The 72,089-nt window shown below is 43.6% G+C and overlaps 1 long non-coding RNA gene across 1 annotated transcript; it reads left to right on the forward strand.

Moving 5' to 3' along the window:
• The first annotated feature begins 3,921 nt into the window (after positions 1 to 3,921).
• LOC130357097 (uncharacterized) lies at positions 3,922 to 13,505 on the forward strand. Its single transcript, XR_008889106.1, has 3 exons — positions 3,922 to 3,999; positions 4,149 to 4,244; positions 13,390 to 13,505. It is a non-coding gene; the product is annotated as an uncharacterized LOC130357097 (long non-coding RNA).
• Positions 13,506 to 72,089: the final 58,584 nt, after the last annotated feature.

Raw genomic sequence — 72,089 nt, forward strand, 5'->3', positions numbered from 1 at the left:
TATATATATATATATATATATATATATATATAGTCCATAATTCAAATGTATGTTGTCTCCAATTATTAATCAATATATTGGCATTAGGCTAATTAGGTCATGCATGATTATTTAGTCATTATATTATATTATATTATATTATTTAGTCATTATATTAGTCATTATAAAAGTTTGGACACACCTTTTCATTCAGAGTTTTTTTTATTTTCATGACTATGAAAATTGAAGATTCACACTGAAGGCATCAAAACTATGAATTAACACATGTGGAATTATATACATAACAAAAAAGTGTGAAAATATGTCATATTCTAGGTTCTAGCCACCTTTTGCATTGATTATTGATTTACACACTCTTGGCATTCTCTTGATGAGCTTCAAGAGGTAGTCACCTGAAATGGTCTTCCAACAGTCTTGAAGGAGTTCCCAGAGATGCTTAGCACTTGTTGGCCCTTTTTGCCTTCACTCTGCGGTCCAGCTCACCCCGATTGGGTTCAGGTCCGGTGACTGTGGAGGCCAGGTCATCTGGTGCAGCACCTCATCACTCTCCTTCATGGTCAAATAGCCCTTACACAGCCTGGAGGTGTTTGGGATCATTGTCCTGTTGAAAAATAAATGATGGTCCAACTAAACGCAAACCGGATGGAATAGCATGCCGCTGCAAGATGCTGTGGTAGCCATGCTGGTTCAGTATGCCTTCAATTTTGAATAAATCCCCAACAGTGTCACCAGCAAAGCACCCCCACACCGTCACATCTCCTCCTCCACACCAGCACACCTGTGAAGTGAAAACGATTTCAGGTGACTATCTTGAAGCTCAACAAGAGAATGCCAAGAGTGTGCAAAGCAGTAATCAAAGCAAAAGGTGGCTACTTTGAAGAACCTAGAATATGACATATTTTCAGTTGTTTCACCCTTTTTTGTTATGTATATAATTCCGCATGTGTTAATTCATAGTTTTGATGCCTTCAATGTGAATCTACAATTTTCATAGTCATGAAAATAAAGAAAACTCTGAATGAGAAGGTGTGTCCAAACTTTTAGTCTGTACTGTATGTGTCCATAGTCATTATATTAGCCTCATGTATATGTCAATGAATATGACAAATACCAAGCATGTCTCTATACTAAAACACTTGCACTGGTGGGCACTATACACTATAGGTGCCAAATATTGTATAGCATTGCTTCTCACTGGGTGTGTGCGGGTTGTGTGCATTAAGAGAGGCATATGGCCAATAGGTGAATTTCCTCAATAATTAAAGTAAGATTAATGTGATAGGTTTCATACTAATATGAGGATTAAATACTCCATAACATCTAAAAGATGTTGTATATATATTATCAATTCTTAGACACCATAATTTTCTCTACCAATCTATAATTTATGCTAAATTAACCAAATATTTACTCCACAACTGACAGGATATATACACGTAAACTATAGCAATGTACACTGACAATTCATGATTTCATGTATGTCACGATTCGGCAGGCTGGAGGTGGATCCTCTGTGTCAGAGAGGGTTTGGCGTGGACCGTGTCGGTGGACCGGTTCTAAGTAGCTACTGGTTTTCACCAGAGCCCGCCGCAAAGCGGGATGGTCTTGCAGCGGCGGTAGCAACCAGGTCGTATCCACCGGCAACGGCTCAACCTCTCTGACTGCTGAGATAGGCATGGTACAAGGGATAAGGCAAGAGCAAGGTCGGACGTAGCAGAAGGTCGGGGCAGGCAGCAAGGATCGTAGTCAGGGGCAACGGCAGGAGGTCTGGAACACAGGCTAGGAACACACAAGGGAACGCTTTCACTAGGCACAAGGGCAACAAGATCCGGCAAGGGAGTGCAGGGGAAGTGAGGTATAAGTAGGGAGTGCACAGGTGGAAACTAATCAAGCTAATTGGGAAGATTGGGCCAGGCACCATCATTGGTGCACTGGCCCTTTAAATCAAGAGAGCTGGCGCGCAGCGCCCTAGAGAGCGGAGCCGCGCGCGCCAGAGCATGACAGCCGGGGACCGGGACAGGTAAGTGACTTGGGACGCGATTCGCGAGCGGGCGCGTCCCGCTGTGCGAATCGCATCCCCGACGGCCATGTCAGTGCAGCGCTCCCGGTCAGCGGGACTGACCGGGGCGCTGCAGGGAGAGAGACGCCGTGAGCGCTCCGGGGAGGAGCGGGGACCCGGAGCGCTCGGCGTAACAATGTACATTAAATGTCCATACTTCACTCACATGTTAGATAAAGGCTGCATAATTAAATTCATTTAATCCATGGGAATTTAAGGTTTTCAACTCTTCCTTTAGCAAGATATTGTCCAAATTCCTACCTCTTGGGCCAAATCTTATGTGTCTTAAGTCCCTAAATTTCCCACTTTTAAGGTCATTGGTGTGTACCTCTCTGATGTGGTGAGCTATAGGTGTATCGGCACCCGTCCGGATGCTGCTCAGATGTTTTGAAATGCGTCGCCGGAATTTTTGAAAGGTTTTCCCTACGTATAACTTAGGGTGTGTACAAGCTCAAATATCTACAATGCCTGTACGCTTACAATTTATAAAGTCAAACAATTTGTAGACTCTACTGTCCATGGGATTGACAAATTCTTACCGATGAGTCACATATATGCAAAATGAGCATTGGCCACAAGGACAAGTGCCCATGTTCGGATTCTTCAGCCACATATCTTTTTTACCCACACTCAAATGACTATGAACGACAAGATCTCTTAGATTTGAGCCCCTCCAATAGGTAATACTCGGGCAAGTAGGTAAAACGATCTTCAAATCATCGTCTACTCTAAAAATGGGCCAGTATCTCCGGATGAAGTTCATTACTTGGTCTGTTCTGTTATCGAATATCCCAGTACAACTAATCATTTTAGTTGACTCTCTTCCGGATTTCGTCTTCTTTTAGGAATTTCTTGGGGTAACCCCTATCTTCGAATCTCTTCATTAACTTCTGAAATTCCAGGTCAAAGGTACTGTCCTGAGAGCAATTACGCCTAACTCTTAGGAACTGACCTACTGGTATCCCTCGCTTCAGCGGTGTTGGGTGCCAGAACCCCCACTCCTAAAGGCTATTTACTATTGTGTCCTTACGGAACATTGATGTCTGAATGCAGCCTCTATCGTCGATCCAAATTAAAAGGTCCAAAAAAATTAATAAATTTGTCGCCAAATTCTGAAGTGAACAGAATCCATATCTGGTTATGATTCACAACTGAAACAAACTTGTGAAAAAGATCCCTGCCCCCATCCCACAAAATCAAAATCTCGTCGATGAATCGACCCCAAAAAAGAATGTGCTCAGTGAAAATATTATTGTCCTCAGTGAAAACGATTGTGTCTTCCCACCACCAGAGGAAAAGATTTGCGTAAGTGGGTGCACATACTGTGCCCATTGCTGGTCCCTTTAGCTATATATATATAAAACCCAATGGGGGAGATTTATCAAAACCTGTGCAAAGGAAAAGTTGCCCAGTTGCCCATAGAAACCAATCAGATCGCTTCTTTCATTTTTGAGAGGCATTGATAAAAATGAAAGCAGCACGCTGATTGGTTGCTATGGGCAACTGGGCAAATTTTCCTCTGCACAGGTTTTGATAAATCTCCTCCAATATGAGTATGTGTGTGTGTATTCCCGTATTACATCCAAACGGCTAAAGATATTAACATGAAACTTGGCACACGTGTTACTTATATGTCAACAACAAACATAGGATAGGTGATTTAGTCTTAACCCCCCCCCCCCCCCCCCCCATTTGCCAGGGTTGGGTCTTTTGTTTAATGTCCCATACAAGTCTATGGGAAATATATGTTACTGCATAACTACCAAATGGCTGGAGATATTTCGATAATACTTGATCACATGTTACTTATATGTCCACTTTAAATATAGGATAGTTCCTCAATCTGATTAATAGGAGTCTGGCCACCATTAGCTAACTGTTTTCTGTTAGCCACCATGGTGTGGACTCTGGGGGTCGACGGTGGATGCTCTGTTCAGAAGGTAAGCCTCTCTACCTCTCGCCTGCTACTGCTTAGTTCTTATCTTCTTACTTTTCTATTTCTGCTCACTCCGTTCTGATTTTTTACATTCTTTTCTTCTACCCTTCCTTATCTCATCAAGCTCTGACCCGCTATTTAATGCCCTCATAGGTCACGCAAAAAGTTTTCTGTACTGACGCTCTCCGACCGAGTTACCTGTTCCTGTTACCTTTCCTGACTTAGCCAAACTATTGTTTTGAGCTCCTGGTACGAACCTTTTTGTAATCTCCTGTGTATAACTAAGTTGGGATAATATTTTGTGGTCAATGTATTATTGTGCTCCTAGCACTGTTTCTTTGTCTATGTTTATGAAACATAATAAACTTTAATTTGGGGGGGAAAAATAAAGGATAGTTAATTTAACCCTTAACTACCCTCATTTGTGAGGGTCTGGGATTTTGTTTATAGTCCCATGCAAATCAATGGCAAATGTATGTTCCCACATAACTTCCATACGGCTGGAGATATTTCAATAATACCTGGTACACATATTAATTATATGTCAAATAAAAATATATGATAGTTAAATTAACCATTACCTACACCCTTACATAAAAGATGAGTTTTTGTTTAAAGTCCCATGCAAGTATATGTATATATAAGTATATATAGTATTGTTACGCCAAGCGCTCCGGGCCCCTGCTCCTCCCCGAAGCGCTCGCGGCGTTTCTCTCCCTGCAGCGCCCCGGTCAGACCCGCTGACCGGGAGCGCTGCACTGACATTGCCGGCGGGGATGCGATTCGCATAGCGGGACGCGCCCGCTCGCGAATCGCATCCCAAGTCACTCACCTGTCCCGGTCCCCGGCTGTCATGCTCTGGCGCCCACGGCTCCACTCTCTAGGGCGCGCGCGCGCCAACTCTCTGAGATTTAAAGGGCCAGTACACCAATGATGGTGCCTGGCCCAATCACCCTAATTAGTTTCCACCTGCTCCCTGGCTATATTACCTCACTTCCCCTGCACTTCCTTGCCGGATCTTGTTGCCTTGTGCCTAGAGAAAGCTACTCTGTGTTTACCACTACTGTGTTCCTGACCTTCTGCTATTACCATTGACTACGAACCTTGCCGCCTGCCCCGACCTTTTGCTACGTCTGACCTTGCTCTTGTCTACTCCCTTGTACCGCGCTTATCTCAGCAGTCAGAGAGGTTGAGCCTTTGCCGGTGGATACGACCTGGTTGCTACCGCCGCTGCAAGACCATCCCGCTTTGCGGCGGGCTCTGGTGAATACCAGTAGCAACTTAGAACCGGTCCACCGACACGGTCCACGCCAATCCCTCTCTGGCACAGAGGATCCACCTCCAGCCAGCCGAATCGTGACAGTAGATCCGGCCATGGATCCCGCGGAGGTCCCGCTGCCAGTTGTCGCTGACCTCACCACGCTGGTCGCCCAGCAATCCCGACAGATCGCCCAACAAGATCACCAGCTGTCGTACTTGACCACCATGACACAGCAACTTCAGTCACAGCTACAGCAGCTTCAGTCACAGCTACAGCAACTTCAATCACAGCTACAGCAGCAACAACCATCTCCTCCGCCGGCTCCTGCACCTCTTCCACAGCGAGTGGCCGCTCCTAACCTCCGCTTGTCCCTGCCAGACAAATTTGATGGGGACTCTAGACTTTGCCGAGGTTTCCTGTCACAATGTTCCCTACATTTGGAGATGTTGTCGGACCAATTTCCTACAGAACGGTCGAAGGTGGCTTTCGTGGTTAGTCTCCTGTCTGGGAAGGCTTTGTCTTGGGCCACACCGCTCTGGGACTGCGATGACCCTGTCACCGCCACTGTACACTCCTTCTTCTCTGAGGTTCGCAGTGTCTTCGGGGAACCAGCCCTAGCTTCTTCTGCCGAGACTGCCCTGCTGAACCTGGTCCAGGGTAATTCTTCAGTAGGCGAGTACGCCATCCGATTTCGTACTCTCGCTTCCGAATTATCTTGGAACAACAAGGCTCTCTGCGCGACCTTTAAAAAAGGCCTATCCAGTAACATCAAAGATGTGCTGGCCGCACGAGAGATTCCTGCCAACCTGCATGAACTAATCCATTTGGCCACCCGCATTGACATGCGTTTTTCTGAAAGACACCAGGAACTCCACCAGGAAAAAGACCTTAATCCCTGGGCACCTCTCTCACGGTATCCCTTGCAATCTACCCCTGTGCCTCCCGCCGAGGAGCCTATGCAAGTGGATCGGTCTCGCCTGACTCTTGAAGAGAGGTCTCGCCGTAGGGATAAAAATCTATGTCTGTACTGCGCTAGTACCGAACATTTCTTGGTGGATTGCCCTATTCATCCTCCACATCTGGAAAATGCACGCACGCAACCAGCTCACGTGGGTCTGGCATCTCTGGCTACGGAGTCTGCCTCTCCATGTCTCTCTGTGCCCGTACGGATTTCTCCTTCTGCCAACTCCTCCTTCTCTGCCGTGGCCGTCTTGGACTCTGGTTCTTCTGGAAATTTTATTCTGGCCTCTTTGCTTGATAGGTACTGCATCCCGGTGACCCGTCTCATCAAGCGGCTCTACATTTCTTCGGTCAACGGAGTCAAGTTGCACTGCACTGTGCGTTACTGCACAGAGCCCCTGCTTATGAACATTGGACCGCATCTCAAGAAAATTGAATTTTTGGTTTTGCCCAACTGCACCTCTGAAGTCCTCCTCGGTCTGCCATGGCTCCAGCATCATTCTCCCACCCTTGACTGGACCACCGGGGAGATCAAGAATTGGGGTCCTGCTTGCCGCAAGAAATGCCTCACTTCTGCTCCCAGCCCCGTCTGTCGAGCCTCAGTGTCTCCTCCTGTGCCTGGTCTCCCTAAGGCCTATCAGGACTGTGCCGTGCCTCCTCATAGCCCCCGTCCTGGTGACACTCTGCCCCTTGCCAAGCCTCACCCTCTGCCCCCCTCCCCATTCCCACTCCTTCTGAACTGTCTGCCGTGCATGAGCATACCCAGGACTTCACTGTCCCCCAGAAGGAGACTCTACAATCGCTCCCAATGTCCTCGTCCTATGTGGAGCGACATCCCAACAAAAAGAGGGGGAGACCTAAGGGGGGGGTACTGTTACGCCGAGCGCTCCGGGCCCCTGCTCCTCCCCGAAGCGCTCGTGGCGTTTCTCTCCCTGCAGCGCCCCGGTCAGACCCGCTGACCAGGAGCACTGCACTGACATTGCCGGCGGGGATGCGATTCGCATAGCGGGACGCGCCCGCTCGCGAATCGCATCCCAAGTCACTCACCTGTCCCGGTCCCCGGCTGTCATGCTCTGGCGCGCGCGGCTCCGCTCTCTAGGGCGCGCGCGCGCCAACTCTCTGAGATTTAAAGGGCCATTGCACCAATGATGGTGCCTGGCCCAATCACCCTAATTAGTTTCCACCTGCTCCCTGGCTATATTACCTCACTTCCCCTGCACTTCCTTGCCGGATCTTGTTGCCTTGTACCTAGAGAAAGCTACTCTGTGTTTACCACTACTGTGTTCCTGACCTTCTGCTATTACCATTGACTACGAACCTTGCCGCCTGCCCCGACCTTCTGCTACGTCTGACCTTGCTCTTGTCTACTCCCTTGTACCGCGCTTATCTCATCAGTCAGAGAGGTTGAGCCGTTGCCGGTGGATACGACCTGGTTGCTACCGCCGCTGCAAGACCATCCCGCTTTGCGGTGGGCTCTGGTGAATACCAGTAGCAACTTAGAACCAGTCCACCGACACGGTCCATGCCAATCCCTCTCTGGCACAGAGGATCCACCTCCAGCCAGCCGAATCGTGACAAGTATAAGTATATATATAAGTATATAGTATACGTATATATAAGCCCCACCCCTTATATTATCTACCCTTTTTGTGCATCGGTCTGTCTTGCAAATCACACCCAGTCTCACAAAGCCACATACATCCCCTTCTATTTTCAGCTTACAATATCTTCATCACAAATCAGTCCCACCTGAAGACAGGATGTGAGGATGGGACATAAGGACATGAGGTCGGGATATGAGGTCAGGATATGAGGTCAGGATATGAGGTTGGATATAAGGTCAGGATATGAGGACTGGATATGAGGTCGGCATATGAGGTCGGGATATGAGGACGGGATAGGAGGATGGGATAGGAAGAAGGCATGGAGGATGGGATAGGAGGACAAGATTGGAGGTCGACATATGAGGACAGGGTATGAGGTCGGGATATGGGGATGGGATATGGGGTCAAGATAGGAGGACGGGATATGAGGTCGAGATAGGAGGTCGGGATATGAGGACAGGATGTGAGGTTGAGATATGAGGATGGGAGAGGAGGTCGGGATAAGAGGTCGGGATAGGAGGTCGAGATATGAGGATGGGATATGAGGTTGGGATAGGAGGACGGGATAGGAGGTCGAGACAGGAGGACGGGATAGGAGGTCGGGATATGATGACGGGATATAAGGTTGAGATAGGAGGTCAGGATTTGAGGACAGAATATGAGGACGGGACATGAGGTCGAGATATGAGGATGGGATAGGAGGTCGGGATAGGAGGTCGAGATATGATGACGAGATAGGAGGTTGAGATATGTGGACGAGATATGGGGTTGAGATATGACAAAAATATATTAAGATCGGATATGAAGTAAAAAGCTTCCTCCTTCGTTGATTTTCCTCCCCAACAAGGATTATGAAGTTTCTTCAGGAGAATGTATACTGTGTACCACCCAGCTTTCCCATTCTATTGAAGAAATATCTGTCTAGTAATACGTATAGATGATAGGAGCAGCGCATTTAATTGCAAACACTTGTAGCGGGTGCAAACGGGTATAGGATCATTGCAAAGCAATCCAGGCTGATATATTTCGGATAAGCGCAGTACACCAAAAAAAAGTCCAGTTCAAGCATGGTTTACTCCATGGTGCAGCAATTTCAGTAGTCTCATGCTACCTTTTTCAAGTCAGACACTTTTTGGTAATGCAGCTATACTGGAGCTCTTCAGAGACATACTGCATGCCACCCAGCTTTTCCAGTTTCCAGAGGACCCAGCAGTGATAGGTTGCTCATCTTTCCTGCCCTTTTTACTACAGCAGTGCTGCCATGCCCTCTCCCTATCCCTGCACTGATGCCTTATCCTCCCTTCCCTTCTCTTAGCCCACACTAAATTTTCTCTCCCTCATGCCCCTGTCTGCTTTCCCTGCCAAACACAAACTATTCTCAGCACCTTCCTACCACTTAGTTAAATCATACTTTACCATGACATTGGTCCGGCAGCAGGATATTTAAAACTCCTGGGAAATCTCCGCAGCACGAGAGTAACGCAATGAGGAAATGTACAAGAAGTTTAATAGACTTGCAAGGGGCTTCCACTACATATCCAGATAACGTTAGTCAAGCTACAGAGACAGCTATTAGAAAAGATATGATGACATTCTGTAATGGAGCTGGATGTGGATCCTCTAACCTGTGTGGCTGATGACACGGACCATATCAGGGAGCGGAATCTGAGGTGCCGCTAGTCTTCACCAGAGCCCGCCCCAAGGCAGGATGGGCTTGCTGCGGAAGGTGACACCCAGGTCGCTACCCCTAACACAGCTCAACCACACAGGTAGCTGGGTAGCAAGGTGAGGTACCAGAGGATAAGGCAGTAGTGAAGTCAAACATAGCAGAAGGTCAAGGTAGGCGGCAAAGGTGTGGAGTCAAATAACATAGTGGGAAGGTCTGGATACACGTTTAAGGCAAACAGGCAATATGGAACATTTAATCTCAGGCTAGGGGTACTGAAGATCCGTCAGGGAAGTATGGGATGGGAGGTGCAGGGACTATAATGTGGTGTCAGGTGCAAACACTAATTATGGGCGCACTGGCCCTTTAAGTTTCAGAGCTCCGGCGCACGCGCGCCATAGGAGACGGAGACGCGCACGCTGGAGCTGAGACACAGAGGCAGCAGAGCAAGTTGAGTGATGGGCTGGGATTCGCATGCGGGCGCGTCCGAATCCCAGCCCCGCCGGCAGACGGGGACCCCGGGACACTGCGGTCACAGCCGGAGCTTGTGGCCGGAGCTTACGGCCGGAGCGCAGAGCGTGACACATTCCTTAATTTTATTATATTTTTACTCAACTTATAGATAGATAAATAAATTTGAGAATTATAGGAATCTAAACATGTGCATTGTGAAGGGTATAACTTATTGGATGCCCAGAGTTACAAGTTAAATTGCAAAAGTAAATACACTCATAGAGGGCTTCCATTAGCTGAGAACAATTGAGTGTAATGAGCTGTCTTTCTACATAGGCTCTTGATTCCCTCTCTGTGGGACCTCCTGGCATGGGGTAATGAGAATGAATCTCTGTTTAATGAGTAATTTTCTTGTTGTGGGATTTGCTTTTAATGTTCTTCACGCTGTGAAGTTACCATATAAACTTTGCAACCTTAAGATTCATTCTGACATTGCCATTCATTAAAAGATAAAAAAAAATCTATCTAAGCTATAGATGACCCATTACTGGAGGAATTATGTGTGCACAAATAAAATCTATCAGAATTTTAATCATCTGAACACAGTCGTATTAATAAAATTAGCATTTTTTTACACCTGACCTTTTTGGTGGGGTATGAAACAGAAACATTTGAAAAGTGATACAATAAACATGTAATGATATTATTTTTAATTTGAAATGTTGTTTTTTCCTCCTCACCTTCTAAAAATCATAACGCTTTAAATTTTGAACCTACAGATTCATTTGAGGGCTTATTTTTTTGCGCCACCAATTGTACTTTGTAATGACATCAATCATTTCACCCAAAAATTTACAGCAAAACTAGAAAGTAAGTATTTGAGGGGCAAAATTGGAAACAAAATAACATTTTGTAAATTTTTGTGGCTTCTGATTCTATGCAGTGCACCAGATCTTTATTCTGTAGGTCCATATGGTTAGAAGGATATCTAATTTATATAGGTTTTATTTTACTACTTTAAAAAATTATAACTACATGCACCAAAATTTGTATGTGTAAAATTGTCATCTTTTGACCCCTATAACTTTTTTATTTTTTCATACACAGGCATGTATGAGGGCGAATTTTTAGCGACATGATCTGGAGTTTTTATTTGTACCATGTTTGTTTTAATGGGACTTTTTGATTGCTTTTTATACATTTTTTTGGGTATGCAAAGTGACCAAAAATACGCAATTTTGGACTTTGGAATTTTTTAATGTGTACGCCATTGACCTTGCAGTTTAATTAATATTATATTTTTATAGTTTGGACATTTGCACATGCGGTGATACCACATATGTTTTTTTTCAATTATAAGGTACAAACAGAAACTGTAGAAAAACGTAATGCACTCACCCAGTATAAATCTTCATGCATCTTGTGTAAAGCTGGATATCCACCTGTGATGGGGTAATGGATTCACAGATAGGTAAGCGTTGCGGCGGGGAGGTGAGCAGGGTGTGGGGGGGGTGGAGGGTCGTGGAGATAACAGTCTGTTTCACAGGCGCTTCATCCGGTTCTTCCGCTTACCTACCTGTGGATCCGTTGCCCCATCACCGGTGGATATCCAAGAATGTGTAAGTAGCAGTAGCACCCAGAGCAAGTTTTAGCGGTTGTACCATATATCCATTCAAGCAACACGTCACATCTTGCAGTGCCTAGGCTATCTCTACTGGTATATTATTTTTAACCAGTCTCCGCAGAATGAATTGCCACGTCAATTCTTTTTGCGAAATCTGGTCAGAAATGCATTGCCGTCTATGTTTTATTTCTCTGCATGTGTATTTTAATGAATAGATTAGAATATGATTAATAATTCGTCTTCTGTTTGATTTCTCTTCTTTCTATGATTTTTCCATTTTAACTAATACATTTTTGCTACTTTTCGTCTACTCTTCAGTCTTGATCCGGCTGTGATGTTCTTTCTTATATGTATTCCGTGTGTGTTCAGCAAAGAACCAGATTACCGCTAAACTTCTCTGTACACTTGAAGTAGCAAACAACATCTGTCTTAATGCAGTCTTAATTTCTTATCAGAGATTCTCAGTTGGTGGGGTCACTCGAGGACTCTGAATCCCATCTTATGAGACATTTCATTGTTGCTCTTGAGTTTTTCTCTACTTTGCATCAAGTTTAGTTTTCTTAATCTTTATAGAATTAAGATCTTTAAAGAACTAATGGAAAAACTCACTAGATGTATATACACTACATGCACTGCATAATATTTTTTTTAAATAATTTTTATAAATGTTTTTTTCCATATGATAAACTCAATCTAAGCAATTGCATATCCGCTTTATCTTTCAGCATTGTATGCATTTGTGGGTTCCTAGCTTTTTAACCCCTTAAAAGGGTACTTCGGTGGAAAACAATTTTCAAATCAACTGGTGACAGAAAGTTAAACAGATTTGTAAATTACTGCTGTATACTCCAGAGGACGTTGTGTAGTTCTTTTCAGTCTGACCACAGTGCTCTCTGCTGACGCATCTGTCCATGTCAGGAACTGTCCAGAGCAGGAGAGGTTTTCTATGGGGATTTACTCCTACTCTGGACAGTTCCTGACATGGACAGAGGTGTCAGCAGAGAGCACTGTGGTCAGACAGAAAAGAACTACACAACTTCCTATGGGCTTCCTCATACAGCAGCTGATAAGTACTGGAAGGATTAAAGGGGTATTCCAGGATCTAAGCTTTTTCCTCTATCCAAAGGATAGGGTATACAATGTCTGATCGCGGGGGGCCGCCACTGTGATCCCCCCGTTGTCTCCCTACAGCACCCGCATTGTATGAGGGGCTGCATCTCCAGTGTTGGCCGTTATGCCCCCTCCCATAGACATGAAAGGAGGCGGCATGGTGTGACATCATGGAAGTTTCCGACACTGGAGACGCAGCCCCACATACAATGCGGATGCTGTAGGGAGTTCGTGGGGGGTCCCAGCGGCAGGCCCCATGCAATCAGACATTGTATCCCTTATCCTCTGGATAGGGGATAAAAGCTTAGATCCCGGAATACCCCTTGCAGGGCCTGACAAAGTGCTTATTGTGTGATACGGACCATCGCCCAACCCACTCCCCCGGAAAGGATATTGTACCAGAAAAGCCTAGCGGGATTAATTATAGTGAAGCAGCAGTGCCGGGTATTATCTGTTGTGGAGTGTTGGTATTAAAACAATGTAGGCAGAAAAATATTTATTTCATTGTATAACATTGAAAACCAGTGAAAAAGTTTTGGATTGTAAGTCTTTGACCAAAACTTTTAGTATGTAGTATATTTTGAAGTGGAAATATTCTAACATATGTGAACCCCAGATACATTCGCTATACTCATGGTAGGGTATGAGTCATCTCTCCCATGAATGCGTCTTCATTGATCAAAGATCTAAAGTTGTTATGTTTTACGCCATTCCAGACAGTTGGCAGTGCACATGGTGATCTCTGGATCGTGTGAAGCTGCTCATCCATGGGGCTCCAATCTACCATTACTAGAGGCAAGTCTAGAGCATCTGTGAATGGGTTTAAACTTGCTGGACTCTACATTCTTTGGAAGGCCTGTCTTTTAGGTTTATAAATCTTTTAGGCATTTCCACATCACAGTAAATAAAATGATAAAAAAAAATTTATGAGTTAAGTTTTTTTCTTATTTTACATTTTTTTCCTTTTACATATATTTGACATTAACTTACCAGAACTTTAAAGGGGTTATCCAGGAAAGCATTTTTTTTATGTATCAACTGGCTCCAGAAAGTTAAACAGATTTCTAAATTACTTCTATTAAAAAAATATTAATCCTTTCAGTACTTATGAGCTGCTGAAGCTAAATTGTTCTTTTCTGTCTAAATGCGATCTGATGACACCTGTCTCGGGAACTGTCCAGAGTAGAAGCAAATCCCCATAGAAAACCTCTTCTACTTTTTGCAGTTCCCGAGACAAGCAGAGATGTCAGCAGAGAGCACTGTTGCCAGACAGAAAAGAACAACTCAACTTCAGCAGCTGATAATTATTGGAAAGATTAAGAATTTTATAATAGAAATAATTTATAAATATGTTTAACTTCCTGGAACCAGTTGATGTATAATATAAGTTTTTACCTGGAATACCCCTTTGATTCTGCGTGGCAAACATCCATGGATATTTATTTAGTTTTTAACAGACTCCAGAAAGCTTTCTTGTACTGTTTGCCTTGTACAGAATATATTATGTCCAAATCGATTTCAGAGCAAGCCATAGTGAAGGCATCAGGTGTAGAAACATACTCTTATTTAACCTTAGTTACTGCGATTTCACGATTCTCTTTCACCAATTTAGTTTTAACCTCTTCAAGCACTTGGAGCATCTGATGTGATGAACAGCAATAAAGGACACTGTAGAACATTGGTAGAAAATTGTTGGTTTATTTTGGCTATTTTCTGTTTCCATTGCACTTCAAAGTGTACAGATGTAACCATGGTTATCTAGAGCAGGCATAGGTACTTCAGCACTGCAGATGTTTTGGACTACATCTCCCATGATGCTTTTTCAGCATTTTGTGCTTGAATCTACAATTCCCTGAAGCCCTGTGGAGAATGATCTTCCCCCCACCCAGCGGTTGCTCCACCCACTAAAGCAGACAGACTGCCTTTCAGCACCTGACTAGTGATGTATTGTCTCGGGCCACACTGCAACCTTGGAAAAGCTAAGACAACACATATTTTGTATGCTGTTAAAAATGAACATTGGGGCAAATTGGGGCACATAAGAATTGCGAGACCACCATCAAACACAGGATCCTAGGATACCCCTTCTAACCTGTTTGGATAATTTATCTCAACGTCAGGACTGCAGTACAATATTTTAACGTATTAGGGATCAAGGTGATGCTGGCTTCATCTGTACCTCAAATCTTTAGGGATATTGGAAGAAATTTGAACCCTAAAATCTCCAATAAAACCTTTAAATGGAAAAGTATACTGGTAACCTGAACCTCTTTGATCTCTTAGATCATGAGTTTAACCAGAGGTGGATTACGTACAGTAAAATAGGACCTTGGGGCTTATTCATGTATGGAAGAAGCCCACCCAGCTGTCCTCTGTGGTGGCTACTCCAAGCCACAGATACTAAAAGGGCCCACGAAAAAACCCTACTTGCAATCCTAAATGAAAACTTAATTTTTATTTTTGTGTATTTTATTACAAAGTGTGAAGTATGTATATAGACATGTGAGGCAGATTTAAAAACAAACATTGGCGGAAAGACACTTTTAGGATCCTTGTGGGTGGTCTGCCTGCTGGGACCCTACAATCTTCAGAACAATGTCTGACTTCCTGCTGAGCACTCCAGCCCTATCTTTTGAAATATCTTAGATGTCAGAGATGATTAGGTTGGACAGTGACCACCCACTCAGTCAATTACAGGCTGCAGTGGTAGCCCATCTCATCCGGTGATTGGCTGGTGAGTGAGTGGTCACTGCTAAGACCAGTTCATATTGAAAGGTAGGAGCTAGAGCGCTCAGCGGGTAGAGATGAGTAGGTATAGGGTATTTGATTTACATCCTCAAATACTAAAAGGCATAGAGGGCCCACAAAAACCCTACTCGAAATCCTACACTAAAACTTAACTTTTATTGTTGTGTGTTTTATTACAGTGTGATTTGTCTGGACAGTGATTGGCCCACTCAGTCAATTACCCACCAATGTGGTACCCATCCTTAGTCGATGATTGGCTGAGTGGGCTGTCCTTGCCGTGAGCAGTTTGTCTCTGAAGGTGGGGGCGGAGTGCTCAGCGGGAAATGTTGAGTACTGCTCTGGAGATTTCAGTGGGACTGAACACTAGGATACACAGGGGATATGTTTTTAATGCTGAATAACAAGCATTAACTATTTAATGGCAGTTCCCATATTAACTGCTGGAACTGTATGTGGTCCCATTCATGGGGGGGGGGGGTACCTTGGAATGACCATGTACATCATAATCTAATTAATAGAAGGAAGGGGTAGCTGCAGTGTGTACCCAACAACACTGATGACACTGGATTTATTAAAAATTCTAAAGCATCATCACTGACTGCCCAACGGGTTGGAAATCTCCCATAAGTCGCGTTCCTTATCTGCTTTTTTTTTACCTGATCTTACTTTTTGCCTTTTCCCTGACCATTCTATTGCCTTCTGATTTTGTACTATGCTGCCCTCTAGGTTTTGACTTTCTGACTTGTCACTGGTTAACCCTTTGTCTGATTATTGTGAACCTCTGTGCCCTTGTGTTGCCCTCTGACTTTCCTTGACAGGCCATGCACTTAGTCCAGTATATGGGCTGTCGTTGGGGGCAGCTGTTTTGGGAGGATTGTCCAAGTAGGTAGGCACAGTGGTTTGGGGCAAGCTCAGGTCTAAATTGTTCTTTTCCTGATGTTACATTATCCCAGGATTTACTCTGATTGCCAGATTTTGAATCAGGATAAAAATGTTCTCAGTAAGATTAGTGAAATTCTAACTTATGTTTTTTTTTTTGTGTGTTTGTTTTGCTTTATTTATGTTTTTTTTCTTTTTTGCCTTCCTCTGAGTCAAGCACTGTAGGGCTGAACTGGATATTTTTAGCCTTGCAAACTATGTTACTAAGTATAGTTCATTTACATGGTTCTACACAATTAGCAAGGTGCTGAGTTAATGACATTTCACCTTAGGGACCGATTACATATTCAGATATTCATGTATTCACTGATGTGAGTGCTACAGACACATAGAACGAACAGTCATTTTAACACTTTTCAAAATAAGATGAAAGATTAGTTTTTCTGTTTGTCTTTTTTTGTCTGGGGGGGGGGGGGGAGCTTGGATGATGTATTGTATGGGACCTCATCAATCTTTACATTCAGTGCTCCAATAGTTTCGTATTCGTTAGATTGAGTTTTAAGTCTAATTAACGGATTGGGTGTTGATGACTTCATTACACCTTGGAACATATTTGCCAACATTAATGTAAAAATGTGTTGTAATGTGAAACTGTCAACACGACTGAGTGATGACATATAACTTTTAATTGTTCAGTTTGTTCCTAGTGAGGGCCATAACATTTTCCTCATTACGGGCTCATTAGCATATCTCCCCGGACCTCCAATACAAAGAGTTTGTGTTTTATATAACCAGGCCTCATTAATGTGCATCTCATTATTGATCAGTTGGTTGCAGCAAAGGGGAAGAAAGACTTTGGAGTCATTTAGACATTAGCGCTTTATTGATTAAATTAGGCGGTTATGACAGGAATAACCTATTTAATCTACGCTGTAGAGTCAATCATTTATTTCTTCTTATAGAGTCATTACCAGATCACAGTTTAATGAAGAGGAACACATTTAAAACTCATTTAATAATATTTATTTTAAGCAAATTATTCCTTTTACAAGAAAACAGGGCAATAAAGATTATAAATGGATTTTGGAATGCCTACTATCATTAACCGATGAATCAGGTACCCAGAAGCTCTGTAAGGCCTAATACATAAAGTAGTTAGAGTTTAAAGGAGAATCATGAAAAAAAAATTGTATTGCTGATTTAAAAAATAATAATAAATGATGTTAACTACGTTTACCATAGCACCCAGCACTGAAAGTAAAAGAAGAATCTATGTTTTTGTTACAAGGGTCCAGGGACATTTAATCAGCTGGACTCTATGGGAAAACCTGGCAGCAGGGGATAAAGGGGGTATTTAAGGATTTTTTTTATTTATTTAACTATGCTATAGGGGCTGTAAAGTTAGTGTAGTTCATAATATAGTGTCTGTACCTGTGTGTGAATGCTGGTCTCACAATCATCATGTGACCTTTGCCCTGTGTTGTTTCCCAGGTTGCCGTGCGGCCCGAGATATTACAACACTATTCAGCTGTTAAAAGGGAGCCTATCTGCTCCAATTGGTGGAGCGACTGCTGGGTGGGAAAGAGATCATTCTCCAAAGGGCTGCAGGGAATTGTCCCAAGTGTGCTTCAATGGGTGGGGTGGCTGATGTATGGGAGGGAGAAAAGGGAACTCACACAAACAAGGTATCCTGGGACTTGTAGTTGGAGGGAGGCAACTCCAACACGAAATAGCCATTTCACAAAAAGAAGGCAGCAGCCTTTGGTGGACTCAACCTTCCTAAGCATGTCCATTACTGTCTGACAGGTAAGTACTAAAATCACCTTTGGGGACATTTATCATTCTTGGCTTTGATAAGCAAGTTCTGAAGACATTTTTTATTTTTTTGCTTTAGTTTTGCTAATGTGCTACATATTTATTATACTATCACAGGTGATTGATAAATTTGGAGCACATAAGCAAAAAACAAAAAAGTTTTAGCTGAGACTTTTTAATTTTGAACACATACAGGAGTTTTGTACTCCAGGTCAGACCTAGAGCAGACTTGCGACTTTTTGTAAAGTGTTAGCAACTTTTATTTATTTTTTGCCTACGTGCGACATTCACAGATGATAAATTCGTGTTCACTGCAAAGTGAAAACTGAAATTAGGTAAGGCTGTTTGCAACTTTTTGCTTACCCACAAAAGTCACACAAAAAAGTGCTTAGGCGCATGTTTGCCTTTTTTTGTGCAACCTGTGTGAGCAAAAAAAGGATCTGAGTACCTTGAAAAATGTCCCCCATTAAGGTGAATAACTCATTTTAAGTCCCTGCAGCACCACCACCAAATAAATGAAGCATTACACAACTTTCATTAAAGTATACACCAAGAAAAAAGAGTTCAGACAACACCTAATATCATAAAACATATCATCTTTGTTTAAGACATATTTAAAATAACATGTATATATGGACGCAAAATGGATTGGCAATATGAAAGTGATCAATACAAAAAATTGGGGCTCACAGAAAACTTCTACATGTCCCTGCAGCACCACCACCACCACCAAAGAAATTAAGTATTACACAACCTTCATTAAAGGTAACCTCTTACCATGAACATGCTTTTGAATGTGTCATCAAGTTATAGAGAAGGAGCTGAGCAGAACGTTTTGTTACGCAAGACATAAGTCAAGACATTTTCTCACACAAACAAGGTATCCTGTCATGCCCCTCCCATAGACTTGCATAGTGGGGGCAGGGGTGATTTCACATGGGGCGTAGTCGTGACATCACGATACTCCGGCCTCGTGGTCGCCACCTGGCTGTTTGTGAGCTGGCACCGCGGCAGGCAGCTCAAACAGGTGGGTGGCGAATACAAAATAGTGGGGGGTCCCCAGTGGCGGGACCCCCGCGGTGAGTCCTTTGGATAGGGGATAAGATGTCTCAGGGTCGGAGTACCCTTTAAGTAGCCCCCTGGGTGGGTACCATCCTCTTCTAGTCCTGTCTGCTTGGGTTGCAAGTACGTCCACTTAGCATGATTGGCAGCCTTGGCACGGCCCGCATCATGCCTCTGCTCAGGGAGTCATGATGCTGGTTATGAATCACACTGAGGAGGCGATATGACAGCCGGAGCAGACGGGACCAGCAGAGGATGGCTCCCGTCCAGGGGACTACTAATGGGCCGACGGCAGACACCTTTCAAACATACCTTTATCATCACTGCCAGCAAGAAGGCTCTCAGGCACGGTAAGGAAGAAGATTTTAACATGTGATAAAATCTGATGACAGGTCGCCTATAAATGGGGCTGAGCTGTATTTTATTTATTTATTTATTTATTTTTGTAACTTTTTTTTAGCTATTTATTTTTTATTGTCTTTACATGGCCATAAAAAAAACACAGAATACAATATATGCACTTATATGGCTAAAATGCATTTTCATAAACATTTATTATCTATTATTGCCGAGCAGCAATATTTGCTTCCCAGTTGGTGGAACATATTTATTTACATTTAAGTATTTTTTTATTTATTTTTTCATATTAAAACTGAACAAAAAGTCAAAGAGGCCATTGTAGAGTGTTCCCTTAATTTCTCAGCTCCGAGAAATACACAAACTATAAACAGCAATAAACATTGGATTTATAAGGCCAGGAGAATGGGTCATGTGATCAGCTTTAATCCATTCTCACGCTACCATATTTTACCCATGAAGTTCTGCTGTTTTCAATCTTTTCAGTGAGTTGGAGCCAATTCTGTTAGGCTTTTAGTATTAGTAGCATTACAACGGTTTCATGTTCTGGACTCAAGGTATTTATTTCATTACTAATGAATATAATGCGTTATTATTGGACGATGATTGCTAAGAACTAATCAAAAACAGCTTTTTAAGTTTTTTGTAAAATTAGAAATTTAGAATACACACATTTTCTAGACAATTCTGCATCAAACAAACATTAGGAACATTTTAAAATGACAATTCTTTAAGAGAAAATGTTACGAATGATTTGCTGCGACTTTGCATACTTTTTTGGAACTTTTGTTTTCTCAGCTAGGCCTTAAGCATATAGTAGACCCAATGGTTTGGGCAATAAATTGACGTCATTGCGCTTCTGCATCAATTGGTGGATAGTCCGAGAGCCTTTTCTTCATTTCTGTAGCACAACAATGGGGCATACTTCTGTGTGTAGGGGCACAGTATTATACTGTGTATGGGGTCAGTATTGGGGCATAATACTGTGCAAGAGGAGACATATGGGGTGATAATGCCTTGTGTGGGGGCAGTATAGGGCCATAATACTGTGTGTGGGAGACAGAAGGGGACATTATACTGCAAGGGTAGAATTATACAATATGAAGGCACTAAGGGCACATGATACTGTGGGGGCACTAAGGAGGTTTAATACTATATGTGGGGCCCATAAAGGGGCATCATTCTATGTGAGGGCCATAATGGGCCATAGGAAAAAAATAGGGCTCTACAATTAATATGAAATGACTGAAACTAAAATTTAATTGCGTAGCATTTAAATGTGGGGATGGGGAGGGGGTTTTACAGAAGTGTGGTCTCAATTGTTCCTAAGTCCACATGTGAATATTTTTCAATATTTTAAGTAGGTGACTAGAGATAGGACAATTGCTAAATTATTTAGAACATGTGCAAAGTCAGGGCATGCTAATTTTTTAGTGCTAAAGTTAACCTAGATATAAATAGACTTTTCATAAGTTTGGTTTGGCTGGTTTCTGAACTTTGGCAAAAAGATGCTTCAGACCCAATTAGTTAATTACTATATAAGTACTTGTAAACTGTTTAACACAAAGTTAATGTCAAAGTTAGGTAAATGGATGGTACTTGGTGGTTAAACAAATGTATCCCTTTTTGGAAGCAGATGCCTGCTGGTGTTTATATGCACACATAGGCTTCCGAAAAAGCAATGTTTTTTACACAGTGATCCAAAAATGTTCCTTTTTGGAAGTAGCAACAGGTTTTGTGCCATGAAATTGAAGAATCAGTGGCTTTTCACAAGCTGTCAAAAAATATTCCTTTTTGAGGAGTAACAACAGTATTGGTAACCTAGAGCATATTAAAAATAGCTATTTTTCATGGGAAAATTGCAAGAAAATTTAACTTATTATGGTGTCCATGGCCTTAGTGGTTATTATCCCAAGGTTACAATGACAGATAACATTTCTATGATAAGTCTGGAGATAACACAGGATTCATCATTGGCAATAGGTGATCAGAGCGACTCATCTTCATCTCCCTTCTCTGCACAGATGCTTCAATACAAGTCACAAAGCATGCCCACAAATATGACCAGTTCTAGCCATAGCAGAGTAGGCAGCTGCCTAGAGTGCACCCTTGATGAGGGAGTCGCAAATATAACACTGGCGGTGCTGTGCTCTTCTATCTGCCGGCTATCAGGAGCACATGACCATATAATCATCCAGGGCTGGAGTCCTGCAGGAACGACTCTAGAAGTATGTTTACCCCTCCCTTTTCCTCCTCCCCATACCGGCCTTCTAGATGGTGATGATGTCACCATCCAATGACCAGTTACAGGTTGGGGGCAGAGCTCAGCCATGCAGGATAGGAGAGATCGTGGCTGAAGGACCTTTGATGATGCCATGGAGGAGGCAGGGCTGAGCTGGAGGGGAGGTCCCCTGTTTCCTGCAGTCAATACTGTTGTGCTGTGTGTCAACCCAGTTGTAAGGAGATTACATGAGGAGGGGGTTTGTTACACTGTGTCACTCCAATAGTAAGGTGAATATATGAGATTAGAGTTTGTTACAGTGTGTCACCCCAGTAATAATGTGAATATATGAGAAAGGGGTTTGTTACAGTGTGTCACCCCAGTGGTAAGGTGATTACATGAAGATGAGGTTTGTTACAGTGTTTCACCCCAATAGTAAGGAGATTACATAAAGATGAGGTTTGTTACAGTGTGTCACCCCAGTAGTAAGGAGGGTTGTGTCAAAGGTGCGGAGCTAATGAAAGGGTGGCAAAAATTCTTGCACTAATTCTGCTCACAACACCATTTAATAGAAGTCAATAGGTCACTTTTTGATTACGTTTTTCTGTCCAGGTATCTACTGTGGCATAAGATCATTTTAATTGGTAAAAATATATCATAATATCTATAAAATTAATAAATGCAATTTTTCACATCATATAACTCATAAACATAGTAAATAGACTTCTATAAAATTTGCTAATATTTTCATATATATTTATTGTCATGAGTTGAATTATACTGTATCTTATCAATCATTAATGGACTATAGAGAAAACTGAGTCCTAGAATGGATCCTGCTAGAGATTTGCTCTAAATACAAAACAAGTGTAAAGCATGAAATAAATCACCCATGTGAGATATAAGGGAGGACAGGCTCAAAAATGCCTTTTGGCATCACCCATCAATGTTAAGTGGTTTGTTCGAAACATATCACATAACTGACAGTTTCTGCAAATCTAACACACCGTATACCTCATCTGACCTTAACTTTCCCCTTGAGCATAGAGAAAGAGGGATGTACTGGGCTCAGATTTCTGGTTGGTTCATTCAGTGTCTAAACTAAGTCGTTTTTTCCTTTGGAATATCAAATATTCATATATTTGGGGAAATAAATATCTAAGATTTTTTTTTCGAATAAATCTTATGAACGCAATGAATTGACCTGAAGTGAAATGTTTCCTGCTCTTTCTATGAAGACAATAAAATTCAGCTTTTTCTTTAGAGTTGATAGCTGGACTGATGAAATAACTTACTGACTCCATAGCCCCTACAGAAGCCATATTTTCTGTTCGCCTTCATGACATTCTGCTAGATTTAAAGGATCAGTGATAGAAAAAAAAAAAAAAAGATGTAGCTTCTATGGCCACATCATGTTTATACAATTTTATAATATGGCTCCGGTGATCTAACGGAGTAATCTGGAGGAATATTTTTACATATAAAACAGCTCAGGGTGTCACAAAAAAAACTACTGCTAACCTGACGATCCTGCATTCATCCCGATTTGACGGTGCTGGTTCTTTTCTGCCCCAACACATAGCAAATGTCCTCTCAGCTAATCGGTGTCGGAAGTGGGTCACTGTCATGGCCAGTGATTGGCTGAGCATTTCTTATGTGTCTGGGAAGAGAACAGAAACATCAGGGAGCACTTGGTACATAGCCACTACAAAGAAGAGAAAACAGACGTAATGTGGTTAAGATCAAATACCGTTTTCCCCCGAAAATACACCCTACCCCGAAAATAGGCCCTAGCTGTATTATCGAGGTGGGCTGCAATATAAGCCCTACCCCTAAAATAAGACCTAGGCCAATGGTCTTCAACCTGCGGACCTCCAGGTGTTGCAAAACTACAACTCCCAGCATGCCCGGACAGCCAACGGCTGTCCGGGCATGCTGGGAGTTGTAGTTTTGCAACAGCTGGAGGTCCGCAGGTTGAAGACCACTGACCTAGACAATGCCTGGGCTGCAAATATTAAAAAACAAACTTTAACTTACCTTCGTCCTCCATTCCCCTGTTGCTAAGAAACCGGCCTCACTGTCCTCCTCTGTTTTCGCTGCGGTCCTGGGGATGGGAACATCACAGAGCCTTCAGCCTATTACCGGCCGCAGCGATGTCCCGCCTCGGCCGATGATAGGCTGAGCCCACTGTGATGTTGGAAGCCGGCCGGCTTCTTACATGACAGTCGGCTCAGCCTATCATCGGCTGAGGCGGAACATCGCTGCGGCCGGTGATAGGCTGAAGGCTCTGTGACGTCCCAACACCAGGAAGCAGCAACAACAGCGGAGGGACCATGAGGCCAGTGCCTTAGCAACGGGGAACGGAGGACAAAGGTACGGTAAGTTAAAGTTTGATTTTTAATACCCTATTTGCAGCCCGGGCACAGGAATAGATACAGCGCAGCGGCTGATAATTATTTGGGGGGGAGAGAAGCTGCGCTTGCCGGTGACAAACGATTATTACCCCAATGTGGGGTGCTCGGCTAATAAACCGGCGGGGGAGGGTGGGGGAGTTACATTGGGGGGTAGGGGGGGGGGGTGTAAATACCGTAGAACCGCCATGTTGTTTAATGTGCATACCGTATTGAAATAAGCCCTAGTGTGTTTTTTGTGGCTAAAAGTAATATATGGTCCGGTCCTATTTTTGGAGAAACACGGTATCAAAGGATTTCATCCTTGTGGTGGATGCAACTTTTGTAGGTACATGCCGAATAAAAAAGAGTTTGTCAATTTAATTGATGGACGAAAATACAAAATACAAGACTTTATTAATTGCCAGACGACTAGAGTGGTCTATATTGCCGAGTGCGGATATCCAAAAATATACGTGGGTAAGACCACACAACAGCTAAGAAGGAGAATATCAAAACATCTGAGCACAATAAGAACAGGCACAGACACCCCTCTGGCAAGGCACATTCGCGAGGGACACAGGGGAGATACGTCAAATTAGAAATTTTGGGGTTTTATTAAACCCCGCTTGGGCCCAAGAGGGGGTAATTTGAATGGAAAATTGTTGAGAGAGGAAGGAACATGGATTTACAGATTAAAAAACCTCAGTCATCATGGACTTAATGATGGTTTTAATTTTTCGGCCTTCCTTTAAAATATGCCTGCCAAGTAATCAAAAATAAAAATAAAATCAACATAACAATACTAATCTACACAAGAGAGCACGTGTCGAGCCTACATTGACAAAACAACAATGGGAAAAACAAAAGAAAAGAAATGATTGTACATAAAAATTTTACTCCTGATTACATAGGCTCCTAAAGATAGATAGGCATATCCGGTTAGAATCAAATATAATAATAATCAAATCTTGATAATATATATGAATAATGAACAATGCTTAAATTACATATGCATAACACCTAAAAGTATAGAAAGAATTTACAGCAACCTAATATCGTGACCCTAATTAGAGGAGGTAGGTGCCCGAGAGGGTTATGGAGCTACCCCCAAAGAAAGAGAAGGAATAGGAAACAAAAAAAGAAAAGGAAAATGATGTGTGCTGCCAAATACTAACAATAATCTGCAATTAATTAATTCTTACATTGGCTTGAGAAGGGAAGAAGCCGAGACGGCCTATGGTGTCATCCTGTTAAAATGGAGAAATGTGAAACAGAATTAATGAGGATTAATGAGGATTGTTTAAACATGATATAAATAGTATGAAAACAGTATGAAAAACCACATGCACCTATCTCCTTTTTTCCCTCCCTTTCCTTATCCCCTTCCTTCCACCACCCCCTCCCCCCCCCCCCTCTTTTTTCCTCCTTCTTCTATTTTTAGTATTCTGTTAGTATTGAATAGACAATATAAATAGAAGCACAATGAGGGATAAGTATAATACACCTAAAAAAGACAAATAACATCAGATATAGAGGTATGTAGTCACCAACTAATATGTGAACATTCCTAAATTACCAAAAGGGTAATTTTCATAGATAACTCTATGTCCAAAGAACAATATACTAGCCGAGGAGGACCAACAGTGTCTGTGCATCCATAGTGGACAAAGAATAAGCGGAAACAATGGAAGTCCTTTACCCCAAAAAAGTCTGCGTAGCGAAGATACAGGTGGCTCGTGCGCTTGAGGGACTAAGTGTTCGCGCATCTTTGTGTGCGCAGGTTACACTGTGAAGCAATTAACAGTCCGTGCATATGAGAATGCGCACACGGGAAGTGCGCGAAGGGACATAAGAAATGGATTAAGTTTCCGCTCAGCCGAGATTGCGCATGTGACGTCTCACATAACATCGCAGGTAAACAGAGGAAGGGATTGGCTGGCGCGACGTAAGCACTTAGGATGGGGAGAGGAGTAAAGCAGGATTCTGATTGGCATAAATACATGACAATCCAAAGGACTGGTCCTATCAAATGAAAGAAGGAGGGACAAATTACCCAATTGGAGTCAGTGACGTAACAAACTGAGTCTATATGAACGGCAGACATGGCGTCCACGCTCAGATGCCCGCCACCTCTTGAGAAAGCTACTATGTAGCGAAACATGTCAAGGGGGGCAGAGTAGGATATTTTAATAAGAATAGCACTGCCGCCTTGATATGATACAACTGGGTGTTGACCTGCAGGCACACTCAGCTCCTCACAAGTGAATCAGTGTAAAGCAACAGAGACATCTGTGCAGAGACTGGCAGTCTTGACATTAGCTTAATAACGGGCACACAGCGCTATTGGTTTTTAAATAGTGTAGAAAATAATAAAGCTTATCGGATTTTTTAACAATTACAAAAATAAGTGTATGGGAAACTAGGGTGTTATTGGATTTCCCGGAAAGGGGAATCTATTGGAAATAAACAATTAAGTTAACCCTTCATATGCTGGTCTAGAACAGTTATGGTGAATGGGAAGAGAACAGAAGACACTAAGAGGAGGGAATGCACGGTTGGAATGGCACTGGTGGGAGATCGGCAGCAGGTGACTTTGTGTTTTTTTATTATTCTGGACACCCTGAGAAGTTTGAACCCCTTAAATGGGCACTGTCAGAACCAAAAACTTTTTATATGTAGTGCATCTTGACAAGACATTAACCTTTCTAATATTCTTTATAAAAAATGTATCTCCTTTTTACAGAAATCATGGCATACCATGCCATTCAGAATGTATTCCTGTCCAGCTGCAGCATCATCTTTGTTCTAGCTGAAGCACAGATAGGGACAAAATCATGGAGTTGGGGTTAGGACTAGAACCCGGTGCTCACTACAGGATAATTAACAATGCATAAAAAAAATTTATTCGTTTTTTTTTTTTTTTTTACCACATTTTTTATTTGTAAAATGGAAAAAGGGGTAATTTTCTTTTTATTGGGGGAGAACTTATTCACTTAAAAAAATTATTAAAATAAATACCTTTTTTTTTTCCATTTTTTAGGTGCCCACAGGGGACTATTGATAGCAGTCAGTTTACTACTATTACGGCTTAGCGCTGTTAATTGGCATAGCCCTGACCAGTCATATGTGCAATCTGCCTGCATAGAAGGCAAACCATACAGATGGGTCCAGGAAGAGTGGCATGGAGCAGGTTCGGAGAGCTCTGGCTGCCATCTTAACTCATTGGACTCCCACAATCATGCTACGGGTTGTCCGGTGAGTCTCTAAAATGTCCCCCTAATACTTTAGATGCCATAATTAGTATTGATCATGACATGTAAAGGATTAATGGCAGACATTAACATGATCGCTGAAGTTCGCCATTAGGACTCGCGTTCCATGAAGTGAGCACTTTTCTGGCGTTCGCTTCATAGATTGTAAACCTGCCACAACACACATGAATGTTGCTTGTCCGCTAGGGGTTAAATGCGAAAAACATATCTCCAGAATTGTCCTTCCTGGAATGCTCCAATATAAAAAAGTGATATCCTGTGTTATGTAAGTTTAGGGGCTTAGGATGCATTGCATTACACAGCTTAGCAGCTCAAAGACAATTAAAAGATCAGGTCATGTAATAGATATATTGTAGGTTTCTATTGGCGTTAAGCTTTTCAGGTTTCTGACAAACTGTTCTGCGTCTAACTTCATCTACTGCTTTGACCCAGACTTTAGTTTTGTCTACACTAGTTCCGCCTGCTCGGCAGCTGTCGCTCATTCAACTGTAGGGACTGTGGTGGAGGGTAAAGTGTAATTTACATGAGCTTACCTATTTCTGGTCATCCAAATACAAACCTATTGAGAAGGGGATTGTCAACACTTTGGCATCTTGCTGTTCATGTCTCCCAGCTGCTCTGTTATGAAGGTTGTCATGTGGCTGTGTAGTCTGTCCAAGTTAATCAATCTTTGTCTGGTATCATGAGTTTTGACCAGGAAACACTGCTATACATGCATATACTGAGATATTAGGATGTGAAAGGGTTAATACTTTCTTTGGACTGCCACCACTGGTGGATAATCAGTAAAGGATGCATGGAGTTTTGGTCACATGACCTTTCCTCTTAGAAGTTTTTGATAGAAGCTGTTAGAAGTCTCCCAAGCCCAACCCACTCTCTCTTCAGAGGGTTGGAGTTAAGTCTAGAAGACAGGTTGGATCCATGTCCTTCTATCCCATATAAAGAAGGGAAGTTTAGGCTTACTTAGGCCAATGTTTTCCTTCCTGCAAAGCCTCATGACTAGCAAGTTAGCTTAGCCTTGGCTCTGCCAAAAAATGTTAAAATACAGTTTCAATTTATTAAAGTCTAACCTGAGTCAGATCTGGGTCAGCCACAGTGATCATAGTACTGTGTGGTATTTCAGGAGGTTTTACACAAGACTGTGTCCCCTCCACACTGAGAGGGTACTCATCTCTGCTTTTTAAAATTCTCTTCCAACTCTGACAGGAAGAATTGTGGTGTCTCGGTACTGTATTGCATACCGTACCTTGTATGGTGGTCCCCAAAGTCAGAGTAACTACGCTCAAGTAGGGTCCCCCAGGTGGGACAGCCCCTAGTTGCCTCTCTTCTACTCTAATTCTGTAATGTTTATATATGTACATATTTAATAATAATGTATATTTAATATAATGTATAGTATGCTTACCTTGTCTAGCGTCGCAGGACTTTCGGTCATGTGACCATATTGAATCCTCTATGGCATGTTAGAGGACCTTAGGAGGTCCTTGGATCACATGTTACCCATAATCCTGTGTGAAGGTGATTGACATCAGTATTGGACCAATTAGCATTAGTCCAGCCCCTGCCCATATAAGGGAGCTGTAGCCAATTATCGCTCTCTTGGGTTGCTGCTCTCGTGGATCCCGGACTAGCAGGACGGATCTGCGTAACTTTCAAAGACATGCTAGTCCTAACAACCTAACGGCCTCAGCAGAACCTAAACCGTGAGTTCTAATCTAATCCCCGCTAAAGCTAGTGTGACTACTGGACCGCAGCTAATTCCCCTAAATCCAGTGGAACAGCGCATATCAATCTATAGACTCTAAATTGCTTAAGGTCCCAACCTTTGTCAATCTCCAAGAGAATTTGCATTTGTAGAGACTGTTCCTGTTGTGAAGTTGCATAAAATCTGCAGTAAAATTTCCAACTGTTTTCAGCAAACTCTCCGGTTGTGGACATTCCCTTATTCTATACCTCCATATCGCTCTTGGGAAGGGTGGTGGTAGGACAAGCATTACAGAGGACCCCTCACCCTGGCATCACGAATAGCAAGGGTTAATCAGACACCCTTTAGTCACCGCACAGCTATATCCGATATACCCTACTCCCCCAGGCTATCACAGAATCGTCTAGCCAGAAGAAGGAATAGCTGGGCAAGTATTTTTCTGCCAACACTGGACTCTTTTAGGGCTTCCTGCTGAAGTCAGTGCTGCACGGCTTACAAGTCATTTTTGTCATATGCCCTGTAATTAGGGATTGTAATGCCAGCAACTGTTAGTAAAATTAGTAAAAAGTATATTCACACAGTAAGCTGATCAGTTGAGCACATTCTTTTTGGTTTGTGTATATCTCCCTTTGCATTACCAAAGTGCTCTTAACATCCGGAGACTTTCCTTTAGTATAACTTCTATTAAAGAAACGGAAAGGAACTGTGGCCACTGAAACTTCACTACTCTGTGCTGTAAAGAGCCTTAAGGGGTACTCCGGTGGAAAACTTTTTTTTTTTTTCTTTTAATTGAACTGGTGCCAGAAAGTTAAACAGATTTGTAAATAACTTCTATTAAAAAAATCTTAATCCTTTTGGTACTTTTTAGCAGCTGTATGCTACAGAGGAAATTCTTTAGTTTTTGAATTTCTTTTTTGTGTTGTCCACAGTGCTCTCTGCTGACACCTCGGTCCGCGTCAGGAACTGCCCAGAGCAGCATAGATTTGCTATGGGGATTTTCTCCTGCTCTGGACAGTTCCTGATACGGGCATCAGGTGTCAGCAGAGAGCACTGTGGACAACACAAAAAAGAAATTAAAAAAATTAAGATTTTCCTCTGTGGCATACAGCTGCTAAAAAGTACTGAAAGGATTAAGATTTTATAATAGAAGTAATTTACAAATCTGTTTAACTTTCTGGCACCAGTTGATTTAAAAGAAGAAAAAAAAAACCTTTTTCCACCGGAGTACCCCTTTAAGTTCTCTGGATTTGCACAAAGGATCTGAAGTAGTTTAATGAAGTTAATTCTTTTTCTCAAGTTATCTATGTATCTGACCACTAGCCGTGACTATTCTGGGGACTGTGACCTAAGAATCTAACCGGGAACTAGGATATCAATGATATTCTCATGAACATCAAGGATCCTCAGAACACAGCATCAGCAAGACCGGTTCTAGGTCATGTGTACATGGCAGAATTTCCGTGCCTTATGTTTCTGGCGTCGAAATTCTAATTCCAGCTATGGTGTCCCAGCACCAAAGGCTGTCCTGTGACAGACCTGCGGCACAGGTGTTGGGCCCACTGAGAGGCTGATTATCGTTTCTGTTATGTTTTAGCAGTTTACTAAAATATAATGTATTTTTATAACTATCATGTTAAGTTATTTCTACATATTTCTATGTTATTTACTGAATAGGTGTTATTGTATTTTTAAGAGAGGAGCAGTTTAACCCATGTGACCCTACCTGCCGATGGGAACCCATAAACTCTTGGCCATATAGTGTAGTGGGGGAGGAGTTGCTCCAGTTGGGAGTTGAGTTGTTCCTGAGCACGTGTGGTAAAGGTGGGAGGTGAGTGAAGAAGCTCTAAGGGAAGGTTTAGAACAAATCTATCTTTACAAGCATTATCCAGTTATTCCTCAAGGATCACTTGCAGGATGGAAGTTCATGCCCTGGCAGAGAGAGAAAGCCACAGAACCTTGATAGAACCCTAGCTACCTGGATCAATCTTCCATTCTCTCAAGTCAGAATCAATTTATTGGGTAAAGGCACCACAAGTCCCAGAAATGCAACAGGGCTCCCTAGGGGTTACACTGCATCCTCTCCACTTTGCACCGTACTGTCTGTGTATCAACATCTGCACCATGCTCAGTAAAGACAGTTATGCAACGTTGGTGTGTTCCTTTACTCCCCATGTCTGTCCCAGGAGACACTGTCTCCAACCTCGGACCGTGTATAGGCTAACGGTGCCCTGGCATCACAAAGCGATAAGGTATTCACTAGCACCCCCGTGGCTACCAGACAGTGTCTGCAGAAAGAATAGTCATGTCTAAGTCCACACGGAAATACATTGCCATTTATGATACGGCACATTTCCAATCGGTCCTAGTGTTGGCATGTTCCGCTGTAAATTTTTGGGGAGGACATTCCACCATGTGAACATATATCCTTGTATGAAGGACATACCAGAGCCCGCACACCAACGCCAAGGTTTCTCAAATGGCGCGGGACCTAACGCTAAACCTACCTGTGCATGATAAGCAAAACAGGGGCCAGTGGGCAATTACGGCAGCATGCTGCCGTAATTGCCCACTGGCCCCTGTTTTGCTTATCACGCAGAGGTAGGTTTAGCGTTAGGTCCCGCGCATTTTGAGAAACCTTGGCATTGGTGTGCAGGCTCTGGTATGTCCTTCATACAAGGATATACTGGCGAATGTCTCAATTTTAACATCAGTGTTGAGGGATAGCCAATGTCATTGTATACATCCACCACAGTAGTGCACCCATATTCCTGTATTGTATTTTTCTTTCTATCTACCCATCACATATCTACCAATGAGAGAACAGTTACTACTGTGAATTTGGGAGCCCTCATGGGCAGATGCCAAGCTATATCCTCAAATTGCTAAATTCCCTCTACCGAAATTGAGACTCCACATCTTTTGTCCCAGTGCCACCTCTCCTTAATATAGCACATATGAGGTGCCATAAGTGTGTCCCCCCCCCCTTCTACATGTTTAAATGTATAAAACCATATTACACAGTCAGCGAAGGTTGTATATCTCTTTTAATCTAAAGTACTTTGTAATACAATGAGCTGGTGAGGTGACCTTTATTTCCTGCTAGAAGTTTCCCTCTTGCCAGACATTTTCCTCCATGGGCGGTGTGAAGGTTTATCCGTTCCTGAAGCAGCGTTTGCACTTCCTTTCCGACGTTAAAGAAGATGTCCGGCGCAGACTTTTTCTATTCCGTCCTGCCCGGGCTGCAAAAAAAGACAAAACAAATTTTCACTTACCTACATGTGTTGCCCGGAGCTCCGCAACAGCTGATGGGTCGGCCGTGCTGTCTGCTTCCTACTTCCTTTAGCCCGGTACGTCACACAGTGCTTCAGCCTATCACCGGCCGCAGCGATGTCCCGCCTGGGCCGGTGATAGGCTGAAGCACCGTGTGATGTACCGGGCTAAAGGAAGTAGGAAGTAAACAGCCCGGCCGACCGATCAGCTATTGCGGAGCTCCGGGGCAACACATGTAGGTAAGTGAAATTTTGTTTTGTCTTTTTTTTCAGCCCGGGCAGGACGGAATAGAAAAAGTCTGCGCCGGACATCTCCTTTAATTATTTTCTCCTCGCCATCCTATGAGAAACTTACTCCGGTTTCCTTGAGAACACATTTTACATCTTCCAAAGACTGATTGTTTTTCTTCTAGACAGGATAGAGCCAAGTCTTAAATTAAAGGTCCATAGAGATGGAAGAATGAATTCAAGACGAGTCTGGCGGGGTTATTTCTTTTTTTTATTTTTTTCTTTATTTTACTTTTTACCAGTCTCATTCTTTAGTCTAATGTATTATTCAAACATCCCGAGCCACTCACATTATCTATTCTTTTGTACAAATTGCCTTGATTGTTTTTTTTTTCTGCCGCTCCTTCCCTCTCGCTCCTGATCACATAATACGGAGTGAAATTATCTGGTAGTTTTGGAGACAAATTGATGCAGTGATATTATTTGAAGGGATGTGAAATTGTTTCAATTGTGAGGCTTTTCTCTTACAGCTGCACTCGCTCCTTTCAGTTTTTGAATGTAATATTTCTTTCCCATTTGGTAACCGTCCTGGTCATAAATGAGGATATATTATGTCATTTTTATTTATTTATTTTTTTTCAGATTTTTCTTTCGTCATCCTTTCTTCAGCTTTACACGGATAAGAAGAATCGCAGAAATTTCATCTCTAAAAACTGAAAAAGATTGTAAAGTCTATTTCTTTATAAAATTTTTTTACATTTCTTACATTCTCTAGGAATGACAACTATCAGGGTATTTATTTATTTCTTATTTTTCATAGATTTCTCAAAAGGACCACCAAAAATACATGTACAAAACTTCACAAATTAAAAAAAAAAAAATTTAAATAAAATAGCCACACAAAACATAAAGTTTGCAACTTTAAGAATGGCAACCACCAATGCCTCCCTGAAGCTAAATGTGTCACTGCGCCAAAGTTCAGGACCAGAAAAGTTATTTGACTGTATTTAGTTTGCCTTCTCGTTGTGGTTATGGTATGCCATCGGGGGTTATGCTCCCCATATAGAAACATACATGGTGAGATATATTTAAACCTGTGTAGAGGAAAAGTGGTGCAGTTGCCCATAGCAGCCAATCAGATCGCTTCTTTCATATTTTAGAGACCTTTTTTGAAAATGAAAGAAGCAATTTGATCAGTTGCTATAGGCAACTGCACCACTCTTACTCTACACAGGTCTTGATAAATCTTTTCCACAGTCATTAAGAGGTTTGAAGTCAGAAAAAAGTGTATAGTCACAAAACAGTTGTTGCCTAGGCTGTACCTGCAACACAATGCAGGCTTGGACGCAGCACACAATACATTAATACAATTACCGAACATAGCATGGCAGTAGAACATACAAAAAGGGTCTCTATATGCTTTACATGATACCATAAGCTACACTAACATCCCCACACACATTATAAAACAGAGTGAAACAGTAAAGCATTGCAGAGAGGGATGGGAGATTAAGGGGTGATCACAGGCCAGAGCTGGCTAGTGAGAAGCCTATGATTGTAGGACTTATACCAGCTGTACATATTCCCAGTAGAGCATGAACAGCCTATAAGTCTTTAGACATCTTAAAGATGATCTCCTTAATGTGAAGCATTAGCCTGGGTATATACTGTATATAATATATATGTACAGCTAGTATAAGTTATATATCTACTGTATATAGTGATATGGACCATGCTGGTATAACCTGGGTATATACTATATATTATATATCTGTACAGCTGGTATAAGTTATATATCTCCTATATATATATATATATATATATATATATATATATATATATATATATAGTGATATGGACCATGCTGGTATATCCTGGGTATATACTGTAGATAATTATATATGTACAGCTGGTATAAGTTATTTCTTCTGTATATAGTGATATGGACTGTGCTGGTATAACCTGGGTATATACTGTATATTATATATCTGCACAGCTGGTATAAGTTATATATCTCCTGTATATAGTGATATGGACCATGCTTGTATAGCCTGGGTATGTACTGTATATAATCTCAGTGGTCGAACCCCCCACGATCTGACACTTTTGCCTTATAGGGGATACGTTTTTGAATACTGGACTACCTTTTTAAACAGAGCTGTAAATGGGCACCCATAGGTTTCTATATGGGCCTAATATAGAATGATAGAAGAATATCTCCAACATACAGTGACCCATGAGGCACCATATGGAGGAATATGATGATCCTATAACGTGATATTGGTGGATGGAGCCACAGGGACTTGTGCAGTCATCCGGCCTTCAGCCCAGGATTCTGTAGTGCTCATAAAGTCTTAAGCAGCTGCTTTTATTTCCGTGAGCTGAGTAGTTGCCGCTTTCATGAGCAAATTTCCCATCATCTTTCACCCATATTCATTTAATTGCGAGATTAAATGATATAAACTGCCCCAGTGTAAACATGGGGATTATAAGACAATGATGGAGACTCCGCACAGTGCTCTACATATACGCCGCATTATTTATGTCACTCATTTAATTACTATATCGTGAGCCTAAGAGCAGAGTTATTTCTTATATTTATATCATTTTCCTTTCAGCTGTGCCTTGCAGTCTGTCATTCTGAGAGGCGCTCCTCAGCATGCAGAAGGCGAGGTGTGTGCTAGCTAAGGACAACTTTTAATAACACCGCAATAAGCTGTGCAGCTGCATCAAAACCAGGCGTGAAATGGAGCTTAATATGATCACAGAGGAGGCTATTTACTAACAATCTGCAAAAGGGCAATTCTGGGACTACCCAGAGGAACCAGCAAGACAGCGGCTGTCGTTTGAGTTTACACCTGAATGATTACAAACTACACGCTAAAAATGTTCAAGAACAGAGATGAGCGAATCGATTCAGCACAAATTAAATTTGTACCGAATTTCCCAAAACATCAGTAATTTGGAGAATCTAAAGCTTTTGAGATATGTTTTGGATAGAAACTCATGTTTCATACACCACTACTACTATTACTACCACTACCACTACCACTATTACTATTACTACCACTACCACTACTACTACTACTATTACTACCACTACCACTACCACTATTACTATTACTACCACTACCACTACTACTACTACTACTATTACTACCACTACCACTACCACTATTACTATTACTACCACTACCACTACCACTACTACTATTACTACCACTACCACTACCACTATTACTATTACTACCACTACCACTACCACTATTACTATTACTACCACTACCACTACCACTATTACTACCACTACCACTACTACTACTACTATTACTACCACTACCACTACCACTATTACTATTACTACCACTACCACTACTACTACTACTACTATTACTACCACTACCACTACCACTATTACTATTACTACCACTACCACTACTACTACTACTACTACTATTACTACCACTACCACTACCACTATTACTATTACTACCACTACCACTACCACTACTACTACTACTATTACTACCACTGCCACTATTACTACTACTACTACCACTACCACTACTACTACTACCACTACTACTAGCAGGGGCTCAAGTAGTAAAAAGGCACTTCTCATTATAAAAAAAAAAAAAAAAATGTTTGTAAAAACTTTACATTTGTTAACACACACAATTCCTAAGGTAAGGGACCTCCAGCAGTCATGTCAGCTGAATGGACCTGTATCACTCCGCAGAGGTCCCAACCAGTGAAGGAATCATAGGGCACGTGCATTAAAAGGGCAGGGGCTCAAGCCTCCTTTTGAGTCTATGTGTGCACGTCCCTGACTACTACTATTACTACTACTACTACTAGCCCTACACAGCCGCACAACTCCTGCCTTATTCATGATGTTCCATACTGTACTACTACTATTACTACTATTACCCATACTACTAGCCCTACACAACTAAATATCTCCTGACTTGTTCATTATGTTTCATAAAGTACTACTGCTTCTACTACTATTACTACTGCTACTACTAGCCACACACATCTTCTGCCTTGTTCATCATGTTCCATACTGTACTACTATTACTACTACTACTATTACTAATACTACTAGCAGGGCCGCATTAACGTAGGGGCGGATGAGCGGCAGCTCCAGGCCCCTGCGTTAAAATAGGCCCGGCCGCCCGCACAAACGGCTCGCACAGACCTAGGGCTGTAACATCCTGGGACCGGTGCTGGCACGGTCCCTGCCTGTGCATAACCGGACCATTCACCTGCGGGCCCCATCGTTCCCCCTGCAACTGGGCCAGCAGGTGAAGGATCCTGGATGCCCGCGGATCTGGGACATCTGTCCCGAATCTCCGAGCGAACACAGCTTTTAACACTGAGTGCGCCTTTAAGACGCGCACAGCGTTGAGCATGCGCTCGGCTGCGGCAGCTGACGTAACAGGAAGGAGCCGGCGGCTCCGTCCTGTCACTCCAGCCCAGGCTTCCTGTGTGGCAGCGGCTCTGCGGAGGCTGTCGGCACAGCACAGGAGAGAAGAGGGCAGAACTAGAGCTGTGGGGGAATGAGGCAGAGGTGAGTGTTTTTTTTTTGTTTTTGTTTTTTGCTGGGGGCATTACTATGTGAGGGGGCATTACTTATATGGGGGCAAAGTGACTGTGGCATTACTTATATGGGGCAAAGTGACTGTGGCATTACTTATATGGGGATAAAGTGCCTGTGGCATTACTTATATGGGGACAAAGTGACTGTGGCATTACTAATATGGGGCAAAGTGACTGTGGCATCACTTATATGGGGCAACGTTACTGTTGCATTACTTATATGGGGGCAAAGTGACTGTGGCATTACTTATATGGGGCAAAGTGATGGGGGCATTACTTATATGGGGGCAAAGTGTGGGGGGCATTACTTATATGGGGGCAAAGTGAGGGGGCATTACTTATATGGGGCAAAGTAATACTAAGTAATGCCCCCCTCACTTTACCCCCAATAAGTAATGCCCCCTCACATGGCTCCCATACATAATAATGCCCCCTCACATGGCCCCCATACATAATAATGCCCCCTCAAATGGGCCCCATATATGGAAATGCCCCCATATAAGTAATGCCCCCTCACATGGCCCCCATATATGGGGGCATTGCGAGGGGGCTTTACTATATATATATGTAGAAAAAAAAGGAGGGTGAGCCCCACCTCAAAGATGACAGTAAGTAGGTGCACGCAGCCGGAAGGTCCCAGGTCAGGGGTCCACAAGGCTATACAAAAGAACAAAGTTGCTGCAGCACACGAGGCGTATTGTCAAGTGGTTTTTATTCCAATTGCTACGTTTCAGCCGCCCATGAGTGCTTGAAAAAGGCCGCATGGGCGGCTGAAACGCAGCAATTGGAATAAAAACCACTTGACACTACGCCTTGTGTGCTGCAGCAACTTTGTTCTTTTGTATGTATGTATATATATATATATATATATATATATATGTGGGCGGGCCATGTGAGGGGGCATATATATGTGTGGGTGGACCATGTGAGGGGGCATATATATGTGTGGTCCGGCCATGTGAGGGGGTATTAATATGTGGGCAGGCCATGTGAGGGGGCATTAATATGTGGGCGGGCCATGTGAGGGGGCATTAATATATGTGGGGGCCATGTGAGGGGGCATTAATATATGTGGGGGCCATGTGAGGGGGCATTAATATATGTGGGGGCCATGTGAGGGGGCATTAATATATGTGGGGGCCATGTGAGGGGGCATTAATATATGTAGGGGCCATGTGAGGGGGCATTAATATATGTAGGGGCCATGTGGGGGGGCATTATTATATGTGGGGCCATGTGAGGGGGCATTATTATGTGTGGGGCCATGTGAGGGGGCATTATTATGTGTGGGGCCATGTGAGGGGGCATTATTATGTGTGGGGCCATGTGAGAGAGCATTACTATATAAGGGGCCATGTGAGGGGGCATTACTTATATGGGGGCCATATGAGGGGACACTATAATCTATGGGGGTAATGTAAGGAGGCATTATTATATATAGGGTCAAAGTGAGGGGGCATTATTATGTATGGGGGATGTGTACAGGGGCATTATATTATATGGGGACAATGTACTGGGGCATTATAATGTATGAGAGCAATGTTTAAGCCTAATACTATACAGGGGCACAGAAGGGACTACTATCTGGGGCAGTGTAATACATATAGGGGGTTTGTATAGAGGTGAGGACTTTGCTGTAGTGAGGAGTCTAAAATGTTTGTCTGGCAGATTCGGTGAAGACGAGTTGTGATTGGAAGAATTCTTCATGATGACCCAGGACAGATGGAGAAGAAAGAGAAAAGTTAGTTACCCTGATCAGAGAAGACGCCCCTGTGAGTATATAACTATAATAACCTATATGGTCTGCAGCTCCTGTGTACAGCTCAAATGTATTCCTGTGTTGGGGTTATTGATCTTTTGCATAGTGCTTTTTTATTCAATAATAATAGCAATGTTAGTCAGTGGTCATGGTGTGGTGGAATTATATGTCCCTTGTATTGTGGTGTTGTTAGTGATACTGGTCTGTGTATAGTGGCTTCTATTTCCTTACAGTATGGTGGTATTATTTAGTCATTGCAGAAATAATATGGAGTGGCGATATTATTTTATGTTTCTAAGCCCAATACTAAGATAAAATCTAGTGTGTGCCCCAGTGAGGGGGGGGGTGGGTCCCAGGGAGATCCAAGACTACAAGCTGTGTAAGGGGCCCCACATGACATCAGGGTAGCGTATAATTCTCTTGTAGATACTGTGAGAGGGACAGCATCAAATGTCGCTTGGCAGCCTGGGCTTCACAAGTAGAGACAGGGACACTGTAGGTAAAGTCCAAGTCCAGGCTGTGCCTGGGTTTATTTTAAGTGTCAACACAATAATACGGCCTTAACATCAGGCCAAACATACAAAATAAACACCTGCTCGGCTGAGCTCTGACTAAACAAGGTACGACCCTAACTATACTAGAGACACACTAGGTGCCCCCGAATGTGAAACAAAACAGTAGACCACGGCCACTTACATCATGGCTCTTAGCATTCCCGCAGCCGCACACAGGCCTGCAGACCCAGGTTTATGGAGCCTGCAATCAGCCTCACCTGGTATGTGGGAGTGACCTCCCACCCGGCACTTGGTCACTCCAGGAAAAACTGACCCGGATTAAGCGGGTTGGATCCGCTATACTACAACTAGAATGTGCCAGTAACATAGTATCACTGACACACATAACTTTGGTTTTCCTTCACCGAAACCCAGGCATTTCGGTGACACATATCTGTCCACAAGCTGCCTAAATCAGCGTAGGAGAACATCCTAGGAGAAATATACATTCCCTCAATAACTCTGCCTGTCACTGTCTCACAATACGTATTTAATCATGATTATATTTTCACTATGGATTTCACATTGTATTTCATTGCACGCATATATCCATATATGCATTTAATTTTTTTTACACTGGATCACTGTTTTTTAATTTTTTTTTTACCTTTTCACTTTGATTTTCTATAATTACCTTGTAATTGATTTTGTGTGTGTTCACACATAAATACCAGTACCCTGGTCACTTTTCTATGCTTGATAAAGACTGTGCAGACAGTTGAAACGTTGCTTGCCACATATGAGGAAATAAACTACACTGCTTTTCACCTGATATTGGAGGCTGTGGGACGCTTTCTATGTGTGTCGATTACTGCCGCCAGCGACCAGGGCTGTGATTGGGCCCACTTGCACCCACATCACCTTGACGCTGTTCGGATGTGCTACTCTACCTTGCTTCTACTTAGCTATCTGGCTATCTACCTAGCTGTCTACCTAGTTAGCTAAAAATCCAACTTTCAAGCTACTTACCTGGCTACCTACCTATGTCATATGTTTGTCGTACGTGTCGCACATAATGTAAGCACTGCAACCCACAAATGGCCGCAACACAGCTGTTGGGTCACAGACACTTGTAGGCCCATCAAAATCCTCTGCACCAGGCCCATGATGCTCTTAACCCAGCCCTGACTACTAGAGATGTCACTAATTGTTCGCCGGCGAACAGTTCCCAGCGAATTTTGTATGTTCGCGTTCGCATCGCCGGGCAAACATATGTGAAGTTCGATCCGCCCCCTTTACATTGCAGTAAACTTTGACCCTGTGAGACAGAGTCAGCAGACACATTACAGCCAATCAGTAGCAGTCCCTCCCTTCCAGACCCTCCTACCTCTTGCACGGACGCCATTTTACCCTCATTCAGCATGCTGCAGGCTTAGGAAGTGGAGGGTCAGAGAAGCTGCTCCTGCTGTATAGGGAAAGCGATAGCTAGGTTGCTGCTAGGTGGTGTATTCAGGGTCCAGTTTACTTCTAAAGCACTAGTGTAACATCTGCTTTAAGAACAGCACCCAAAAAAGCCCTTTTTAGGGCTGAAAGATATCAGTCCTGGTTGGAAGGGAACCGCTGGTTAAAAGGGGTACTCCAGAATCAAACTTAAGTTCCTTCAAGCAACTATCTACTACAGTATTCAAAGGGCTGAAAGATATCAGTCCGTTAGTCTTGCAACAGCTGGAGGCACTCTGGTTGGGAGGGAACCGCTGGTTAAAAGGGGTACTCCAGAATGAAACGTAAGTTCCTTCAAGCAACTAACTACTACAGTATTCAAAGGGCTAAAATATATCAGTCCATGTGTTTTGCAACAGCTGAAGGTACCCTGGTTGGGGACCACTGCTTAAAAGGGGAACTCCGCTGGCAAGCTTTTTTTTCTTTAAAGCAACTAACTACTACAGAATTCAAAGGGCTGAAATATATCAGTCTGTGTGTTTTGCAACAGCTGGAGGCACCCTGGTTGGGGACCACTGCTTAAAAGGGGAACTCCGCTGGCAAGCTTTTTTTCTTTAAAGCAACTAACTACTACAGAATTCTAAGGGCTGAAACATATCAGTCTGTGTGTTTTGCAACAGCTGGAGGCACCCTGGTTGGGGACCACTGCTTAAAAGGGGAACTCCGCTGGCAAGCTTTTTTTCTTTAAAGCAACTAACTACTACAGAATTCTAAGGGCTGAAACATATCAGTCTGTGTGTTTTGCAACAGCTGGAGGCACCCTGGTTGGGGACCACTGCTTAAAAGGGGAACTCCGCTGGCAAGCTTTTTTTCTTTAAAGCAACTAACTACTACAGAATTCAAAGGGCTGAAATATATCAGTCTGTGTGTTTTGCAACAGCTGGAGGCACCCTGGTTGGGGACCACTGCATAAAAGGGGAACTCCGCTGGCAAGTTTTTTTTGCTCATTGTCACACTAGTGCAAATCACATTAGGTGTGACAGTTGTGCAAATTTAAAAAAAAAAAACCTTTTTTGGCTGTTAAATAAAATCAGCCGTCACTGTTAGTACACGACACAGTTACCATTTTTCCTACCTGCAGGGCAAATTGTGTCACCCTAGTGCAAATCACATTAGGTGCGACAGTTGTGCAAATAAGAAAAAATAAACCTTTTTTGGCTGTTAAATAAAATCAGCCATCACTGTTAGTTCACGTCACAGTTGCCATTTTTCCTGCCTGTAGGGCAAATTGTGTCACCCTAGTGCAAATCATATTAGGTGTGACAGTTGCACAAATTAAAAAAAAAATACCTTTTTTGGCTGTTAAATAAAATCAGCCGTCACTGTTAGTTCACGTCACAGTTGCCATTTTTCTTGTGTCCTGCCTGTAGGGCAAATTGTGTCACCCTAGTGCAAATCACATTAGGTGTGACACATGTGTAAATTTAACCAAAAAAAATAACAGGCAGAGGAAGGCCACTCCGCAGGGGCTGTCGTGGTGCTGGGATTCCCTTTGGCCCTAGAATGGCCAGTGTTCAGAGGTCACGTACCCTGAACCCCCAAAGTTCTGAGGACTTAGTTGACTGGCTATCACAAGACACCCAATCTACTACTAAAGCTTCCGCTCGGAACCTTGACGCACCGTCCTTCTCCTCCTCTAGCTTAGCTTCGGGCACCTCTCATGCTAGCACTTGCCCGCCTGCCGCCACCACCAACACTAGCACCACAGCAGCTTTACTTGATCCGTCAGAGGAGTTATTTACACATCAGTTTGAAGACATGAGTCATGCGCAACCATTATTGCCAGAGGATGTAGTTAACAGGGATATGTCTCAGTCAGGCAGCATTACACACATGGACGTACGGTGTGATGATGATGTTGTACCCGCTGCTGCTTTCTTTCTTGAGGTGTCAGATAGCGGTGAAGGTGTTGATGATGATGATGTGTCCGTGGATGCTACGTGGGTGCCCGCTAGAAGAGAAGAAGAAGGGGAAAGTTCAGATGGGGAGACAGAGAGGAGGAGGAGACGAGTTGGAAGCAGGCGGAGGTCGTCGCAAGGAGCTAGTGGCACAGTCACACAGCATGCATCGGCACCCGGGGTCAGCCAGACGGGAAGCCAATCAACGCATGTTGTTGCCACCACCAGAATGCCGTCATCACAGAGCTCAGCAGTGTGGCATTTTTTTTGTGTGTCTGCCTCTGACAACAGCGAGGCCATTTGCAACCTGTGCTAGAAGAAACTGAGTTGTGGGAAGTCCATCACCCCCCTAGGCACAACTGCTTTGCAAAGGCATATGATGTCACATCACAAACGCCTATGGGATCAACATGTCAGTACAAGCAGCACACAAAGTCAAAGCCGCCATCCTCCTCCTGGTCCAGCATCTTCAGCCAGGTCAACCACTGCTGCCCTCCTTGCCCCCTCTCAACCATCCGCCTCTCCGTCTCTCGCCTTGAGCAGTTCCTGCTCATCTTCCCACAGTCAGGTGTCTGTCAAGGAGATGTGTGAGAGCAAGAAGACAATGTCTCAAAGTCACCCCCTAGCCCGGCGTCTGACAGCTGGCTTGTCGGAACTGCTAGCCCGCCATCTTTTACCATACAAGCTGGTGGAGTCTGAGGTCTTTAAAAAATTTGTAGCACTTGGGACACCGCAGTGGAAGGTACCCGGACGAAATTTTTTTTGCACAAAAGGCAATCCCCAACCTTTACTCCATTGTTCAAAAGGAAAGGATGGCATGTCTGGCACACAGTGTAGGGGCAAGGGTCCATCTGACCACTGATACCTGGTCTGCAAAGCATTGTCAGGGCAGGTATATCACCTACACTGCTCATTGGGTAAACCTGGTGATGGCTGCCAAGCATGGAATGCGTGGCTCTGCAGAGGAATTGGTGACACCACCACGACTTGCAGGCTGGACTGCTGCCACCCTCTCTACTCTTCCTACTCCATCCTCTTCCATAACATCCTCGGCCGAGTCCTCTTCCACTGCTGCGTCTTGCTCCACATCACCGGCACCCCCCCCCCCCCAGCTCCCCAGGTGCTATTCCACATCCCGGATACGGCAGTGTCACGCCATCTTGGGGTTGACTTGCCTCAAAGCGGAGAGTCACACCGCACCAGCGCTCCTGTCGGCCCTGAATGCACAGGTGGACCAGTGGCTGACTCCGCACCAACTGAAGATCGGCAAGGTGGTTTGTGACAACGGAACAAATTTGTTGGCGGCATTGAGGTTGGGCAAGTTGACACATGTGCCGTGCATGGCACATGTGTGTAATCTGATTGTACAACGCTTTGTGCTCAAGTACCCAGGCTTACAGGATTTCCTGAAGCAGTCCAGGAAGGTGGCCATTTCAGGCGTTCCTACGCGGCCATGGCGCACTTGTCAGATATCCAGCGGCAAAACAACATGCCAGTGAGGCGCTTGATTTGCGTCAGCCCGAAACGTTGGAATTCAACACTCCTAATCTTCGTCTGCCTGCTCCAACAAGAAAAAGCCGTCAACGAATATTTGTATGACCGGGGTGCTAGGACATCATCTGCGGAGCTAGGAATTTTTTTGCCACGTTACTGGAGGCCCATGCGCAATGCCTGTAGGCTCATGCGTCCTTTTGAGGAGGTGACAAACCTGGTCAGTCGCACCGAAGGCACCATCAGCGACATCATACCGTTTGTTTTCTTCCAGGAGCGTGCCCTGCGAAGAGTGCTGGATCAGGCAGTAGATGAGCGTGAAGAGGAAGAGTTGTGGACACTATCAACACCAGAAACAGCCTTATCAGCATCGCTTGCTGGACCTGCGGCAACGCTGGAGGAGGATTGTGAGGAAGAGGAGTCAGAGGAGGAATGTGGCTTTGAAGAGAAGGAGGAAGACCAACCCCAGCAGGCATCCCAGGGTGCTCCTTGTCACCTATCTGGTTCCCGTGGTGTTGTACGTGGCTGGGGGGAAGAAGATTATACCTTCCCTGACATCACTGAGGACGAGGAATGGGACATGAGTAGCTTGGCATCCGTCCTTGTGCAAATGGGGTCTTTCCTGCTGTCGTGCCTGTTGCAGGACCCTCGTATAAAAAGGATGAAGGAGAACGACCTGTACTGGGTGTCCACACTACTAGTGCCTGACATGTTACCGCATTACAGCAAAGCGGAAAGGATTCAGCAGGTCCAAAATAAATTAAGAAGTATGCTGTACACAGCGTATAAGGGTCATGTCACAGCACAACAGGGATCTAACAGGGGAAGAGGTGAAAGTAATCCTCCTCCTCCTCCCACGAACATGCCGGCAAGGACAGGAAGCTGTACAGACATGCTGTTGATGGAGGACATGCAGAGCTTTTTAAGTCCTACGCATCGCCACAGCCCTTCGGGGTCCACCATCAGAGAACAACTTGACCGACAGGTAGCAGACTACCTGGCCTTAACCGCAGATATCGACACTCTGAGGAGCGATGAACCCCTTGACTACTGGGTGTGCCGGCTTGACCTGTGGCCTGAACTATCCCAATCTGCACTCGAACTTCTGGCCTGTCCCGCTTCAAGTGTCCTGTCAGAAAAGACCTTCAGTGCAGCAGGAGGTATTGTCACTGAGAAGAGGAGTCGCCTTGGTCAAAAAAGTCTGGATTACCTCACCTTTCTTAAGATGAATGAGGGATGGATCCCGAAGGGACTGACACTGGGCGATACATTTGACTGAACAAGGCCTGATCAGATGAGTTGCCTTGGCCTAAAAATGGTCCACACGCTGCTGTATTTGAACTCTGAATGCCGGATGACTTGCGTGACTTATCTGCCACCAACTAGGGTTCAAGCTGTAATGTTTTAGGGCACTTTCTGCCTGGCAAAACAAACAGAAAATTTTCAGGCTGCTGCTACAGCTGCGGCTGCGACAATACCAAATTTTCCAGCCAGGTGTACATGCCTAATTTTTCTGGCTTCTGCTACTGCACTTTTTCTGGCTGCTGCTACAGATGCGACAATACCCAATTTTTAATCCATGTGTATATGCCTAATTTTTCTGGCCTCTGCTGCTGCAATTGTTATGGGCTGCAATTTATGGCCACTGCTACAGAAGCGGCTGCAGCAATACCACATTTTTCAGGCATGTGTACATGCCTAATTTTTCAGGTACTCTCTGCTGACATCTCTGACCATTTTTGCAAATGTGGATATTAGATGTATGGTAAGGGTAGCATGGTGGCTCAGAGGTTAGCGCTGGGGCCTTGTGTTCAAATCCCACTATGTGCTGCATCAAGGGGGGCTCTAACTATGTGCTGCCTAATATGGGGGAATCTTATATGCTGCTTAAATGGGAGCTCTAACTATGTGCTGCCTAAAGGGGAGCTCTAACTATGTGCTGCCTAACATGGAGGAATCTATGTGCTGCCTAATATGGGGGAATCTATGTGCTGTCTAAAGAGGGGGAATCTAACTAAGTGGGGGCTAAAGCACATTATTCCAAACCATTTAGGAATAATAGGTGATTTATGCCCTTTATGAATTAAAACCAGACTCTGCATCAACGAATTAATTTTCCATGGGAGTTTTGCCATGGATCCCACTCCGACACGCCACAGTCCAGGTGTTAGTCCCCTTGAAACAACTTTTAAATCACTATTGTGGCCAGAAAGAGTACCTGTGGGTTTTAAAATTCGCCTGCCCATTGAAGTCAATGGCGGTTCGCCCGGTTCGCGAACTTTTGCGGACGTTCGCGGTTCGCGAACCGAAAATTTTATGTTCCCGACATCACTACTGACTACTAGCCCTACACAGCCGCACAACTCCTGCCTTATTCATGATGTTCCAAACTGTACTACTACTATTACTACTACTACTAGCCCTACACAGCCGCACAACTCCTGCCTTATTCATGATGTTCCATACTGTACTACTACTATTACTACTATTACCCATACTACTAGCCCTACACAACTAAATATCTCCTGACTTGTTCATTATGTTTCATAAAGTACTACTGCTTCTACTACTATTACTACTGCTACTACTAGCCACACATCTTCTGCCTTGTTCATCATGTTCCATACTGTACTACTATTACTACTACTACTATTACTACTACTACTACTATTACTACTACTACTATTACTACTACTAATAGCCCTACACAGCCAGACATCTCCTGTCTTTTCCATCATGTTCCATACTGTACTGCTGCTACTGCTATTACTACTATTACTACTACCACTATTACTACTACTACTACTATCACTACTACTACAACTATTACTACTACAACTATTACTACTACTACTATTACTACCACTATTACTACTACTATTACTACTACTATTACTACTACTATTACTACTAGCCCTACACAGCCGCACATCCCCTGCCTGTCCATCATGTTACATACTGTACTACTACTTCTACAACTATTATTACTACTACTACTATTACTACTACTACTACTACCAGCCCTACACAGCCAGACATCTTCTGTCTTGTCCATCATGTTCCATACTGTACTTATGCTACTACTTCTACTACTAATACCACTATTACTACTACTATTACTTCTACTACTACTACTATTACTACCACTATTACTACTACTACTACCACTACTACTACTACTACTATTACTACTACTACTACTACTACTACCACTACTACTACTAGTACTACTACTATTACTACCACTATTACTACTACTACTACTATTACTACCACTATTACTAATACTACTATTACTACTAGCCCTACACAGCCGCACATCTCCTGCCTGTCCATCATGTTACATACTGTACTACTACTTCTACAACTATTATTACTACTACTACCAGCCCTACAGAGCCTCACATCTTCTGCTTCTGCCTTGTAAATCATGTTTTATACTGTACTACTACAACCCTTCTCAGGTTCTTATTAAGCAGTGGAGGCCAAAGGAGTTTCCTAGTACAGTTGTAGTAGCCCAAAACACATTGGTAGCATGCTTATCTGTTTGTGTGGCACTATGTGACTTATCTAGGACAATCGGGGCACTTCTAATTTAAACTGAGTAGCTGGTTGTAATCAAACTTATGCCAAAAGAAAAAAAAAAATAACAATATAATCAGGGAAATGTTATGCATCGTAGAAACTTTTTTATGCCTTCCTCAACAAGGTTAGTACCACTCTTTGTACTAACAAAGAACATATAACACACACAGAACAAATATTGTACTTGTGAGTTCCATAGAATGTTCTGGGATGTGATTGGCTCTACAGATTGTGATGTCTTCTGCTGGATCTTTAAGGCCAATTATTGTATCAGAATCTGGGGCCGCTGTATGTTCTTCTTGTACTGTGGTGGGCACGCCTGACCATGGAGTCACTTTTATTGGTTTTCAGAGTTGACCTAGATTTGGCAGCCAATTTCAAATTCGTAGTGGAGCAGGGACACTTTTTAAGATAAGGCATAATGATGCAGAGAATATTCTGGTTGTAAGAAGTAATTTGTATAGCAACATCACCTACCTCCAGGTAGTCACAAAAATTCACAGTAAATGTTAAAGCATTCAATGTATACCTTGCTGGTACAGGAGTAGAGACTCTTGCCTTTGACAGGAGTTCCTTCTCCTGTTCTCGAATCGCCTGAAATGAACCCCAAAAATTTTAATCAAAACTGATTCTAACCCCTTAAGGACGCAGCCCTTTTTCACCTTAAGGACTGAGCTCTTTTTCACCTTAAGGACTGAGCCCTTTTTTGCAATTCTGACCACCGTCGCTTTACGCATTAATAACTCTAAAACGCTTTTAACGAATATTCTGATTCTGAGACTGTTTTTTCGTGACATATTCTACTTTATTTTGGTGGTAAATTTTCGTCGTTACTTGCATCCTTTTTTGGTGAAAAATCCCCAAATTTCATGAAATTTTAGAAAATGTTGCATTTTTCTAACTTTGAAGCTCTCTACTTGTAAGGAAAATGGATATTTCAAATAAATTTTATTTTTCTTCACAAATACAATATGTCCACTTTATGTTGGCATCATAAAATGGACATATTTTAACTTTTTGAAAAAATTAGAGGGCTTCAAAATAGAGCAGCAATTTTCAAAAATGTCATGAAAATTGCAAAATCTGAAGGGACAGATGTTACAGAACAACAACTCCCAGCATGCATTGGCAGTCTAGGCATGCTGAGAGTTGTAGTTTGGCAACATCTGGGGGCTACCGTTTGGGCACCACTGTAACAGTGGTCTCCAAACTGTGACCCTCCAGATGATGCAAAACTACAACTTCCAGCATGCCCAGACAGCCTTTGGCTGACTGGGCATGCTGGGAGTTGCAGTTCTGCCTTCCTAGTGGTTGCCACAGTAAAGATCGCTTTACTTTCACTTTCATTACACACACCCCCCCCCACCCCCACCCCCACCGTCGTTTCCCTACCTGAGCCAGGATCTCCGCTGTCTCCAGGATGATCTTCGGTCCCCACGCATCTTCTCCTCCAGGTACTGGCCTCCATCTTATCCCCCTGTTCTGCCCGACATCCAGGGGTGGGCAGAACGGGGGGTTGCCATGGCAACCCACTGTCCTGCGCTGCCATTGGTCAGAATCAGTTCTGACCAAAGGCAGGGGATAGGAAGAGATCGCAGCACTGCGACCTCACTCCTATCCCTCAGGATGATCGGGGCTGTCACTGACAGCTCCGATCATCCCTATTTTTTGGGCGATCAGGTCACCAGAGACCCGATCAGCCCGGAATAGCAGAAAATCGCATGTCTGAATTGACATGCGATTTTCTGCGATCGCCGACATCCCTCGGCGATGTGTCGGATGCCTGCTGAATGATTTCAGCAGGCATCCCGGTCCGGTCCCCAACCCACTAGCGGCGGGGACCGGAATTCCCACGGCTGTATGCATAGGCCCTACGTCCTTAAGGACTCGGGATGCAGGGCGTATGCAAACGTCCGGCGTCCTGAAGAGGTTAAACTAATCGATCTCTACATGTGGTATACTGTGTTTATTTAGTATGACAGCCTATGAGTGACAGAGCCACTGTATACCTTTACATTGGCATCCGTCAAATGTAACATCACCTCATACTGGAAACACAGTGTGAAAAGAGTCTTAAGAAGGGATTTTGGATAACATAGTACATAGTTGTTTTGAACACATTAGAACCCTATCCAGTTTTGTGCACAGATTACAATCAATGTCTCATTTCTGCTGGTTCCACAGTTTGCAGCCAGTACTAATCTGGTAACATATGTCTAATAAAAGGAACATCTGCATCATAAAAAGGCAGCACTGAAACTCAAATAAACAGAAATTGTCTCCAACCAGTATCAGTTCTAAGTTATTTGTTTTTCCGAAAGACTTTACAATATGCACAACTAAAAAAAAGAGTAATTTTTCTAGCAAAGTTAAAAATAAGCGCTGTGTCATCCAAACAGCTCAGCGACAGTCTGTAGAATACAAAAACAATGCCCTGTAGGATTAATCTTGACATAAATGTGCAAGATACTAATATAGCAAAGCAAGTTTCGTCCGGAGGAGGTGGTCATGGTGAACTTACCATATTTTTCGGCATTTAAGACGCACCTAATTTTATAGGATAAAAATCTAGAAAATAAAGATTCTGAACCAAATATAATGTAAAGTATAGGACAGTGATCTTCAACCTGCGGACCTTCAGATGTTGCAAAACTACAACTCCCAGCATGCCCGGACAGCCAACGGCTGTCCGGGCATGCTGGGAGTTGTAGTTTTGCAACATCTGGAGGTCTGCAGGTTGAAGACCACTGGTATAGGAGGTAGTACTCACGTGTCCCCGCTGCTCCGGACCCGTCACCGCTCGTCACCACTTCCCTGGATGTCGCCCTCCATCGCTGTCGCCGCGTCCCTGGGGTTTCCCCGTCTCTCCGGAACGTCTCTGCTGCCCTGTATCCTCGCTCTCCATCGCCGCGATGACATCGTGATGCATGCCGTTACGCATGCCGCTACACACGTCGCTCCTATTGGATGACGGGACGGCGTGCGCGACGACGTGATGACGACGAAGGAGAGTGCCAGCCATGCAGGGGATCCAGGCACAGAGCAGACACTGATGAGGCAGGTAAGGTCCCTCCCGGTGTCCTGTAAGCTGTTCAGGACGCCGCAATTTCACCGTGGCGGTCCCGAACAGCCCGACTGAACAGCCGGGTTAGTGTTATTTTCGCTTCAGATGCGGCGGTCAGCTTTGATCGCCGCGTCTGAAGGGTTAAAGGGTACCTCTCATCAAATAAACTTTTGATATATTTTAGATTAATGAATGTTGAATAACTTTCCTATAGCATGTTAATGAAAAATATGCTTCTTTCTATTGTATTTTTCCCGATCAGTCCTGTCAGCAAGCATTTCTGACTCATGCCGGAGTCCTAAACACTCAGAGCTGCCAGCCTGCTTTGTTCACAGCCAAATAGGCTGTGAGCAAAGCAGGCTGGCAGCTCTGAGTGTTCTCCTTTGTGAACAAAGCAGACTGGGAGCTCGTAGTGTTTAGGACTCCAGCATGAGTCTGAAATGCTTGCTGCCAGGACTGGTAGGGAGACCCCTAGTGGTCATTTCTTCAAAGTGGAAAATTAAATAAAAAGAAGCATATTTTTTAATAACATGCAATTGTAAAGTTATTCTGCATACATTAATCTATAATATATCAAAACTTTTTTTGATGAGAGGTACCCTTTAATACAGGGCATCACCGCGATCGGTAATGTCCTGTATTAGCCAAGAGTCCCGGCCGTTGATGGCCGCAGGGACTGCCGCGATAGGTGTGTATTCGCCTTATAAGATGCACCAACTCCAACCCCCCCCCCCCCCACAGTTTTGGGGAAGAAAAAGTGCATCTTATACGGCCAAAAATACGGTAGTAAGAGAGTTCAAAAGGGGTCTGGATGCTTCTAGAGAGTAATAACATTACAGGTTATGGATACTTGATTTATATGCATAGAATGTTGATCCAGGGATTTATTCTGATGCCATATTTGGAGTCGGGAAGGAATTTTTACCTCTAGTATGAGGGTTTTTTGCCTCCTCTGGATTGACTCAGCAGGGCTCATTAGGGATATAGGTTGAACTTGATGGACTCTAGTCTTTTTTCAACCTTATATACCATGTAACTATGTAATTTAATAAGAAGCCAAGCCCTCTACATATAATCGGGAGCCGAGCCCTTTACCTCATACTCGGAGATAGCAGCTGACGACTGTGGTTAGTGACCAGCATTGAAGATGACTCCAGTCTTTTAATTATTCAGTGTTGAAAGTGACATCTAGATGGTTAGCCATCACATGCCATGCATTTCCAGGGTCTGATTGGCCCCCTTGTGACACAATCCAAGCGCACTGATCTTTTGCCATGGCAGCCAGTGGCCTTCTAAAGGCCTTCTTGACTGCCATGAGTCTTCATCCTCATGTACTTTTTTGTGTAACACCTTTGCACTATTTTTTTTTTTTTTTTTTGCCCTTGGGTGCTGATAGATGTGCTGCATCAGCATCTTTTAGAAGTTTCACTAAAATGTAAAAAAAACAATCAAACTGTTTCTAAACATAAAAAAAAACATTGCCCAAATAAAAAATATAAATTTCCTAAAATGTTTTACATATTCAGTATGGCTGCGTGTAAATAATAAACATACCCAATGCCAGAACTCCTGTTTTTTGGAGACCTCATAGCCCCCCAAAGGCCTCTTTTTTAAAATGAAGTTCTACTAAACATAAAGTAAAGTGGAAGGTAGGCCTAAGTTCAGACTGGTGAATCTCCACCAGACAGTGCATGTAACCTTAGACTGGATGGCTGTCATTTATTGTAAAAATCACACCTTCCCCATGGTAGTGTAAATCCCAGTAACAATATACAGTATGACGGTCTGCTGAACTAATTCTATCCAGGTTACTTCTCCTCTCTTACAGGGACTGCTGAGGGGGCTTTTTGATGTCACATCTTGAACCTCTTGGAGAGGGAAACCTATCTATATCAGCCCTTGGGACCTGAGTGAGTGGTCAGGCCTTGGACCTGTGCTACTACTACATCATTGCATGGCTATTTTGTATCACTATTCCATGTCATCAATGCAAGAACTTTTCTATACATTGACCCCCTTTTTGTAGTATCCCCTGATGAACTCCTGACCATAAGGGGAAAACATGTCGGGATTGTACGGTCTGTCACAGGAATTGTATGTGTGGGGTCTGTATGTAACATCAGCATCAGCTACCTTGCATTTCTTGTAGTCTTTGAATATATATATATTTATATATATATATATATATATATATATATATATATATATATATATATAGTAGTTTGGAGTAGCCGCATATACATAATATATAATATAAGGAATATGCAAAGCAGCTCATCACACCACCTTCTCAGGCAGCATGCCCTAAGATCAGCTCTGGCTCCAGTTCCGAAGTCTCAGGAACTGATTTGGATTTATGCCAAGCCAGAATTCTCCCCAGAAGGGAAGAAGACCCATCTGCAGACAGCTGTTTCGGGATGCTTGCCCCTCGTCAGTACAGAGCAGGGTGTCCTGGCTTGACTGAGGTGAGAGGCCTGTGCATATTCCTTACCCAGAAAGCCCGCAGAGTGCTAATGGCCTTTATGATTCTCCGTTTTACACTGGAAGCGGTGCTCCTCCCTAAGGAGAATACTTGCCCCTTATATACAGTGGTCCCTCAAGATACGATGGTAATCCGTTCCAAAAGGACCATCGTTTGTTGAAACCATTGCATGTTGAGGGATCCGTGCAATGTAAAGTATAGGACAGTGGTCTACAACCTGCGGACCTCCAGATGTTGCAAAACTACAGCACCCAGCATGCCTGGACAGCCGTTGGCTGTCCGGGCATGCTGGGTGTTGTAGTTTGGCAACATCTGGAGGTCCACAGGTTGTAGACCACTGTTAGACGAAGTTGCACTCACCTGTCCCCGCCGCTCCGGACCGTCACCGCTCGTCACCGCTTCCCGGGATGTCACTGTCCATCGCTGTCGCTGCATCCCTGAGGTGTCCCCAATGCTCCGGTATGGCCTCTGCTTCCCCGGCATCCACGCTCTCCGTCGCCGCCATCACGTCGCTACGCACACCGCTCCTATTGGATGACGGGACGGTGTGCGCAGCGACGTGATGACATCGATGGAGAGCGCCGACGATGCAGAGGAACCCGAAGAGGACGCGCCGGAGCCCTGAGGACAGGTAAGTGATCGTCAGCGGACCACACGGGGCACCGTAAACGGCTATCCGGTGGCAGCTGAAGCAGTCTGTGCTGCCGGATAGCCATTTATGCAATGGCCCCGACATTAAAAAGCATCGTATGTTGATGCTGCCTTCAACATGGCCTTTGAGAGGCCATCGCATGATGAAATGATCGTATGTCGGGGCCATCGTAGGTCGAGGGGTCACTGTATATAGTTTTGTTCCTATATCTAGTTTCATAAAACATATCTATAAAAAAAAAAAAAAAAAAAAAGGTTACATTTCTAAAAGCTAATCCTGTTAAAATATTTTAGGGAATGTTTTATTTTTCTATTTTATCATTTTTATATTTATTGATTGCATTATTTAAAAATAAAAAAAATGCACATTATTCATGTGAAATACCCAATAGGTTTTAATGGTACCTTCAGCCCGATCCTATAAATATAATATCTCCTTAGAAATATTCAGCTCATCTGCGGTGTATCCAGGGGCTATGATAAATTCCCATAAATATACAGGACATTACTTCTGGGAAGACACATTGGTCTTGCAGCAGAATAATAACAGGCCGCATTGTCCTTTTATTACAGAAACTTATTTTCAAAGGGTGATTTGCCAAGTTAAACAAACTCATAAAAGGTTATCAGCGCCTATATGTCAGCGTCCATAGGTTATCTCTGACTTTATGTCATCGGGTAAAAATAAGACTAGGCAGGGAAAATATTGCAAACCTTTGCTACAGTGTTCCAATAATATAGCCAGAGTATAGAGAGAATACATATAAATCATACATGGAGGCCGGGGGCATTGCATGTTTCCACTTACAGTACTTTAAATTCAGTGTAATATAAAGATTATTCAGATAGACATTCAGATAAAGAATTCCCTCGGCTTTCACTGAACATTCATCTTCTCTGATAAAGATCTGTTAGTATAGACAGCAACTAATGTACAGAATTTATCTTACGCAACGTGTTTACCCAGTTTTCCCATTCATCATTTTTATTGTGCCATATTTGTAAGACTTATGCAGCTGTCTTTTTGTATCCAGATATTGAATTTTTCGTTTTTTATTTTTGTTGAAATTAAAAGCGACACGAAGATGTCCACAGTCCATATGGCCTATTCGGGCATATGGACGTCATAGAGTCAGAGCAAAGAGCTTATAACAAAGTAGAGCTCCCGCAGACACGGCCTGTTCATGTATTACAAGGTCAGCTACTCATTTCAATATTTGGCAAGTAATTCTACATTTCCTCCGCAATCAAAATCTACATTAGAAATATGCTGGAGTTTAAAATCTGTGCAAAAACCTTGCAAAAGCTATAAACGTATGAATATTTGATGATGCATGAAATACAGGACACCTTAATTCCTTGCAAGAGATAAGTTGGCACAGAAGACAACGGATATGTCCACCATTACCTTTGCTTTAGTTTAGTTTAGATAAGGATTCCAATTTCTTACGAAACCCATTTGATACAAATATACACATTTTTTTTTCTTCAGAATACTCAAAAGGCTTCATTTACATAAAAATGACAGTGTGTCCACACATAGACAAATAGACTGGTCCAGATTTACTAGAACTGTCAAATTTTTAGTGCAATCTTAGATGAATAACCTTGTATTGTTGTCCCGGTCTGCGTTTCACTATAGCTTTTTCACTGATGAAAAAAACATTTGTACCATCCAGTAACTCTTCAAGATTATGTAAAGAATGCAGTTGCATACTGTTTGACTTTCCCTGACATTCTATTCACTTGTAGAGGACACTTGTCCAGGGCAGAGGCCGTTGGGTGCACTTAGTCCAGTGTAATGGCCGTTGGGTGCACTTAGTCCAGTGTAATGGCCGTTGGGTGCACTTAGTCCAGTGTAATGGCCGTTGGGTGCACTTAGTCCAGTCTCATGGCTGTTGGGTGCACTTAGTCCAGTGTAATGGCCGTTGGGTGCACTTAGTCCAGTGTAATGGCCGTTGGGTGCACTTAGTCCAGTGTAATGGCCGTTGGGTGCACTTAGTCCAGTCTAATGGCCGTTGGGTGCACTTAGTCCAGTGTAATGGCCGTTGGGTGCACTTAGTCCAGTGTAATGGCCGTTGGGTGCACTTAGTCCAGTGTAATGGCCGTTGGGTGCACTTAGTCCAGTCTAATGGCCGTTGGGTGCACTTAGTCCAGTGTAATGGCCGTTGGGTGCACTTAGTCCAGTGTAATGGCCATTGGGTTCACTTAGTCCAGTGTAATGGCCGTTTTGGGTGCACTTAGTCCAGTGTAATGGCTGTTGGATGCACTTAGTCCAGTGTAATGGCTGTTGGGTGCACTTAGTCCAGTGTAATGGCCATTGGGTGCACTTAGTCCAGTGTAATGACTGTTGGGTGCACTTAGTCCAGTGTAATGGCCATTGGGTGCACTTAGTCCAGTGTAATGGCCATTGGGTGCACTTAGTCCAGTGTAATGGCCGTTTTGGGTGCACTTAGTCATGTGTAATGGCTGTTGGGTGCACTTAGTCTAGTGTAATGGCCATTGGGTGCACTTAGTCCAGTGTAATGGCCGTTGGGTGCACTTAGTCCAGTGTAATGGCCGTTGGGTGCACTTAGTCCAGTGTAATGGCCGTTTTGGGTGCACTTAGTCCAGTGTAATGGCTGTTGGGTGCACCTAGTCCAGTGTAATGGCCATTGGGTGCACTTAGTCCAGTGTAATGGCCGTTGGGTGCACTTAGTCCAGTGTAATGGCCGTCGAGTGCACTTAGTTCAGTGTAAGGGCTGTTTTGTGCACTTAGTACAGTGTAAGGACCGTTGGGAGCACTTAGTCCAGTGTAAGGACCGTTGGGTGCACTTAGTCCAGTGTTGGAGGTAGCCATTAAGGGAGGATTGTCCAAGTGGGTAGGGACAGTAGTATTGGGGTGGACACTAGTTTGCACTGTTCCCTTCTCCAGTGTGACACCTACTAAACAACAATGAAGAATTTGTCTCTGACAAGATGGAATGCCCATGCTCCAAATAATGTGTCTGAACACACAATTTGTAATTTCTTATCACTGATGGGCAGCAGATGACCAGTTCCAGGACCATTATGAAACAGTAAGGCAGGAAACTAGTGGAAAAAAAATGGCACGAAAACAGTATCTCCAAAAACTTTGCCTGGTCAGGTGAATCTAGATTTTTGCGGCACCATGCTATTGGCAGTGACAGGATTTGGCACAAGTCCCTCCTATAGGTGTAAACAGTTCAGCTTGGAGGATTGGACGTAATGTCTGTTTGGTGATATTTAAACAGTAGGACTTATCTATGTGCAGTATTGTGGCTGACCAAGATAAAACCTTCATGGCATGTGTACCCAATGGCAGAAGGACACTTAAAGTAGGACAGTGCATGCTGTGACAGGCGTCGTATAGTTGTGGATTGGTTCCAGAAACATGACAGAACATTTTCCTTGTTTCCCTGATCTTCACAGTCCCCATACAGTATATTAATCGTACTGTAGAGATCATCTCTGGGACATGGTCAAACTGGCTGTTCAGAGCATAGCTAGACCTCCATCTTATGTACAACTGTGAAAAGCGATCCTGTCCATATAGGCCAGTATTCCTGTAGACTTATTTCAGCACCTAGGGGAATCTATGCCATGATGAATTTCTGTGGTTTTGAATGGCAAAGGAGATTCAATGTGCTACTAAATGGGGGTCTCCATTAAGGTGATCAGTCATTGTGTATACAGTGGTCCCTCAACATACGATGGTAATCCGTTCCAAATGGACCATCGTTTGTTGAAACCATCGTATGTTGAGGGATCCGTGCAATGTAAAGTATAGGACAGTGGTCTACAACCTGCGGACCTCCAGATGTTGCAAAACTACAACACCCAGCATGCCCGGACAGCCAACGGCTGTCTGGGCATGCTGGGAGTTGTAGTTTTGCAACATCTGGAGGTCCGCAGGTTGAAGACCACTGGTATTGGAGGTTATACTCACGTGTCCCCACCGCTCCGGACCGTTACTGCTCATCACCGCTGCCCTGGATGTCGCCCTCCAACGCTGTTGCCGCGTCCCCGAGGTGTCCCCGAAGCTCCAGCAAGGCCTCTGCTTCCCCGGCATCCTCGCTCTCCGTCGCCGCCATCACGTTGCTACGCATGACGCTCCTATTGGATGACGGGAAGGTGTGCGCAGCGGCGTGATGACGACGATGGAGAGCGCTGATGATGTAGGGGATCCCTAAGAGGACACGTCGGAGGCCAGAGGACAGGTAAGTGATCGTCAGCGGACCACACGGGGCACCGTAAACGGCTATCCGGTGGCAGCTGAAGCAGTCAGCGCTGCCGGATAGCCGTTTATGCGATGGCCCCGACATACAAAAGCATCGTATGTTGATACTGCCTTCAACATGCGATGGCCTCTGAGAGGTCATCGTATGTTGAAATGATCGTATGTCGGAGCCATCGTAGGTCGGGGGGTTACTGTATTTGGGTTTATTTACTAAGAGTGGAGTGTAGTTTTCTTTGTGGTTTTTGATTTCAGACAGGTATTTTCCCAAACTATTTACTAAGGTCTCCCTACATTTTGCACTTTTCCCTACATTTAGCTTTTTTTTACACATGCTCTGATCTGTGGGGTTTTCCTCAGCTGAAATCCACCACATTTTCTGTGGAAACCTTAGTAAATATTTTGGGATTTTTCAAAACTGTCGGGGACATGCCCCCTTTTGTCAGGACCACGCCCACGTTACCCCGTGATCACGCCCCCTTTTTGTTTTTTTCTTGTAAAATGGAGGTTTTTTTTTTTTGCTTGCAAACTGTGTCGCATGGAACGTGCAACACAATTTGGGCACAAAACCCGAGAAAAAAGAATCACGTTAGTACATAAACCCCATTGTGGATATAACTGAGCGCAGTTGAGCTGTTTAGTGGAGACAAAAGAGAATGACCCACCAGTCTCCTGCTGCCATATATATTGGCCCTGATTTACTAAGAGTGTTGTGTAGTTTTCTTTGTGGGTTTTAATCCCCTACAATTTTTTCCCACTGTAATTACTAAGGTTTCCCAAAATTTTGCACTATTCCCTACATTTTGCTTTTTTTTTTACACATGCTCTGATCTGTGAGGTTTTTGGAACAGGTTTGGTTGACAATAGTAAATCAGGGCCATTATCTTTTGCAAACTGTGTTCTATGGCATAAAAGTAGGCGGTAAGTCATGATGCAATTTTAAAACAAATGAAACTGATTACAAATACTAAAGACTTACAAACTGAACAGAAAGATGCGCTTCTGGTATAAGTTTGGAGGAAAGGCAGTCAGTGAGATGAGAAGATGAGTAAAACAATTTATAACGGAGGTTGGAATACCTTGGTGGACATCACTGTTTATTTATGCAGTAATAGTACAACCATAAAACAGCGCAACATTCCACCAGACTAAACTTCCTTCTAAAACATCAAGCATTCTTTTTAGTCTGCCTAAACCTTGCCCCATTTTTTTATGAATGTACTGTACCTGTATAAACAAACAGTGATTTATACTAAGTTGTTTTGGGTTGACACCCTAGTGGTCCCCAGCACAATAGAACGGAACTATTGTTCTAACTTATGAGCATAATAAAAAATACACATTTAGTTCAGGGATGTAACATGAAACTTTTGGGACCCAGTGCAAAAACTATAACAGAGCCATTACCCACTGCAGTGCCGTGGTACCATCTCAGCTGCAAGTGTACAGGTTTCAGGTGGTTAAAGGGGTACTACCGTGCTGACAACTTATCCCCTATCTAAAGGATAGGGGATAAGTTGCCTGATCGCGCGGGGTCCTGCCGCTGGTTACCCCCGCAATCTCGCACGCAGCACCCCACTCTCATCAGGCGCCGGAGCGGACATCCGCTCTGGGTCTGATGACGGGCCGGTGATCGTGACGTCACAACTCCACCCCCATGTGATGTCACGCTCCGTCCTTCAATGCAAGTCTATGGCAGGGGGCGAGACACATGGGGCAGAGCCGTTACGTCACGATACTCCAACCCCGTGATCGGCAGTCATCAGACCCGGATCGATGTTCGCTCCGGGGCCTGATGAGAGCGTGGTGCTGCGTGCGAGATCGCGGGGGTCCCCAGTGGCGGGACCCCGAGCGATCAGGCAACTTATCCCCTATCCTTTAGATAGGAGATAAGTTGTCAGCATGGTAGTACCCCTTTAAGGAGTTTGTCTCTCTAAGTGTCAGTATTGTAAATTAAAGGGGTACTCCGGTGGAAAACTTTTTTTTTTTTTTTTTTAAATCAACTGGTGCCAGAAAGTTAAAGAGATTTGTAAATTACTTCTATTAAAAAATCTTAATCCTTCCAGTAGTTATTAGCTGCTGAATACTACAGAGGAAATTCTTTTCTTTTTGGAACACAGTGCGCTCTGCTGACATCACGAGCACAGTGCTCTCTGCTGACATATCTGTCCCTTTAAGGAACTGTCCAGAGCAGCATATGTTTGCTATGGGGATTTTCTCCTACAGTTCTTAAAATGGACAGAGATGTCAGCAGAGAGCACTGTGTTCCAAAAAGAAAATAATGTCCTCTGTAGTATTCAGCAGCTAATAAGTACTGGAAGGATTAAGATTTTCTGATAGAAGTAATTTACAAATCTGTTTAACTTTCTGGCAACAGTTGATTTAAAAGAAAAAAAGTTTTCCACCGGAGTGCCCCTTTAACCTCTTCAGGACATAGGGCGTATGGATACGCCCTGAATCCCGAGTCCTTAACCCTTTAAGGACCAGGCCATTTTATACCTTAAGGACCGGAGCGTTTTTTGCAATTCTGACCACTGTCACTTTAAACATTAATAACTCTGGAATGCTTTTAGTTATCATTCTGATTCCGAGATTGTTTTTTTCGTGACATATTCTACTTTAACTTAGTGGTAAAATTTTATGGTAACTTGCATCCTTTCTTGGTGAAAAATCCCAAAATTTGATGAAAAAAATGAAAATTTTGCATTTTTCTAACTTTGAAGCTCTCTGCTTGTAAGGAAAATGGATATTCAAAATATATTTTTTTGGGGTTCACATATACAATATGTCTACTTTATGTTTGCATCATAAAATTTATGAGTTTTTACTTTTGGAAGACACCATAGGGCTTCAAAGTTCAGCAGCAATTTTGAAATTTTTCACAAAATTTTCAGTTCAGTTTTGAAGTGGATTTGAAGGGTCTTCATATTAGAAATACCCCATAAAAGACCCCATTATAAAAACTACACCCCCTAAAGTATTCAAAAAAACATTCAGTAAGTGTATTAACCCTTTAGGTGTTTCACAGGAATAGCAGCAAAGTGAAGGAGAAAATTCAAAATCTTCATTTTTTACACTCGCATGTTCTTGTAGACCCAATTTTTGAATTTTTGCAAGGGATAAAAAGGAGAAAATATATACTTGTATTTGAAACCCAATTTCTCTCGAGTAAGGACATACCTCATATGTCTATGTTAATTGTTCGGCGGGCGCAGTAGAGGGCTCAGAAGGGAAGGAGCGACAAATGGTTTTTGGGGGGCATGCCGCATTTAGGAAGCCCCTATGGTGCCAGGACAGCAAAAAAAAACACATGGCATACCATTTTGGAAACTAGACCCCTCAGGGAACGTAACAAGGGGTAAAGTGAACCTTAATACCCTACAGGTGATTCACGACTTTTGCATATGTAAAAAAAATATATATTTTTTTTACCTAAAATGCTTGGTTTCCCAAAAATTTTACATTTTTAAAAAGGGTAATAGCAGAAAATACCCCCCAAAATTTGAAGCCCAATTTCTCCCGATTCAGAAAACACCCCATATGGGGGTGAAAAGTGCTCTGCTGGCGCACTACAGGTCTCAGAAGAGAAGGAGTCACATTTGGCTTTTTGAAAGCGAATTTTGCTCTGGGGGCATGCCGCATTTAGGAAGCCCCTATGGTGCCAGGACAGCAAAAAAAAAAAACACATGGCATACCATTTTGGAAACTAGACCCCTCGGGGAACGTAACAAGGGGTAATTTGAACCTTAATACCCTACAGGTGTTTCACGACTTTTGCATATGTAAAAAAAAATATATTTTTTTTACCTAAAATGCTTGTTTTCCCAAAAATTTTACATTTTTTAAAAGGGTAATAGCAGAAAATACCCCCCAAAATTTGAAGCCCAATTTCTCCCGAGTACGGCGATACCCCATATGTGGCCCTAAACTGTTGCCTTGAAATACGACAGGGCTCCAAAGTGAGAGCGCCATGCGCATTTGAGGCCTAAATTAGGGACTTGCATAGGGGTGGACATAGGGGTATTCTACGCCAGTGATTCCCAAACAGGGTGCCTCCAGCTGTTGTAAAACTCCCAGCATGCCTGGACAGTCAACGGCTATCTGGCAATACTGGGAGTAGTTGTTTTGCAACAGCTGGAGGCTCCGTTTTGGAAACAGTGGCGTACCAGACGTTTTTCATTTTTATTGGGGAGGGGGGTTGTATAAGGGTATGTGTATATGTAGTGTTTTTTACTTTTTATTTTATTTTGTGCTAGTGTAGTGTAGTGTTTTTAGGGTACAGTCGCACGGGCGGGGGTTCACAGTAGTTTCTCGCTGGCAGTTTGAGCTACGGCAGAAAATTTTACGCAGCTCAAACTTGCAGCCGGATACTTACTGTAATCCTCCGCCCATGTGAGTGTACCCTGTACGTTCACATTGGGGGGGGGGGGGGGGGGGAATCCAGCTGTTGCAAAACTACAACTCCCAGCATGTACGGTCTATCAGTGCATGCTGGGAGTTGTAGTTTTGCAACCGCTGGAGGCTCCGTTTTGGAAACAGTGGCGTACCAGACGTTTTTCATTTTTATTGGGGAGGGGAGGGGGGCTGTGTAGGGGTATGTGTATATGTAGTGTTTTTTACTTTTTATTTTATTGTGTGTTAGTGTAGTGTAGTGTTTTTAGGGTACAGTCGCACGGGCGGGGGGTTCACAGTAGTTTCTCGCTGGCAGTTTGAGCTGCGGCAGAAATTTTGCCGCACCTCAAACTTGCAGCCGGATACTTACTGTAATCCTCCGCCCATGTGAGTGTACCCTGTACGTTCACATTGGGGGGGGGGGGAACATCCAGCTGTTGCAAAACTACAACTCCCAGCATGTACGGTCTATCAGTGCATGATGGGAGTTGTAGTTTTGCAACAGCTGGAGGCACACTGGTTGTGAAACACCGAGTTTGGTAACAAACTCAGTGTTTTGCAACTAGTGTGCCTTCAGCTGTTGCAAAAGCTACAACCCCCAGCATGTACAGACAGCGGAAGGGCATGCTGGGTGTTGTAGTTATGCAACAGCTGGAGGCATACTACTTTGGCTGGGGATGCTGGGGATTGTAGTTATGCAACAGCTGGAGACACACTGGTTTGCTACTTAACTCAGTGTGCCTTCAGCTGTTGCAAAACTACAACTCTCAGCAGTCACCGACAACCAACGGGCATGCTGGGAGTTGTAGTTATGCAACCACCAGATGCACCACTACAACTCCCAGCATGCACTTTAGCTGATTGTGCAAGCTGGGAGTTGTAGTTACACAACAGCTGAAGGTACACTTTTCCATAGAAAGAATGTGCCTCCAGCTGTTGCAAAACTACAAGTCCCAGCATGCCCATAAGGGCATGCTGGGAGTTGTGGTGGTCTGCCTCCTGCTGTTGCATAACTACAGCTCCCAGCATGCCATTTTTGCATGCTGGGAGCTGTTGCTAAGCAACAGCAGGAGGCTGTCACTCACCTCCAACGATCCTCGCCGCACAGGTCAGTCCCTCGTCGTCTCCGCCGCCGCCGCAGGGGCGCCGGGGATCGGGGTCCCCAGCACCCGGGGTGCACGTCCTGCACCCGCTCACGTCCTCCGGAAGAGGGGCGGAGCGGGTTGCGGGAGTGACACCCGCAACAGGCGCCCTGATTGGTCGGCCGGTAATCCGGCCGACTAATCAGGGCGATCGTGAGGTGGCACCAGTGCCACCTCACCCCTGCTGGCTCTGGCTGTTTGGGGCCGTCTCTGACGGCCCCGATCAGCCAATAATTCCGGGTCACCGGGTCACTGGAGACCCGATTGACCCGGAATCCGCCGCAGATCGCTGGACTGAATTGTCCAGCGATCTGCGGCCATCGCCGACATGGGGGGTCATAATGACCCCCCTGGGCGATATTCCCCGATGCCTGCTGAACGATTTCAGCAGGCATCGGGGACCGACTCCGCTCCAGATGGTTGCGGGGGGCCGGTAAAACACATGACGTTCATGTGAGAACGTCATGTGTCCTTAAGGGGTTAAGGACCGAGGGCGTATCCATACGCCCGTGGGAATTCCGGCCCCCACCGCTAGCCGGTTGGGGACCGGAGCCGGATGCCTGCTGAAATCGTTCAGCAGGCATCCCGGCATATCGCCCAGGGGGGTCATTATGCCCCCCCATGTCGGCGATCGCCGCAGATCGCTGGACAATTCAGTCCAGCGATCTGCGGCGATTCCGGGTCAATCGGGTCTCCAGTGACCCGGTGACCCGGAATTACTGGCTGTTCGGGGCCGTCTCTGACGGCCCCGAACAGCCAGAGCCTGCAGGGGTGAGGTGGCACTGGTGCCACCTCACGATCGCCCTGATTCATCGTCCGGATTACCGGCGGACCAATCAGGGCGCCTGCTGCGGGTGTCACACCCGCACCCGCTCCGCCCCTCTTCTGGAGGACGTGAGCGGGTGCGGGACGTGCACCCCGGGTGCTGGGGACCCCGATCCCCGGCGCCCCTGTTGGGATCGGGGCCCCAGGAGCAGCTGCGGCGGCGGGACTGACCTGCAGCGTCTGGATCGTTGGAGGTGAGTGACAGCCTCCTGCTGTTGCTTAGCAACAGCTCCCAGCATGCAAAAAGGGCATGCTGGGAGCTGTAGTTATGCAACAGCAGGAGGCAGACCACCACAACTCCCAGCATTCCCTTATGGGCATGCTGGGACTTATGGTTTTGCAACAGCTGGAGGCACATTCTTTCTATGGAAAAGTGTACCTTCAGCTGTTGTCTAACTACAACTCCCAGCTTGCACAAACAGCTAAAGTGCATGCTGGGAGTTGTAGTGGTGCATCTGCTGGTTGCATAACTACAACTCCCAGCATGCCCGTTGGCTGTCGGTGACTGCTGAGAGTTGTAGTTTTGCAACAGCTGAAGGCACACTGGTTGTGAAACTCAGAGTTTTTTTTTACCTAACTCAGTGTTTCACGACCGGTGTGCCTCCAGCTGTTGCAAACTACAACTCTCAGCAGTCACCGTACACCATGCACCGTACATGCTGGGAGTTGGGAGTTGGGAGTTAGGTCACAAACTCAGTGATACATAACCAGTGTGCCTACAGTTGTTGCAAAACTGCAACTCTCAGCAGTCATCGACAGCCAACGGGCATGCTGGGAGTTGTAGTTATGCAACAGCTGGATGTCCCCCCCCCCCCCAATGTGAACGTACAGGGTACACTCACATGGGCGGAGGATTACAGTATGTATCTGGCTGCAAATTTGAGCTGCCGCAAACTTTCTGCTGCAGCTCAAATTGCCAGCGAGAAACTACTGTGATCCCCCGCCCGTGCGACTGTACCCTAAAAACACTACACTACACTAACACAAAATAAAATAAAAAGTAAAAAACACTACATATACCCCTACACAGCCCCCCTCCCCTCCCCAATAAAAATGAAAAACGTCTGGTACGCCACTGTTTCCAGAACGGAGCCTCCAGCTGTTGCAAAACAACTCCCAGTATTGTCGGACAGCCGTTGACTGTCCAGGCATGCTGGGAGTTTTGCAACAGCTGGAGGCACCCTGTTTGGGAATCACTGGCGTAGAATTCCCCTATGTCCACCCCTATGCAAGTCCCTAATTTAGGCCTCAAATGCGCATGGCGCTCTCACTTTGGAGCCCTGTCGTATTTCAAGGCAACAGTTTAGGGTCACATATGGGGTATCGCCGTACTCGGGAGAAATTGTGTTACAAATTTTGGGGGGTATTTTCTGCTTTTACCCTTTTTAAAAATGTAAAATTTTTGGGAAAACAAGCATTTTAGGTAAAAAAAAAAATTTTTTTTTTACATATGCAAAAGTCGTGAAACACCTGTGGGGTATAAAGGTTCACTTAACCCCTTGTTACGTTCCCCGAGGGGTCTAGTTTCCAAAATGATATTCCATGTGTTTTTTTTTTGCTGTCCTGGCACCATAGGGGCTTCCTAAATGCGGCATGCCCCCAGAGAAAAATTTGCGTTCAAAAAGCCAAATGTGACTCCTTCTCTTCCGAGACCTGTAGTGCGCCAGCAGAGCACTTTTCACCCCCATATGGGGTGTTTTCTGAATCGGGAGAAATTGGGCTTCAAATTTTTAGGGGTATTTTCTGCTATTACCCTTTTTAAAAATAAAAAATTTGGGGGAAAACAAGCATTTTAGGTAAAAATTATTTTTTTTTTTTTACATTTGCAAAAGTCGTGAAACACCTGTGGGGTATTACGGTTCACTATATCCTATGTTACATTCCCCGAGGGGTCTAGTTTCCAAAATGGTATGCCATGTGTTTTTTTTTTGCTGTTCTGGCACCATAAGGGCTTCCTAAAGGTAACATGCCCCCCAAAAACCATTTCAGAAAAACGTACTCTCCAAAATCCCCTTGTCGCTCCTTCCCTTCTGAGCCCTCTACTGCGCCCGCCGAACACTTTACATACACATATGAGGTATGTGCTTACTCGAGAGAAATTGGGCTACAAATACAAGTAAAAATTTTGTCCTTTTACCCCTTGTAAAAATTCAAAAATTGGGTCTACAAGAACATGTGAGTGTAAAAAATGAAGATTGGGAATTTTCTCCTTCACTTTGCTGCTATTCATGTGAAACACCTAAAGGGTTAAAACGCTGACTGAATGTCATTTTGAATACTTTGGGGGGTGTAGTTTTTATAATGGGGTCATTTATGGGGTATTTCTAATATGAAGACCCTTCAAGTCCACTTCAAACCTGAACTGGTCCCTGAAAAATACTGAGTTTGAAAATTTTGTGAAAAATCGGAAAATTGCTGCTGACCGTTGAAGCCCTCTGGTGTCTTCCAAAAGTAAAAACACGTCAATTTTATGATGCAAACATAAAGTAGACATATTGTTTATGTGAACCAAAAAAAATGTATTCGTAATATCCATTTTCCTTACAAGCAGAGAGCTTCAAAGTTAGAAAAATGCTAAATTTTCAAATTTTTCATCAAATTTACGGATTTTTCACCAAGAAAGGATGCAAGTATCGACAAAAATTTACCACTATGTTAAAGTAGAATATGTCACGAAAAAACATTCTCAGAATCAGAATGATAACTAAAAGCATTCCAGAGTTATTAATGTTTAAAGTGACAGTGGTCAGATGTGCAAAAAACGCTCCGGTCCTTAAGGTCAAAATGGGCTCCGTCCTGAAGGGGTTAAATACGCATAACTTGCTATTGTCTAAAGTAAATTTATACTACTTCCTACACGGAGGTATTGCAGATGTGTAATGGTTAACATTTCACTCTTTGCTGCCTCCACTGGTGAGCAATATTTGTGTAAGAATGCATGAAACATTGGTCACATGACTCACCTGAACTAGTTTCTATGCAGAAACTACCAGAAATGCTGAGGTTGGGATTCCCCCAAGTCCAACTCTCTCCACCAAGACTTCTGGAACTAAACAGTCTGGCTCTAGCCAGAGAAGTGTAAAGAGGTCTCAAAACGATGCACCTTCTGGGTAAATCAGAGTCGCCCTGGCCAGAGAAGAGAGAAGACAAGCCCATCTGTTCTCTCTGCTAGGGCACATATAAAAAGTGTAGGTCCATTCTGGAACATGTTCACACAAATGCCTGCTACAAGCAAGTGACCAGACCCTAGCTTTGCAAGAAAAAAAAAAGCCAGTTCCAGTTGCTGGAATCTAGGGTTGGATGATGGTGGCCATGGTGCCATGAAGCCAGGACTGAATTTACAGGTTGTGCTGCACTAGGCACTTGGAATGAATACCTCCCATTAGGGTGATTCCACAAGTGTCAGAATATTTTCATGTAGATTTGTCACAAACACTCAGCACAAAAACACATAAGTCACATTTTGCTGCAAATTCACCATGTATCCCACTCCTAAACACAAAATGGTGGGAAATCAATCACAAATTATCAACATACTGAGCGGATGCAATTCTGCAGGTACAATTTGCAGCTGTTTTGACCCATTTGGATTCAACCAAATAGCGAAAACTGGAGTGCCATGTTGCCCTCATTACAGCCCTAAATAGTTTGGTGCCAACCATGCTCCTGGTTGGATCTGGAGCCAAAGTTCATATTCTGCAGTTCTAACAACTGGGTTGTTCAGGAACTTCCCAGTACAATGTCAAAACAATGACAAGTTGCCTAATCCTTTTGATTAATATCTTTATTTTTGTTTTTTTTTAAAGTGAAAACCATGGAAACAAGGAAAGAAAAATTGGAAATCTTAAAGTTTATTTTTAAAGCAAATCCCCATGAATAAAATGTTTCAATTTTTTTTATAACACGTTACAAAAGTGTTATTTATCATACATTCACATTACTCTCGAAATTCATGTATCATTGAACATGTAGATTTTTGGATTGTAGGTGGCTAGACACATCAAGCTGAACTACTGGGCTGGATCCAAGTGTCATGTTGGTAATATGGTTTTTGTGCACAGTGAGAGGAGGAATAGAGAAGAAGTGTTATCCTTTGTGACCCTGGTTTCCAATTTTTTGTGTTGAAAAGAAAAAAATAATAAAATTGGAAGAAAAAGCTACATTTCAAATACGATGTGTGCTAACGTGACTGTAAAACTAAATGTACCCTACGGAGATTCGTGAAATTAATTCCAAGCGAAAAATGGGTCATTTGAAATGACAGTCATTAGATTTGTCATTTCACAACATGGCCCTGTAAAAGTAAGTCTTTGTTCACATTGTGCTTGAAACTTCTTTAAGAGGTAACAAATATTGAAGAATGTTAGCGCACCTGTAAAATCAGTCCAGCGCCTTCCGTAACTGGATTCAACAGGTCCCCAAAAGGACCCAAGCCTGCTTCATGTATATGCCTACTAGGACAAACTTTATTATGTGTATACAGTGTCTCAATGCACACTCACAATTTGACCTCACACAGAGATATAACACTATATTCTTAGCTAAAAAAAAAAAAAAAAAAAACTGTATCAACATAACACTCGAAAAAACCAAAAGAGGAAACACACAGGCTGGGACAAGGTCGAGGAAGTGAGGGTGGGACTAGTACTCCTATGTGCTTACTCCTGTTCTATCAGACTCCTGGTTCCAGAGAGGAGGGGATTACAGAGCAGCCTGCATTGATTGGATGAAGAGACCCGGCACAGCACAGCAGACTCAGGGAGGATGTGAATGCATGGTGAGTGAGGGCGGGCTCAGTGCTTGTCTCAGACATGCCCCTTTCTGAGCAGTGTTTGTCAGAATGAGTGAGCAGCAGAAAAGAGGGATTTGTGATCTAAATACAGAAACTAGACACATTAAAAAGACTTATAAGGCAACTGCACAACCTAGTGAGTGACATATATAAGCATTATTTTATTTTTTGTGGTAAATAAATAAATAGATAACATATGCATTATCGCCTTGTGTGTAAATGCAATATTTATCCCACATAGTAAATACCATTAACTAAAAAATAAGTAATAATTGCAGCTTTTGGGTTACTTTGCACTCCACAAAACATAACATAAAGAACAATCAAAAAATCCCATCTATTTTAATAGTATAAAAAGTGCAACTCAATATGAAGAAAAAAAAAACCCTAGCCCTCACAGAGATCCATTGATAAACAAAAAGGGTAGAGAGGTCAGAATATTGCAATTATTTATTTATTTATTTACTTATTTAAGCAAAACATAACAAAAAGTATATACATTTGGAATTGTTGTAATTGTACTCACCTGAATATTATAGTCAACATGTCAGCAGCAGTGTTGAGCGGCATAGGCCATATTTGAATTCGCGAATATTCGCGAATATGTGGACGAATATTCGTCATATATTCGCGAATATTCGCATATTCGTAATATTCTCGTTTTATTTTCGCATATGTGAAAATTTGCGTATGCGAAAATTCAACATAAGCGAAAATTTGCATATGCGAAAATGCGCATACGCAAATTTTCGCATATGCGAAAAATCGCACACCAGTCTCACACAGTAGTATTAGAGACTTCTTTACACCACCCAAGCTGGAAGCAGAGAAAGGTGATCACTGTGATGTGTACTGTGGAAAAAAAAACAAAAACGAATATTCGTAATTACGAATATATAGCGCTATATTCGCGAATATTCGCGAATTCGCGAATATGCGATATTCGCGAATAAAATTTGTATTGCGAATATTCGCGAGCAACACTAGTCAGCAGCAGCGGGAAATGGCAGGCAGGTCAGTATGTGTGTTTTTATTTTTCCTGTCACCCTGAGGACATTTAGAGATCAATCAAGCATAACAATAAACAGATTTGTAAATGACTTCTTTTTCAATAATCTTAACCCTTCCAGTACTTATCAGCTGCTGTATGCTCCAAAGGAAATTATATTCTTTTTGAATTCCTTTTCTGTCTGACCACAGTGCTCTCTGCTGACACCTCTGTCCTTGCCAGGAACTGTTCAGAGAAGGAGCAAATCCCCATAGCAAGCCTCCTGCTCTCCTGCTCTGGATAGTTCCTCACATGGACAGCGGTGTCAGCAGAGAGCACTATGATCAGACAGAAAAGAAATTCAAGAAGAAAATAACTTCCAGTGGAGTAAACAGCAGCTGATAAGTACTAGAAGAATTAACATTTTTAAATAGAAGTCATTTACAAATCTGTGGTGTCCCGGTACCGTATTGCATACTGTACCTAGTGTAGAGGTCCCCAAACTCAGAGTAACTACGCTCAGGTAGGGTTCCTCAGGTGGGACAGCCCCCAGTCGCCTCTCCTCAAGTCTTATTCTCTAATGTTAATACCTGTATATATTTAGTAAATAATGTATATCTAATATAATGTAAAGTACTTACCTTGTCTAGCGTCGCAGGACCTTTGTTCATGTGACCATGTTAATAACCTCTATGGTATGTTGGAGAACCTTTGGAGGTCCTTGGGTCACGTGTTGCCCACAAGTCTTTGTAATGGTGATTGACACAAGTATTGGACCAATTAGCACTAGTCCAGCCCCTGCCCATATAAGGGAGCTGTAGCCAATTATCGCTCTCTTGGGTTGCTGCTCTCGTGGATGCCGGACTATCAGGACGGATCTGCGCAACTTGCAAAGACACGCTAGACCTGAAAACCTACCGGCCTCAGCTGAACTAAAACTGTGAGTTCTAAACTACCCCAGCTAAAGCTAGCGTGACTACTGGACCGCAACAAAATCCCCTAAATCCAGTGAAACAGCGCACAATACTTAAAGACTCTAAATTGCTAAAGTCCCAACCTTTGTCAACCTCAAAAGAAAGCAGTTGTATGCATAGACACTGTTCAGTTTATGAAGCTTGCAGAAAATCTTCAGTAAAAGTTACACCTGTTTCAGAAAACTCTCCGGTTGTGGACATTCTATTATTATCTACCTCCCTATCGCTCTTGGGAAGGGTGGCAGTAGGACAAGCATTACTGAGGCGCCCTCACCCTGGCGTCACGAATAGCAAGGGTTAACAAGCACCCTTTAATCACCGCACAGCTACACTCCCCATACCTTAAATTCCCCAGGCTATCACAAATCTGTTTAAAAAAAAGTGTTTTCCACCAGAGTAACCCTTTAAATTGATATTTCTAAGCAGGAAAAGTGGATGAGTGTAAGGTTCTAAGTCAGTGTTTCCTAACCAGTGTGCCTCCAAGCTGTTGAAAAAACTACAACTCCCAGCATGCCCGGACAGCCAAAGGCTGTCCGGGCATGCTGGGAGTTGTAGTTTTGCAACAGCTTTGAGGCACACTGGTTGGGAATC

The sequence above is a fragment of the Hyla sarda genome, chromosome 2 (assembly GCF_029499605.1).
Source record: "Hyla sarda isolate aHylSar1 chromosome 2, aHylSar1.hap1, whole genome shotgun sequence".
NCBI classification, from domain to species: Eukaryota; Metazoa; Chordata; class Amphibia; order Anura; family Hylidae; genus Hyla; species Hyla sarda.